General features: G+C 32.4%; 2 protein-coding genes and 1 long non-coding RNA gene across 5 annotated transcripts; all 3 read right to left on the bottom strand.

Annotated features, from left to right (window-relative positions):
- Window positions 1-16,082: 16,082 nt before the first annotated feature.
- Window positions 16,083-18,193, bottom strand: LOC109619731 (uncharacterized). The gene is made up of 5 exons (XR_010712040.1): window positions 18,068-18,193; window positions 17,087-17,167; window positions 16,689-16,815; window positions 16,478-16,564; window positions 16,083-16,195 (listed from the first exon to the last, which is right to left on the bottom strand). It is a non-coding gene; the product is annotated as an uncharacterized lncRNA (long non-coding RNA).
- Window positions 18,194-34,276: 16,083 nt separating this feature from the next.
- LOC117687662 (uncharacterized) lies at window positions 34,277-36,187 on the bottom strand. Its single transcript, XM_066079350.1, has 4 exons — window positions 36,042-36,187; window positions 35,409-35,522; window positions 34,841-34,967; window positions 34,277-34,466 (listed from the first exon to the last, which is right to left on the bottom strand). Exons 2-4 carry the CDS (start codon window positions 35,446-35,448, stop codon window positions 34,409-34,411), a joined length of 225 nt encoding a protein of 74 aa, XP_065935422.1. The 5' UTR covers window positions 35,449-35,522; window positions 36,042-36,187; the 3' UTR covers window positions 34,277-34,408.
- Window positions 36,188-42,459: 6,272 nt separating this feature from the next.
- On the bottom strand, window positions 42,460-60,250 carry LOC105344069 (cartilage matrix protein). 3 transcript variants are annotated; one of them, XM_011451651.4, is made up of 9 exons: window positions 60,097-60,250; window positions 55,183-55,482; window positions 54,168-54,431; window positions 47,057-47,662; window positions 46,835-46,882; window positions 46,405-46,431; window positions 44,208-44,452; window positions 43,521-43,721; window positions 42,460-42,672 (listed from the first exon to the last, which is right to left on the bottom strand). In XM_011451651.4, exons 1-9 carry the CDS (start codon window positions 60,164-60,166, stop codon window positions 42,550-42,552), a joined length of 1,884 nt encoding a protein of 627 aa, XP_011449953.3. In that variant the 5' UTR covers window positions 60,167-60,250; the 3' UTR covers window positions 42,460-42,549. The 3 variants fall into 3 exon arrangements, with proteins under 3 accessions (XP_011449953.3, XP_011449961.3, XP_065923295.1); XM_011451659.4 differs by lacking the exon at window positions 60,097-60,250 and adding an exon at window positions 56,997-57,156; XM_066067223.1 differs by lacking the exon at window positions 42,460-42,672 and adding an exon at window positions 43,055-43,102.
- Window positions 60,251-60,948: the final 698 nt, after the last annotated feature.

Below are 60,948 nucleotides of genomic sequence, written 5' to 3' on the forward strand. Positions count from 1 at the left end.
TTAAATCAGTGTTAAAAATATTGTTTGGCGAACTATCAAAACAAAATCGTAGCTAATAAGCTGCTTTTTTGGATTTCAGTAGGATTTCGGTTGCATTACTTTGGCCCAATAATTCACATAGAAAGTTCTAATTTAATTTCTGTACATCAGCATCCTAGGAAGACTATGAAAAAAATGCCAACGAAATCAAATTCGGTGTGTTTGGGAGACCTTATGAGACATTGCATTCTCTAATCTTACAGTATCACCAAAAGGGGTCGTTCCGAAAGGCGACGATGCAGGTAAGCGTCTCATAGCATATCTATCATTTCCAACTGACAATAGCATCATTGAGTTCATTGAGTTCAGCAGATTCTACAGTTCATAACTCATCTATTGATCCTGTGGTCCACATGTTAGCTAAAGTAGGGAAGGAGGTTTGTATTGCAAGATGGATATTAAGCCATCTTCCAGACTGTTACCTATTTATCTCGAATATATTGAATAAATGGTGATTAAAATAGAAGGAAAGTGTTACATTGACAAGTTCCCACATGGGTTATTTTATATCATGCAAGGTTTTTTGAAGAGTTTGCTCTACATTTTTGCAATCGGGTGTAGATCAGAAGACAAACTTTTTCACTATTGACCCATTATTTGAAAGACTTTATCTTTTCTGGGAAATACTTTAACATGAGGTAAAAAGCTTACGAAATATTCAAACAGGTAGCTCAAGAGTTAGGAGTTCTATTGGCAGAGGATATATCTGTTGTTTCCACAAATAACCTGGTATGCCAAGGCTTAGAAACTATTAATGTTGCTGTGATAGTTAAAGTTCCAATGCTCAGGCGTTTTAAGCTACTTTCATTGTCTCAAAATTTAGAGACAGAAAGTCAATTACACTCAAACAACTAGAGTCATTTTTGAACAAGTTAATTTTTGTTATCAAGACTATTGGAACAGAAAGGGCATTTAGGAGAATAATGCATCATGCCACCATTTGCATGGTCAACCCAAAAGTTTTTTGCAGATTAAAGCAAGAAAGAATGATGATAAGCACTTATTGCTCATTTTTAAAGGTGCAGTTTGTTTTTTCAGTGAGGCAACATGGTCATCTAACTTAATCTTTGATCTTTCTATTGATAGTTCAGGGGCTCAGAATCTTGGTTGTGAGGCATATTTTCAAGAAAAATGTTGTTATTTTGGGGGGTCGCATGTAGGAGATAAATATTTTACAGATATGACTATATTTTAGTCGATTTCTGTTGTTTTAACTTTATGCCTGGGTTGTTAGACTGGCAAACAAAACAGTTTTGTTTCACATGTATATTAATAACCAGGCACCAGTCACAATCCTCAACAAAAAACCTTCAAATCACAAAGAGTTAAGTTCTTGCTTCGTTCTTTTGTCTTTTGTTTCCAGGCAATACATATATCAACAAAAAATAATATAATTGCTTATTCTATCTTTCGTCAACAGTGGCAGAGTTTTAAGCAGGTTGCACCTCAGGTACAGATCAAACCAGTTCCAGTCTCCGACCTTTCAACACCTAATTTCAAATATGTGATAGATAGAATTCTTCATGCTGCAGGTTATTTTTATATTTGACACTTCAATAACTAAGAGGGAATTCAAAGAATCATCCCTTCGCCCAGGCGGATTGGATCTCAATCTAGATAGAAAAATCATCACATTGTGATGGCAAGGTTATGATGAATTGCGATTCAAAAATTTAGAAATCTTAAAGCAAATAGGTTCTCTTCCAAGTGACAATTTTATTCACTATGGGGAAGTAACTTTGGCACATCATTCGTTAGCAAAAATAAGTTTAGCAATCATAAAATTGCTTAGATATACATGGGTAGGGGATTTCAACATGTACACATTATATGGTCCTTCAATTGCAAAGACTTAGGTGGCGTTACTCCAAAAATATAATGGCTATGGAAAGGGCAAGAAAGCGTATTTATATATTTTCACTGCGAATAAGGTTTGCGAGGTAATGGGTTCAGTAGCATAATGCAAAGATATATCTGACTACCTACAATCTTTTTTCAATGGGATGGGTACACCAGTCAGTCCTAGGGAAACAAAGTTTCCTCAATATATTTCAAGAGGGTTTTGAAGAAATTATGTGTCACGGTTTATCAGCCTACCCACAGCCCCAATAGAAAAAATTATCATGGCTAAAGTGATAGCGCTCTTAGCTTCACCCAATGTCCCCATGGCTAAGACCCCAAGTGCAAGTGCTATATGTCTTGTAGTTCCCAGATACTAGGTCACATCATTGTCATATGTCCAACTCGTTGATGGAAACTCTGGCCGTGACCACTGTATCTCTCAGAGTCAACGTCACATTTACTGACATTGTATATTCGTTTGACTTTAAACGGGGCATGGTCACGATTTTGGTCAAATTTTATTTTTCTGTTTTTATTTTTGGCAATGCTTTAGGAATGCATTTCTAATGATCAAATGACATTTGGGTGCCAGTTGTTCAGTTTTAAGCAAGATACAGGGCTTGCAACTGTTCGTCATGTAAACAAGACTCGTGCCCTGTTTTTGTTTACATAGGTTCAATATACCGGTAAAAAATCTTTTTAAAGCTGGTTTGTTTATCTCATTATTCATTTTAAGTATAAATAAACAGTTCCTAACGATTAACACATTAATGTTAGGTCTTAAACTGGAATTTTTACTTCAACATTCAAAATGTAAACAAACGCTTTGTTTACATAGCGAAGAATTGTAAGCTCTGTAACTGGCTTATGACTCATCCAATGACAATCAAATTTTGGTATCCTATTAAAAATGCCTTACTGAAGCACTGTAAACATTAAAGTCGGAAAAATAATTTTTGACAAAAATCGTGACCATGCTCCTTAAAACGAACATTGTATTTGACTTATAAATTGAAAAATATACATAGATATATATCAGCTATGTCCATTCTTGCCAATAAATAATATCATAATTCAAAAAACCTTGTTTGTTTTGCTTGCAATCTCTGAGATAAAAGAAAATATAAATAAAAAATTAGGCGTTTGTGATTTTATAATCCCTCGAATTGATGTAAATCAATCGATTGACAGAATGAAGTATTCGTGTCAAAAAAGGAATATTGAGTAATTATTGATGATTTTAATGTAGATTTATTTTAAACAAATACTAGAATGATAAAATGTGAGAACTGCAATTTTTTCTATTCATCACATAGCATGTGTGCGTTTTTAGAACACATATAACATAATCAATCAGTATTTACATATCACTTAAGAATGACAACATGTTTTGATAAAATTGGAATAGCAACTACAGAAAAGAATTAACGACACTTTTGCAAATAAATAAAAGCTTGATGAAAGGCTAATTTTCTGAAATTGAATTATTTTTAAAGCACACGCCGTTCTAGTTTTATGTCTCCAAACCTTAAAGTTTGCATTTTTTTTCAAAAGAATTGCATCAAAAAGTAGCTCAAGATTATTTGTGACCATATCAGTTCAAACCCGAGAAAAGTACAACTATATAACTCTACATTTAACCAAATATTATGAGAAAAATAATTGTTTAAAATTGAACATTTCTTGTCTCGGTGAACGTCTGCTATCCAGGTAAACAATTTTGAATGTAGCATACGACATATCAATAAAATAATTTAAAGCGATTGTACGGGGTGTGTACGTAACCCATTCCTCTAAACAAATGTATGGTTTTAAAATCATTTAGCTATCATTTTGTGCAGTTGCTTTAATTTTAGTTAATCTATTAAATATAATCTCTGATTACTGACTGATATTTTCTGCATTTGCAGGACTTATGTTGACAGTGGCTACGTTTAGTGCCCGATAAGAACAAATTTCAATTTAATTTAAAAATAACAGAAATACATGTCTGGATTCATTAACAAGTTAGAAGCCATCAATATAGTGCTGATTTCTTTCGTTTGATTACTCAATCACATTGCAATATGGATTTAATTATCTGGAAAAAAAAAACAACATTAGGGTACTTCTAGACCCCCCAAAATATTATGTAGTATTAAATCTAGATGTTGTTAGAATTTCTGTTAAAATATTTCGATGAAATACGTACCTCTGGTAGACAAGCTATCATTTTTTTTATAAATGTTTTCCAGCTTATTTGCATAAACCTTGCCAATGTTATTCAAATATTGGTTTACGTGAAAGTATGTTTGAGCATAATAAAGATGTATTAATATATTGTTATAGTTTTATGACTGTTTTGGAGAGGGTTTACATGTGCTTTGACTGTTACCGAGTCTATTTGTTTTTTTCAATAAATAATGTTATAAATGAAATTATGATGTTTTTACAATAGGGAGGTCGCTGTGTTATAAATTTTTATTTGTATGGATTTATACTTAAATTAACATTAATATTGACTTTTAGAGAAGGTTTTACTGAAATAAGTTTTTAACTATGATTTATTATATTGACTCAAACAAATCATGGTTTATGTCGTGTTTAGTTTAAAAACCTCGACCCAGGGGATATTTTTCTTTAAAAGTTAATTTAATGGAGACATATAACAATAAACTATAAATTACATGAAGGTCCTTATCACACAACTTTAATTGCGGGTGCTTAAATTTAAATACTAGGAAGGATGTGCTTCTTCATTTTTTTGTGCTAATGTAATTTGCAATCATTCTACAGTGTAGTGCCATAAGTGTTCCACGCTTGCACGACGTCATGTGTATTCAGTATGAGAATTCAATGTAACAAAACACCTACCTACCTTAATACAGTTGATTGCAAACTTCTGACTTTTTCAGTATTTGGTGGCATGCCCTTTAGCTTTAAGAACAGCATTTAATCTGTTTGGTAAGGACTCATATAAACCCTGTATATATGCTGGGGTAAGGGAGGTCCAGATATGCAGGACAGCATCAACAAGTTCCTGTTTTGTTTTAATAGCGTGTTGCTCCTTTGCAAGATTAATTTTTATTAATCTCCATACATGTTCTATGAGGTTTAGGTCTGGGGATTGGGATGGCCAGTCTAAGCAAGGGATATTATTTTCTTCTTTCCAGGCTTTCCATAGCTGACATGTGGGCGGGACAATTGTCATCCTGAAACACCCAGGGGTTGTTACAAAAGTGTTTGGCAACAACTTGCCACAGATTATTGTCTAACAGCGTAATGACATAGTTGTGTTTAAATTTCCATCTATTGGTGTTAGTAAGCCCACTCCTGAGTAACAGATACAGCCCCAAAATGACACAGATAGACGAACTCCGGCATTTCGGAACGAACGTAAACCAAGGCATTCCGGTCTCCATTTTTCATCGGCCTTTCTCCAGACATAAACTTTATGATCAGTTCCTTAAACAACCTCAGTTTCGTCGGACTGTTTTCCAATTTTGATCTACAGACCAGTTTTTGTGATCACGACACCACGCTTTACTCTGTTCACTTTTGAGATTGTTAGAGTCTTCGCAACTTTTCGGCGATTATATTTCCAAAAATTTCGTGTTGACAATGGGTTAGGTATAGATTTATTTAATTATGCAGTTAAATCACTGAGACTCTTTCTACGGTCCTTCAAAACCAACCTGTTCAAGACTCGATCTGACTGATCACTCGTAAGTTTTGGTATAACGCTTCGAGCGTTATTTGCTACACTTTTTCGGACAGCAAACCTCTTCAAAAACTTAGAAACTGTAGAACGATTATATCCGGTAATTTCGGCAATCTCAGAATTATTTCTACCTTCTTTATGAAGACCCACGATCTGTTCCTTTAGGACTGGTGACATTTCACGGCGATTTGAAGCCATGTTTGTTTCCGTCTGCTTCTGTATCTAAAAATAGCCCCACGCGCCATCGGGAAAACCAAAATGACGTGTACACACTTCTTAAGAAACTATGACTTTATAGCGATCGGCGACAGTATCAACACCTTTAAGAATGTGATCAAATGATGTTTATAATGTAGCTGTTCTTTTTCATAGTTTCTTAAATAGTTTAGTAGTAGCTTTAGATTTTGTTTTCTTTGTTTTTTAACTCATGTAATTTATTTTTTGGTCCTGAAGAAGGGACGGGTTGTCCCAAAAATTTGACAATTTCTATTGTTCGTGTCGTTAGCCATTTTTAGTGCTTTATATATTCAGTTTACTGGCTTCGTATCTATATATTAGATCCGACACTTTAAAGATGCCTAGTGTTGTTGATTCTATTCAGTGCTTTATATATATATATATATATATATATATATATATATATATATATATATATATATATATATATATATATATATATATCAGAGATGCCGTTGAGAAGATACTTGATTTGATGAAGTTGTTTACAAAGTAGCCTATGTAATTCTTTAATTGCTCCAATTTCTGAGAACATCAACACTATTGATACTAAAACAATTTGAAGAGGCTGAGTGGTCAACAAATTAAGTATCAGATCTTTTTCAATTCGTTAAATATGATGCCTCTAGCTATTACCTATGATTGAAAAAAATCAATGTATTTCAAATTGAATATTTGGTATATATTTATACAGAGCTCTTCTTTTTAAGGGGGTTGATAAATTTTAAAAATGGCTAAGGCCATCCAGTCCTCTGAACACGGCCGTATTTTATTATCAGACTGAATTGTAAACGACCGTCAGATGATTGCACAGGGATAAATCTCATATCGTAGCATTTTTATTAACTAATTGAAGATGAAAACTTTGACTTCAAAAGGAGTATTAAATGGTCGTAAAACAAACCAAAGGATGGTAAGAACCTCAGAAATTACCTCAAAGAACATTTATATTTAAATAAGTTCATTTATGCAACTCAAATTGTTTTCTGTATGCTATAAGAAACCATTCGTCTAAACAAATGTATGGTTTTGAACTCATTAAGCCATCATTTTATATCCTTCTTTTAAATTATGTTCAACTATTATAAAAATATAATTTCCGACTACTTGTCGATCTTTTCTGCATTCGCTGTACTTGTTGTTGGCTGTGGCTACGTTTAGTGACTGATAAGAATACTCTTAGGAGGCTGTCACCTGTTCTCCTTTTTTTTGTAGATCACTGAGAATTTGTAGCACTGTATGAAAGTTGGGAACCAGTCAAGAAGATGATGTTAATTTTGACTGTTTTATAAATAAATAACGTTGCAATTAAGATCTAATTATCAAAATGTCTTTCAAACTTATCTTGAAATATTTTGCTGAAATAAGTACATCAGGATGACAAGCTACTCTCATGGCGTTTCATACATGAACGTTACCTTGCTTAATCATATAAACGTTGCTGATATTAATAAGTTATTCAATCAACTATGTATCAGTTACCGAAATATTTCTGAAAATTTTATTGATCCAAGCTATATTGAACTCTGGTTTATTTCCGACAATACTTTCTCCTCGTCGGTAATTAAAGGAGACATCTGAGCGTCTGGTTGACCGATATTATACAGTGTATTGAACTATGGCGTAGGAATCGTGTGACTACAAGAAATATCTAATTTTTTGCAGCATTTAAAATCTGACTATTTTCAAAGTATTTATAAATAGGTTCCTTTTAAAAACAAAACGTTTCCTTTCAAAATAATGTTTCTAAATAAATTACATCGAATTAATCGATTATTTTTAAACACTAAGCTTTGTCAGCGATGATGCTTTTCGATTAGGTCCAAACACTGTTACGCTTTTGGTTTGTAAGGATTAAAATCAACTCCCAAAACCGTGGACAGATGACCCACTATACCTTAAAAATATCATTTTGTATCCTAACAATTGAACGTTTAAGAAAAAAATTACAAGTTTGTAAATTCGTGGCCAATGAACCATATAGCATTTAAACACTACACTATCCCCCAAAGGTCACTTTTTATGAAGAGTTACCACAAAACTTATAATTTCGTATGTTGATTTGTACACAATACTGAAATATCGAATAAATATCAAAAAAAAAATCTAACGAGCAACATAATATTTAAAGTTAGAAATGAAAATAACACCATCACGAGAAAAAGCTAAATTTGGCATGAAACTTGTATTGTTATAAAAGTTTTTATTCGAGAAAATCAATTGAAATGATATTCTGTTATATTTGAAAAATGTTGGTTGTCCAAAACTCATGGCTGTAGTAAGAAAAGTGTATGCTGCTTGCAACATGTACCTATTCCTGCGAAAGTTAGAGTTGTAAAATGGGATTTTTAATGATTGCCTTATAAATAAAACTTTAAAAAAGAAATATTGCTTTATGCGGACCTAGTTTAGCCATATTTACATTGACGATTTATTGACGTATGGGTTTAAGTTTTTATTTTTGTATATGGATTTAAGGAAGTCAAGCTTTCTCTATAAATCAATATAAACCTTTTCATAGAGACTCAAAGTTTGCTGAAAGTAAAACAGATTAGTTTTTATGTGTTTTTTTTAGAATTTCAAGAAGTTTGTATAGCTTATCATTCCGTAATCAAATGAGTGACAGAATACATTCTTTTTTAAAGTATTTTATTATTTCTATTCCTATTTTCCCTAGTGTTAAGGAAGGAGTCTTCTCGTTATCAGACATATTTCCTATAATAAGAAATTTATGAAATTTTGACAATCAAACATAATTATCATATTACCAAATGATTCTATCAGTTTATGCAAATTTGACCTCCTTTATTTTTGCATCAAGGTCACTAGCCTTTTTCCTCAACTTAAATGATGAACAAAAATAAATATAGTTCTTTGCAGTTATGTAGACATCTGTTTAAGGTATGAAAATTCTGTTCTTCAATGAAATGATAGAATATCAAACTGTCTATAAGCTTTTACTACTAAATTGGAATAATTGTTTATACTAAAATTAATATTGCTTAGCCCGCATTTCCTCTAATTTTCTTAGATTTTAAAGATATATTAATTATTTTTTTTTATGCTTCCAATATTTAAATATTTCTGATTTTAACGTATTATGAAGTCTTTATATAAAGATATAATTATACAAAAGAGCTAATACATGTATATTTACCATTCAATAAGAGAGAAAAACTGATTTTTGTGATTTTTCACACAAATCAATGTATAGATTGGGCTCTTTAAAAATCCTATAAAAATGTAATTCGATAGACAAATCATATTTAAATAATCTGAAACCCAAGTATCATATCATTAGTTCACATTAGTAAAAATAATCCAACAATAATGTTATTTTTTTTAAATGCTAACACAGACTCATTAATCTGCAGCAATCCTGAATTGTGACACGTTATATTTTACTACGCTCATATTCTACCAAAAATAATGACCTTATTAGATTCTAAACATTGATTAATATTTCTATGCCAAGTTGTATGATAGTAAAAGAAAGAAAGATATACTTGTTCAATTTTCTTTCATCTTGATTTAATGAACACGTATGCCAAGATAAGGTGACTTCCTTAAGGAAGTCGTAAGAGAACCTTATAAATTTATTTGAAGAGAGGCATATATGACTTTATATGTTATAAGTACATTTAGGTCCCTATCAACCAACCTTCAAGTGCTTACATTATGGGAAGTGGGAAGAATTGGCTATATTTGCTACATACAAACACATAGCATAGCAACGCCACTGTTTCTTCTTATAAACATGATAAATATAATGACTGGACATGAATTCCGCACTTTTCTTTCCAGTTACCTTCAATTTGCCAATCATGACACACCCTCTCATCATAAGATGTCTTTGTTCGTATGAGAAACTTCCAATGTTTCGCCATTTGAAATACAAAGAATTGTGAACTTTTCTTTCAAGTGACCTTGAACTTGCCTAAATTTCCTTGGGTCAGAATCATGACACACCCTCATGTCATTGGCAAGTTTATAAGAAAGACATGAACCGGACACGATTATTCAAACATACTGTCAGACTGACGAAGGGACAAACAGACGGACATTGTGATTTCTATATCCCCGACATTTTTTTTTTTTGGGGGGGGGGGGGGTAATATGATAAACGTATCAATTAAATGTTTATGTCATACCGTGACCAAAAAACATGGAATTTTAAAACAATGAAAAAAAAGATGTAAACAGCAATACAACAAAAAGAATACTACATCGCATCAATGTTAAGGTCAACTATATAGCCGTGCCGACCTGAAAGTACAGGAAATGTTAACTATGACATCACGCAAAACATCATCACAAGTGCTCAAAATAAAGTAAATCTCGATTGTTATCTGTACGAACACATTAAACTACATTTAAAGTTACCTCTGTGTGCAATCTTATAGCCATATAAGTCCAGCAACAGTAAATATAAACAACTGACTGATAGCGATTTTAGATTTGACGTCAAACTGTAAATTTTGACGCATACTATTTGTTGAAAGAGATTGATCACGTAAGTGTTGGACATAGAAAACTGCATTTTATAAGTAAACGGAGCATGATCTCCAATCATATATTATACCATTAAGCCACCTTATTTATTAAGGTCTTCCGTTGGAAACGGAAGACCTTTTCGTTATTGCTTTGTTTCTTTTTGCGTGGACCCTGAGGTCCACGCAGAACATATATAAGCGAGGTTAAACCGGATGCAATGGGGAAAATTCGGCCTGCGCATGTGCTAGCCTAATTCCTGTGCGTAATGGTAGCTCAGGGAACCAGGCTAGCACAGGTTTATCTGAATCGGGATCGGGATTCCATGCAATATGCACATATAAGTTCAAAGGCGCTGTAATTGTAAAATTGCGATATAAATTGTCAGTATTATGAAATAAGGTAATGTTATGCCGAAACTACAACATGCATCAAATAGCATAATTTGCAATGTTTTGTTGTTTTCCGAATACACATGTAGCTTACTATAGTAACTTTACTTATATAGAAGGCGAGGCTAGAGTACTTCCCGATTAAAATTATTTAAAGCATTTAAGTATGATTAAATAATTATGTGACTGTGTATAATAGATGATTGAATAATTATGTTACTGTATAAAAGTTTAAATCTCATGAAAAATGCATCAATATATGAAATTGATTTACACATTTATAGTATAGCTGTCACTGCATAACGTAGTTAACAAAGTAGAGTGAAGCGTAATGTGTGCGCAAATAGTAGAATTCGCCGAATGCCTGATACTATACATGCAATCTTCATTATCATAGATCAAATGATTTTAGAAGTATGAATCCTTTAAATTCTGGGATTAAAAGTCAACTATACATATACATGTATATACGTAATACAACGTACAAATTTAGTGGTTAAAAGCAGGGGCTAGAGTCGGTGGAATCTGTGATAATTTTAAGGCTTTCACGTTTTCGTTGGAAACACATGCAAATGGTCTACGTATTGCAGTCCTTTTTTAAAGGACAGCAACTTGTTCACTATTATTATTATTGGGTTTTTTCTGTCACGTTTTCTCAAAAATGCTTCAGCTGATTTTGATGAATCTTTCAGATCTTATTCAAGACAAAAATTTTTTAAAAAAATTACGCGAGATTTTTTTGGTCGTCACTTCCGATACCGAGAACTTAAAGATTTTATGTTTTTGCTTGTTCACGATTTTTCTAAAAAAAGTATTCAAGATAGGACTTTCAAATTCAGAGAAGGTAGAGAGTGAACGGCCGCCGAGCCCTTTGCATATCCAAACGTCCGTCATCACTTCCGGTCGTCACCAGAAGGAAATGAAAAACCTTAATTTTTTTTATTTGAATTTTTTTTTCATTCGATAGAGACGCTCTCAAAACTTCTGAATATGAAACTTGTTTTAAAATCGATCCACGCATTCTTGAGATTTTGGACTCCAAAGTTCTGAAGCGAGGGTCCACTTAGCTCAGTCGTTAGAGTGTGGACTTGTGCCCAGGCGCCCCTTGTTCAGTCCCTGAGTGCCGAATCTTTTTTTCTCTCTTATTTGTGTTTTGATTAATGATTTTATCTTTAAAATGATGGATTTGAATGTTTTCGGTTTGATTTTGTCATAAATAAAAAATAGCGGCTTTTTTCAGTACAAATATAGAGCTCTTTTCTGTCAGCACCGAATTAACTGAGCGACGAAACACCATATGCAGGTGATGAAGGTATATTGCTACATAAGTAAGGAAAGTTGAAAGTAAAAAAGATTGAAGTCATCACGTTTATTATAAAGTTTTGTTGTTAAGTTACCATCATTGTCCATTTCCAGTAAAATAGTATTGTTTGCACGATTCCAATGGCTTTTAACAAACTAGTTTTGCAAATCCCCAATGATAAGGTGTATAAAGTTACGTGATTTATTTTCATTAAAAAAGCAGCTATCAATGATGTCAAAAAAGACGGGATTTATCGTGGTTGTATAAAGTGTGAAAAACAGTTGTAAGTTTTGATGCTATTGACTGTGGTAAAATTGTTAAAAACTGACATATGATCTTGAAGAATTTCTTCCTTGGAAAGAGAGCTATGAGTAAAAGTAAGATGTCCACTTTCGGAATTTAATCCAAGTACTTAATAATATACAATTAATATAATGAGCCTTAAAAGCGAAGAGAATGTTGTTTCCTGATTTGTCAGCAAGGACCAATACAAACTGATCGTGTAACTTATCAATTTTTTTTTCACTTTGATTCTTAATTATCAAATATAGATGTATGATTGGTTTTCATACGAGATTTTAACATGCATCGAACACTTTTTTGTTCATTCCAACAACGTGTCAAAGTTTCCTCTCTCATGCTTGGCCCACTGTATGGCGTAGTCCTATACAGAATTCATAATTTGTATGAACTTAGAATGCCAGTTGAAAGATCGGGGTTTCCTAAATTTTGGACTTTAAGAATAAGTGATTTGAGGTCATCATTGTTTACTATATTTACGTCACCAGTAATGCCATATCAAGCAGAACTATTATAGTTGTTGAAGGGTGAAGAAGAACAAAAACATGTTGGAGGACTATCATTCAGATACTAGTGTCGAGACCTTCTATAGTCTGTCCCAGGATATTTTGCCGCATATTTTCTTAAATTATTTCATCTTCACCTTTTGATTCAGACAATGTTCATTCGATAGCATGAAAAAATTTCAAGATGTCCCTTTTGAAACGCTCCCTCTAGCTTGTCAGGTTTCAATACACGGCTAAATATAGAAAGTCTATGGGAATTTTGCATTGAATCAGCCATAAATATGCCTGGATGATAACGTTGAAAAAATTATGCGAGGCATTCCGAGTGACTTCTGAATGGAGAAAAGATGTCAATGTTCCCCATTATAGATCTCCAAAGGAAATCTGTTTTCGTTCCTGTGAAAAATGCAGTGTAATCGATGACAAAGTAAGACTTATTGAATACAGATAACTCAGATGTCATTGTATACAAAAAGGACAAAGGTGTACAACACTACCTACCCCGAATATGATGAAAGATGAATTTGGCAAATATCGAAAGAATATGACCTAAAATACTTGAAAAGTGCTACAAGAAGCCTTTGCTTTCTTTTTGTAAATAAAAAAACCGTATTTTCAATGAAATGTCAGAGGTTGAGGGGGTTTGCGGTAAGTAATGACAATATTAGGTTTATGCTATTTACAATATGATTCGAGCAGTAATACTCATAAACCTGAGATAAAACAAAAAATTATATTGACGCAAGTGTCAAATGAGTCGCAAAAATATAATTGTTGTATGAATCATCATTGGTTCTTTACATAAAAAAACACCCCAAGGAAAAAAATAACGAGTTACTTGTACTAATTTTCATGGTAAATATCATTTATGAATTCAATGAACACACACAACTACTTATTTTATACGTTCTAATCGGCCACGCAGAACAAATGTTTGCAAAGTTTGACGCGGCCCTCCTGTTTGTAACCCGCGAATGTGAGTGTGACTAAAATTGGTAGCAAAACCCGGGCCGGGCCGGGATTTTCGAAACTGATAACCGGGTTTTTGTTGATTTCTTAAAAAATACTCATTTGTTCTGCACGAAATTTGCAGGAAAACTTTGTTACAACTTATTTTGTCTTCGCTGAAATTTTATTATCACAAAATGAGTTTTTCAATATTTATTGCACATTTTCATTTTTCAGGTGACTAAAATGGGTAGCGAGCCCGGGTTACACATTTTGGCGATATTAAGCGAATTACAATGTTGAATTTGGAAACTTGTTTATTTTATCATTGCTATTTAAGTTTAAATACGTAGATAATTCAACATTTCCGTCAAAAAATGTTTTTTAATAAAATTGTGTTGCTAGTATATTGTCTTGGTTCAAACTTGTATGCTTGGATAACCTGAGTCTTGGCCTTGGTAGGGCGTCATGTAAAAGCGATAAGAACAGTTTGATCCACATGCGATATTGACCAAGTTCGATTTAACTTATTCATCAAGAAATCAATTTTTTTATTTAGATGACATATAGGTGTACCTTGTAAATATGTTTAAGTCCTTTTGTCTTGACAAATAGGTGTGCTTTGTAAATACCTTTTAGTGCTCTTATAATTTATGTTCGTCTGCCTTATTTGTTCGTTGTTTTTTTTTTATATATTATTTTTTTTTTGCATGTTGCAAGTGGTTTATGGTGCATGAATGTATGTATTAAGGCTTTTTTTTTTACATAATTTCTATGGTACTTAAATTATTTATTTGTTCTTTTTCTAAAACCTTTCTTTTAAAACAATGATGTAAACGTTCTATTTGTTTTTTTAATAAGAAAAAAAAGGTTTCCTTTTTACATTTAACAAAATTAATTACCTCTATAATGTATTTTTTTATCTAACAGTTTTTAACAAATTGGAACTTTGGCTTTTTGTTTTTCCAAAAATACTGAATTATGGCTCTTAAAATGGATGGCCTCCACGTGCCAAGAGCTGGGCAACGTTATCATTTTAAGTACGTTTTAATGAATAAAACGTGCTTAGATAGCGGCTAACACCCTACACTTCAGATTTTTTTAATTTCTTAAACAACTCTTTCTCAAGTAGACAATATTTAGTACATTTATATTGTAAATTATGGCATTTAATGAAAATCAAAATTTCCTTTTGGATCCTTTTGTGTTCCTTTTGGAATATAAACACAGAAAAAGTTTTTAATTTTAATTTTTTTTTTAAATAAATATAAAATCTTTATAAAATCGTTCCGAGTACACAGCTAATTGTGCCACATACGTTTCACATATGTTTGAACTTAACACACGTACAACATACGTTAAACATACGTTACACACATGTGAAGTCAAACCGTACGTTAAACATATGTTGAGACACGCATGGTTAACATACGTGTGGTAACATACGTTCAACATCACATATGTTTAACATACGTTAAATTTTACACATGTTAAACATATGTGAATCACATGTTTTACATATGTAGATCTCAACCACATGTTACACATATGTTAATAAACACATGGTTAACATGAGTTCTAAAAACCATGTTACACGTGCGTTAATAATATATATGTTTTCCATATGTGTGAACTGAAGGCATGCATTTGAATAACATCTGAATGCGCGGATCTAATGGGGGGGGTCGGAGGGTCCCCCCCCCGGAAAATGAAAGTTAATGAAATTTACACAGTAAAATTTACGCAAATATGCCTCGGACCCCCCCCCCCCCGGGCAAACATAATTATCCTTCGGACCCCCCCCCCGGAAAATTTTTTTCTGGATCCGCCCATGATCTGCATGTACATGTCTGATGTTGCTTTATCACTCATGTCTCTGAAATGAATGCATGTGAACATGTGTGAAGAAAAGCCTTGCTACTGTGTTTATTGGTTTAAACTACACAGCAAAATGTGCCACATACGTTTCACATACGTTAAACATGTGTGATACGTATGTGACCTCACGTACGTTTAACGTGATTTAAGTACCACGTGTGTTTAACATATGTTAATGAACATATGTGAAACGTATGTTACACGTGTGTTAGACATACGTGATACATTCCATACGTTTTACGTATGTGGATCCAACGTACGTTTTTCACATGAATTACATACATATCACATGTAAATTGCTTAAAATTAAATTACTTGAATATTTTTAATTTTTCAGTTCATTCATGATATACTTCATTTTGCTGCTTGCATCACTTCAATTGATTACTCAGTAACTTCAGTGGATCTTTGGAAACATTCATTTTGCATTTCCAGCTACTTGTTAACTAAAATTAGAGTAACAGAAAAAAGACAGTTTCGAGATTAAAAATGAATTTAATTCCTTGAATGATTACATTTAGGTTTATATTGTTGTCATTCTTCTGTGCTTTAATAGTTTCTGGAAAAAAACAAAGAATTTAACATTAAATTTCATTTTATGATAAAGTAAAATTTACAAATGGCTCGGTTGCTTATTTATTCAACAATATTGTTTAAGAATAACAGGATCCATTTAGATTTTATTGCAAATACATTACAACATGAAGAAAGTTTACAATTGTTAATAATTTTTTCTTTTATTTGCAAGCTCTCAGAGAGAGAGAGAGAGAGAGAGAGAGGGAGAGGGAGAGGCAAATAGAAGGTCAATCACAAGTATTAATTTGACAAAATAATTTTTTACCTCTAGTATATTCATCCTGATTTTTGTCCACCTCCAACTTCTTTCTGTTTAATGTTTTCCCATGACAATGCTTGTTTGAACTTCTTTCTAAAATATTAATACAAACTTAAGTACATACAATCATTTAAATACATGATAAAAAATATAATTTATACATGTAAGGGGGTGACTGGATACATGCCTTCATTAATCCTTATCTAAATTGAATTACCTTAATCTGTCACTAAATTAGCAACCACATTGCAACTGTCTTTGCTTTTGGATCCTGGATCATTCATTACAAAATCTTCAGGCTACATCAAAACAGATCTTTGAAACTTCTGTATCATATCCATTTGCTACAAATTATAATACATGCATTAGATAAATAGATATATCAAAATTTTTACACTTACTTACTAAGAAATACAAATGTAGGTGTCATGCAACAGATTATTATTAATGATCCTGAAAACCCAGTGACTTCTACTTTTTTATGAAGTATGTCATAGAAATCTATATCTTTGAGTTATTTATTAGGTTGGGTTTGTATGGAAAAAATGTTCCCAGCGGTGTTGATGACCCTTAAAAAATGTTTAAATTGTGAAATGCAATGGTATGTGTACTTACATTATTCAAAGAGACATCTGTCATTGAATGTTAGCTAGCTGATGTACTCTTCCAGGGATATGTCAAGCAGCCAATGCATACCTATAAAAATGTTTCAATTACCATGCAATAAGAATACAACTTATACTCTGTCCCGAGTTTTTGCTTCCACCACTTTTTGCTTGATATTTCAATAATAGTAAATACCTTTATGCTCAAACAATGTTCATCCACTACTATAAAAAATGTCCAGATTATTTGTTTTGAAACGCCCCCTCTACCGCCTCAGATTTCAATACACATCCCGAAATTGAAAGTCTACGGAGATTTTGCATTGCAACAGCCATTAATAAGCCCGGATGATAACGTTAAAAAATTGCGCGATGTATTCCGAGTGTATTCCGAATGGAAAAAAGATGTAAACATTCCCCATTATAAATCTCCGTAAGGAATCTGTTTTCGTTCCTGTGAATTTTTCTGAGTGAATAGGGATAATTGTTCAATGAAGAAATCTTGGATATATTCTCTTTTAACGATTTCAACTGTATTTCTTTCACAAGTATGTGTAATTTTATTAAAAATCATCAAAAAGCGATGGAAGCAATAACTTGGGACAGACTATAGTAGAGGTAATTCAGTAATCATTTCACTTATAAAATAAAAGTTGCAAAGGAAGACCTACTCATTACTTTGCATAGGCTTTGCTCTAGTTTTTCTCTACTTTCAATATTTCAGTTTTCAAATGCGTCCTATCCAAGATCGACATATATTTCATGGGTTTTAATAAGTATTGATTTTTTTTAAATTAACTAAACCAAATAGCTGCTTAGTTGTAGCTCTCTAGGGAAACATCATTTTATCGTCATTAATTCAACCCGAATTTTCCCGGAGAACACAGTTAATTACAGCTCCGTGCTGCATGTTTACTCTTTTGCCATCGGTAATTGTACGATATAATTTTCAAATGCAAGTAAATAAAAACGAATGCTTGACAATCATTACCTCTGCTGAATTCATCCTGCAGTTCGATCTGCTGCCTCCGTGACGTAAAAATGTGACGTATGTTTTGTCATCGACAAAACTAAAACCGATTTCGTATTAATTCCGGATTCGTTATCGAATTAATTTCAAGAAAACACGGGGCTTCTGTTAATGAATCAACTTTATTTATGCAAACCCCCTGCCTTTAACTGCGCCCCCCGTTTTCAAATTCCTGGATCCGCCACTGTTACCGCATGTCCAAAGTTATTTTGATATATTTAAAATGAGCGTTGCACAATTTACAAATTACTTAAGTCTCATATACACTACTTTTTCATAAACAAGTAATCCAAAAAGTTGTCCACACTCCAGATTTAGCTTCCTAACAGTTTTGACAACTTAACGAGGTTTTCCGCCATCTTTGTACTTTCATATTAGGTGCGCAGACTAAAAATAGCCGATATATGAAGCTCAGATATTTTTGGAAAATAAAAAAAAAGTTCGCTTAGGTATCGTAATGTATTAATGGTAAATGTATCGATCAAAATATTGTCAAAATAAATACCGTGATGCACCGGTGCATCTGTGGATCGTCCCATCCCTATACAATATTGGTGTTGTGACCAACCCCTGGAACTGACAGGTTAACTCCTGCCAGGGGAAGAGCCAGGGGTGATCTTTGAGGGTGAAGATCATTTAAAATGGGGGGGGGGTGACGGTCAGACTGGTTTAAATACCGGTGCCAGATACATGTAGCTCAGTTTGAAAAAAAAAAACAAACCAGTAGAATTGATAAAACATGATATACCAGAAGCTAATACATGTACTTTGACGCTGTTCGGATGGGTAATATTCCTTTGTAATTTACGAATTGAAATATTGACTGTTGCACTACAAGTAATAAACTCTCTTTCTCTCAATCTCTCTCTCTCAATTTGATAAGTGTCTATACCTAAGAAAAATTTCTAATATTATATTATGACTTGATATGCAAATTTTTGATCTTGTACTGCCTAAATGTTATGTCATGTATTGGGATATGTCATACTTATTACACTGCATGGTCAGTGTATTTTTTTCCAGACATACTTTGCATATGTTAATGTAAACACAGCTATTACTAGTACATGTATGTAAACACAGCTAATTTTTTTTTTTGATTTCAGCTCAAAACGGACTCTTTTTACCACATGGCACCACATTGCTTTTACCTATTGATTATAGTGGGTCAGCTGTTGAGGTTAACCTGTCACCTCTATCCACATGCATATTCCTTGTGTTCTACAGACTATTTACCGGTAATTCAAATTAAATCGGATAATGCAAGAACAGTAATGGAACTTTAAGAAAGCATCATGCCATGTTGTGGTTTGTGTTTGATAAGAAATTATGAAAAACAAATTAAGGCTGTTTAAAGAAATTCATAATTGTTGTGAAAATTTGTTTTTCAATAAAAGTATGCAATTATGTTTCCTTTATTTTTTATTCTATAAAGATATTAAGATGTGTTTACAAAATGGAAAAATCACCCCCCCCCCTTCCAATTGTCTGCATTAAGATTACATGTAGGATATGTAAATGTACATCTGACTTAGAAATAACATCTGCTATGATAATTACTTTTGAAATGAACAAGAAACAACCTATGTCTACCTTTCTAAGGTATATATGCATAAAAAAGTAGAAAAACATGTCAAATTTGAACATTTTTCATGGAAATCAACTCGATCTGTCTCCAGCTACCTGGGTGTGTTTGAATTTAATTTTAATTTAAGGCAGATGTCTAAATTCTAGGTTGTAAATTACTGTTTTAGCATGGTTAGAAGGAGACTAAAAATCAGAATAGATTAGATAGTCACTAAATATGATTGTTAGCTTACTTTTTTTCATGAAAACAAGAAATCACAAACAGGACAGCTGTCTATTTGTTAATTAAAATGTTACAAATCATACAATAAACAAATAAAGACCAAATTTTAGAATCATTGATGATTGTTTTCAAATATGTGTGAGAAATAACACAAGGAAATTGCCACAAGTTTCATAAAATTAGGTAAAACATTTCAAACCATTCCTTTTTATGAAAATCAAAAGATGGTGGGGGGGGGGGGTTACTTGTAAGGGCATTTCTAAGTGATTTGAAGCTATTTATCATGATTATATCATGTAGATGTATGTTGTATTGAATAAGGTTTCTTTTTAAAGGTGGTTGAACAACAATTGACCTCTAAAATGTTGACAGGTAAAGATGTTTTACTATGGAGAACCCTATACATGTAAATCTGTGTTTACTAAAAGAAATTGGAAATGGTGGGTTCACTTAAATGGCCATATTTTTATTAAACCTCAATGGAATTGGCAAAATGTGGTATTCTTTTTTCTCAGAATTGCATTAGCTTTCTTATTCTAAGACAAACTGTCTTTTCATAAAATGTTAGTATACTAAGTTAAAGGTACAAGGAACAGTTTCGGATAAAGTACCGTCAATTTTTTGGTAAAATTGATAGTGACTGTACTTGAAGATTTACCAGTGTTGCGTAGATTCATGAAATGAATTTTAATGTTTCTCAATAGTTAGTGGGATGTCTTTTGTTGGAATTGGTAAGCAATATTAAGGCCCCTAATTTTAAGTACATGAGAAGCAGTAATAAATTGTGAAACTTGCGGCTATGACTGTTGTGTTGACTTTAAATAAAAAAATACACAATGAAATCGCGTATGAAGGTTACAAACGGGAGGTTATATATTACATAAAATGGAGGTGGATGGGATATTATATGCCTATTTAGTATCTACTGGGTATGAGGACAATAGCAAGTTTATTGTCCCCCAAGAGAGCAACTATTTCATGAGGCAAAGCCAAGGGAAATAGTTGCTGTGGGGTGGGACAATTAACTTGCTATTGTTCGAATAGTCAGTTAATTGGTATATTATTATACCGAAGAAAACTTTATTTGTCAGCGATGCAGAATTTCTTGATGATAAACAAATTAGAGTTATCAAACTTTGTAATTAATGTGGTGATCTGATTAGGTCAGAGGTGTTCCGAGTTTAAAAAGGAGGGAAATCAAATTCTGCTGATGAATGGTTTTGATGACTATTCACCATGGGCAGATAGCATGGATACTATTTCAAATTAGATAGAAAAGCATGTTTGTGTGGGCGCCTTCTAGTCAGTTTGTCCGTCTGTCCATCCAAGATCGCTTGACCGGAGCAAAGCTTCTCTCCCCTTGGCCCAATCTGGCTCATACCTCATCCACAGGGTTTCTTTGGGTTAAGGATGTGCAGTGACCTTGAACCATGTTGTTAGTTATAAGGTTAAGGTCATAGTAGAATTATATATATAAAATCCTTGTCTGGGGCATATCTTCTCTCCCTTTGGTCCAATCTGGCTAATACTCACAGACTGTTTCTATCGTTAATCGATGTGCAGTGACCTTGCATGAAATTTCTAGGTAAAGGGTGAAATATCATATAGGATCATGCAAAAACCTTTTTTTCAGAGCATATATACTTTCTACTGACCCCTATTTGGCTCAGACTTCACATAAGCAGAGCTTTTGAGTAAAGGATGTGTAGTGACCTTGAACCTATTTTTAAGGTAAACTGTGAAGGTCATAGCAGAATTATATAAAAAAAAAATCCTTGTCTGGAGTACATCTTCTCTCCCTTTGCTCCAATCAGGCTCATACTTCACCCACATAATGCCTTTGATCAAAGGATATGCAATGACCTCGAATGATATTTGTAGATCAAGCGTCAAGGTCATATCAGATCACACAAAAATCCATATTATAAGAGCATATATACGCTCCTTTTAGCCCCTAATTGGCTAATATTTTGCCTAAACAGAGCTTATTGGTTAATGCAGTGACCTTGAACCAAGTCAATGTGAAGGTCATAGCAGATCTTTTTAAAATTAGTTTTGACAGTAGATTATTTCCTGGATATGCTTAACCTTGGTCAGATTGAACAAAAATGCCTGTATGTTAGGGGCAATGAAATTGAATTAGAAGTTCTATGCCAGCTGGAAAAATTTCAAGTTATAGGTCAAGGTCAAAGCAAAATTCTCTATAATAACATAAGCGGGGCCCTTTGAAATGTTCACCATTTCAATGTTGTCTGGTTCATAGTAATTTTAAATAGAAAATATTCACAGAGGAATAATAAATTTAAGTAAACTATACATCGATAAGTTTCTGACAATTGATGATGCAACAAGCACACAGTACGAAAGGTCAACCCTTGGAAAAGCAGTGTAGAGGAAAAGTTGCTCAGATTTATGTTTTAAACACAATTGATTTTTTAACGGAAACTTGCATTCTGGATTGAGAAAATAGATGTTAGTTCCAGGTAAAGTTAACTTTTACCTAAAATGAAGTCAAATTTGTTTAGTCGTACTTAAACACATTCGGATTCTTTTGTTAAGTCGGTCTTGAAATGGTTAAGTTTTTTTGTTAATTCGTACTTAAAACCATTTGAATTTTGTTAAGTCGTACCAAGAATCATTCGATTTTTTAAATCTTTTTTGTACTTAAGTTACTTTTGGCATTAGATTAAGAACACTGCTTCTTAGAGGTACTTCTAGTGTTACTTTTGACATTAACGGAAAACCCACTCGTTGCTTTGCAACGAGCTTTGCTCTAGTTTCATAATATTTTTCTACCACGTTTCACATGGAAATATAATAAATACACACACAAAGTCATTTTACTTAACGCAGTACATTGAATTTCAAATATATCATTTATATAAAATGTAATGTCATTCAGGTCATTAGTATTTCATGTCTTTATATGTCCCGTATACTGATCCTGATACATTGTTTTGAAAAGAATGAAGAACTCAGAAACTTTTCCGAATACATTATAGTCTCGATAAAAACGCGCCTAACACGATATTCCTTCTTTACATTTACTAGTTAAACCAAAAAAATGTAATATTTTTTAAAAGGCATAAAACTTATTTCTACATGCAAAACGTATTTACAATATTTAAATTTATATCAAATAACGGACTGCCTTCTGGCGGCTCGTAATAATTTATGGCGTATTATAACAATATGAGCTCAGCCGATAAACAAACAAAAATATCACGCTTTCCCTATAAAAACGGTGACGATTCAAAAGAGCAACAAACCTTCCTTGACCGAGCACCGATAGCAGGTATGAAACTTTACCTTGTTTTTCTCTCTTTGGCTTTGATTGGTTTCAGTTGGATTATATTTACAACAAGACTACTTCTTTTACATTTTTTCCATCAACTTTCTAGTTAAAACATGTCTGTATTTATAATATTACATATTCTTTTAATATGTCTTTCTTTTCTTTTTGTTTCGCAAAGACGATTCTACATTATTTCTCAACACAACGAAACAATTGTTTCTGTTAAAATTATGGAACCAAAAAACTCCAAAAGCATGTAACGTTTTAGTCTTTGTGTAAAAAATCCTTGGTATTTCTTTACCACTGAAACAATAAGGGATGGGGACTTATTTATCTTAATATTAGGTTCATTCAGATGGTTTTTTCGAATGACTTTTTATGATATTAAAAAGATATCATATATATCATCGTCGGTAGCCGATAGTTTTTTGTTTTTTTGTTGACCGGGTAACACCAAGTGCACGCTTACCCGAATACCATTTTGTGTGTTCAATTACAAGAACAAAAACATATGTAAAAATCGTACTTGAGCAGACCTGCGCTCCATACTTCAAAAGGCAAAATGTATAGAAAACCCGCAAAATATTTTGTAATATTGCGTTACGTGTAACTATTCTCAAATAAAGTGACTAGGATATTCACTTTACAAATGATAACAAATAAATATAAACGTGAAACTTGTGTTTATCTGCTGATAGCAACATCAGCCATGTATGATAACTCTAAATTTTTAAACTGTTTTTATATAGACACTTAAATTATTCTTCTAGTGTTAATATTACGATCAGTTATTCAACAAAATCCTTGGCTTAGTGGTTCAGAGGAGATCGTCTTCATATAGGTAAAGGGGATCAAGCCACTGTTGCTCCGGTACATTCTCTCTAGATATTTTAAAATTAGATCTCAAGTTGTATCTTTAATCCACTACATTCATTCTGGGTAAATTTGGGAAAATGCATGGATACAAGTATTTTAGTACTATTTTTCAGAAGTACTTAGCACATATCAGTATTATACTGATAAGAAAAAAAATAATGGCTGGGACGTTGACGAAACGACCTTTTGAACTAGGTAAGAATACAATTAGTGTGAGATTAATGGAATTAATGTTACCTTTAATAACGTATTTGGTATTGTTCGGCATCATTGTTCATTCATATTAAACATAGTATACACCATTAAAGTGCATGTTTTCCCTCACCTAACTGTTTGTTTGCGTAACAGCATATTTTTGATGAATTAGAAATCCACACCATTCCACACAAAATGCTTAGACGGAGTAAAAGGTGAGAGCATATGTGTACCCTGTATTATGGATATAAACTATATTTCTTCTGTTACTACGGGTATCATATATATATATCATATTTATATTATCATCTATATGCCATGATTAAAATAAAAACAATTAGAAAAACAATTAAAAGATATATAATATACGGAAAAACAAACATGTACGATACCTATTGTATATCGCTATATGTCTGTCCCGAGTTATTGCTTCTTCCATCAGTTTCTGATGATTTTTAATAAAAATACACAAACCTGTGAAAGAAATACAATTAAAATCGATGAAAGGGAATATATCCAAGATATCTTCATTGAACAATAATACCTTTTCACTCATAAAATTTCACAGGAACACAAACAATTTTCTTACAGAGTTTTGTAATGAGGATTGTTTACATCTTTTCTCCATTCGGAATACACTCGGAATACATCGCACAATTTTTAAACATTATCATACTTGCTTATTAATGGCTGATGCAATGCAAAATCTCCGTAGACTTTCAATTTTTGGATGTGTATTGAAACCTGAAGCGGTAGAGGGGCCGTTTTAAAACAGATAATCTGGACATTTTTTAATATTAGTGGATGAACGTAGTTTGAGCAAGTTATTTACTATTATTGAAATATCAAGCAAAAAGTGGTGGAAGCAAAAACGCGGGAAAGAGTATAGTATGATATTTTTTGGATATCAGCTTATAGCTTAATTTAACAAGATGCAAATACTTCCCTCAGCTATATTTTACGTCGTTACTATTACAACTATATATATATATATATATATATATATATATAGAGGATATCTATATTGTGTGATTTTATATTTGCTTTATCTAACGAGTTGAAATGGTGTATATATTCGCGAGGCTTGCCGAGCGAATATAACCATTTCAACGAGTTGGATAAAGCAAATATAAAATCACACAATTATAGATGTTCTATTTATCTCATACAATTTGATTTATATTATGAAGCTTTTGAGACAGGCCCTTGTGTGACCCGGTTTTTTTTTCAAAGATTAAAAACGTTGACGCAACGTTGTGTTATGCGGCTATTGTGACCTTGCGCAATACAATTTAGTACGTCATTCCTGAGATAAATCTAACTGTTTTAATGTAAAGTTTCACTGAAATAAACCTTAAAATATTTTTTTAGCTCTAGATAATTTTTCTTAGAGCTTATTCACTTGATTAAATGGAAATTCCGATTAGAAGACTTGAATGATCAAGTTTGTTGACATGTACACAAAGTTGCGAATGCTCGTTAGTTTGAATTGACTCGAACGAGGAACATTTGGTGATGCATGATGTTTAATAAAACAAACACTAGGCTAGTCTTATGATTCAAAATTGAAAATAGTGAATAAGGATGCTTACTGGTGGTGGAATAAAAGTCTCATGAAATATTATTTCGGTAAGTTCTTGTATATAAACACAACCAGAGCGCTCTGTTTTCATTGCGTCGTCAGGATGAACTCCTTGATAGTTAACGTAATTTGTAGTTTTATAAACTTCACAAAGCAAATTGAAAGTTGGAAGTGGGCTAAATTTATCAAAAATCTTGACAAACAAGAAAAAAGGGTCTTGTGGTTACGGTTATAAATAACTTTGCAAAAAAGGGGGGGGGGGGGCTAGCCCCCCTCGGTCACTCACAGTAGCCCCCCGGTTCTGACGCCTGTGCTACGCAGGTATGTGTTTTCCTTCATATTTGTAATTTAAATCTTTGACAAAATCAATTTTATATTAATTTTTGTAGTAGATATAGTTATGTTGAAAGTATTAGAAAATCTTCGAAAATATGTCACTGAAGCGTTGAAGCTTATAGCTTAATTTAACAAAATGCAAATACTTCCCTCAGCTATATTTTACGTCGTTACTATTACAACTATATATATATATATATATATATATATATATATATATATATATATATATATATATATATATATATGTTTTTTATTCATGTAGCCCTCGACAAAAAAGACAGAATGTGTCCATCTTGCAAACTTACCGTGTCACATTTGAATACGGTCCGCCACAGCTCAACTTGTATGGGTATGTTACCCAAAGAGCCAGTATCCTTTGGAAAAAAGCAAAAGAAATATGCATGTTGAAAGATGATGGGAATCCAACAAATGGATTTCTTCTGCTATGTGGAGTAGATGAAAAAAATGTAGAAGACTGTTTGAAAAGATTTGGCTTCGATGTTTATCATCAGAAGAAAATGTGTGAGGGTTAATTACAAATAACTTTCAAAATAGGGTTATAATAAATATACAGTTTGTTTAAAATTGACAAAAAAGTGTGACATTATTTCATATATATCAGAAAATGGCATCTTTGTATAAGTTTCGCTCGCTAAAAGGCACTTCCAAATAGTGCGAAATTCCTTTTTCTTTAACGTATGAGAGAGATGTGTTTCTAACAGTAATATGATTCATTCTGTTATAATATTTTCATTTAAATTAATCTACTTTTGATATCAAACAAGTTTTCATAAAATATCACTTTTCAGCTGAAGCTGTGTTAAAGGATAAAAAAGAAAGCGTGTGCTTATTTCTGTTTGGGGGGCAGTTTTGGAAGACAATGAACACAGTATGTATATCAATTTGTGAATCTATGCATTTAAGGTCTAGATTTAATAATCTGTATTTTATCTAATTTCATCTTATTTTGACAATACAAAACTATATCATAGAAGTATTTCTATCTTTAAAAGGCATGCGTGAAAGCTATACGGCACATCATTGGGACATACTCAAATGCCTATATCTTTCTCATGACGGTTTCAAATATAGAGAGAGATGACGCCATTCAATGTTGCAAAAAATACAAACTTTGTCCCACTGCCCATGTTATTTCCCCTGCATCTGATAATGTGTCATTTTACGAAACATTCTACGAAGTTCTAAGAAAAAACCTTGAGGTGTTTTCATCAGACTTGGAAACACGGACATCTACTCGGCAAGTTCATGCAATCAAGTGTGAACTTAATTCCCTAACTGAAAAGCTTCAATCAAGAAACACATCAGTTAAATCACCATTGACAAGGCGATGCCTGGAAATAATTGACGAGTATGTATTTGATAATTACCTCAAATATGATCTATTTTAATTGATCATTGTACTTTAAAGTAATCTTTAATGTTTTACAGATCGAGAAAAGATGGTGTCGTTGGATATAGGCTTTTTGAAAACGAATTGCATATATATGGGAACGAACAGTTGACGAAAGAAGATGAGAAGAGAGTAAAAATTGAAAGTTCAATCAATGAATGTTTTAAAGGACAAGTTTATTTTAGATCATTAGAACAGGTTTTAGTACCCCAATGTACATTACGGTGCGGAGATTTCTCAAGAAACAACACAAATGGTCAAATGGGTACCATAGGAATTTTCGGAGAAATGAGAAATACCCGCGCAAATAATTCGGTACAAACCGTGGCAGTTTCGTCTGCGCATGTCATCAGTAGCGGTGACATTGCTTGTTCATCCACTGGGGTTAGATTCGGTAAATGTATTTGGCCAGAATCCGGTGTGAATATTCATGATGTATCAATAGTCAAAATTGATTCCTCTATGATAAATAGTTTACAAAAAACATTCTTTAACGAGTATATCACAATCGAAGACATTCCCAAAGATAACCTCTGTTACAGACAAGTTTTCAAATACGGAGCTGCCACACATAAAACATATGGTTTGATTGAAAAAATTGACCATTTTCAGCTATTTGGTAGTGACGTAATGGCAATTTTACCAGTTGATTCGGAAAAGCCTTTCTCCACGAATGGAGATAGTGGCGCGATTGTCTTGACGATACTAAATGGGGAATATCATGGCGTTGGCGTTATTTACGGGGGTAATCTTGATGCTAGAGGAGCAGAAAACAAAAGCACACAAAACGAGACCATTGCGATATTTATGAAAAATGCCTTAGATCGATTTATTCGGGATAGAAAAATGGCCATTGAATTTGATAAAATTTGAGAATGTTTATTTTTTTTATTGGCTTTTGCTAGGAAGGAGTTGGGTTTTTTTTTAATGTCAACACGTTGAACCTTTAACCTAATTAGTGACATTATCACCTGTTTAGAACTACTGATTTTTTAATAACCATGCGGCGTACAAATAAATATAATCACGTTCTAAATATCACTTCATAAATGAAAACCAAATCCAAGAGTATTTGCTCTCACTAAAGTAAATGAAGTCCAAATACTAATGACTATCTGTGGGTTTTTAGTCTTTATACACAATTTTCTAGGGAAAATGTACAAAAATGTCATATTTATCATGCATTCATTTGTGTATTTAAACAACAAAGCTAACAAGTAAACCAATTTGTTATATACTCTTTTTTTATTCACCATTATGATATCTCCATTTCTATTCTAATAATTTGATTAACGAACCTCCAAAATACCTCTGGATATTAAACAATATATCGCTTTTATGTACCCTTTGTAACGTAAAGTATCTTTTATTGTAAATGTCTTTTCTTGCAAATCTTTTCTATTATTATGTTGTTCATGAATAATTGAGATATGTATTGTACACGTGACAGTTAAATACATGCCATTGCAATTATATACTCATGCGTTTAACATTTTGTTATTTTCTTGATTAAATCGATATGTTTTAATTCAAGGCAATAAACAACTTTAAAATAATGGTAGACTTAATATTGTTTATTTTTAATCATTTAACGTCAATTGCGGATAAATGCAAAGCTTTCCTTACTGCGAAAACCATTATTTTTCCGTCATATACAGTCTATTGATATAGTTTCAACAGGGTTTTTTTACGATTTCAATCTTATCAATCGAAATAAATCTTAAATAATGAACTGAGTTTTATGTAAGTTGAAACCAGATCAATTATTTCCACAATAAAGATTTGTAAAAGGTTTCAACTTGAATGAAACTCAATTTATTATTCACGATTTATTTCGTTAGATAAAGAAATCGTAAAACTAAGTTAATATAATGCTTTGATTATTAAAGTAACCTGATCATTCGCTATCGAGTACTCTTACTAAACAAGTATCAAGAAATACTTTTTTGCTAGTGAGAAACAAATAAGATACCTGCAAAAAAAGACTTTAGTTCATGTTAATTTGTTTTATTAAATTAATCATATATTTCAGACAACAGAAAATCACTGTAGTAAAAGTCAATCAAGAACATTTTTTACGACCAGTCATCATTTGCAAAAGGTTATCTGATCCCAAGTACATGTATCATTAGTGTTAGTACAGCACTTTGCGAAAAGAAGATTCTGTGTTATAGAATCTGATGTTGCTTGAAAAAAAAATGGAAAAGTTTATATATAGTTACTGTTTTTACATCCGGGTAATACGTTCTGATGGTTCAGTATTCTACGATATAATATGTTTTACGGTGCGACCGTTGGGGCGAGCACAGCATGTTATCTAACAATGAATTATGATAAATCAATAAAAATCAAATTAACAACGTAAATGAATTTGATTGCAAAATAAAATAAAACATACCTATTTTTCAGTAAATTTTCATTATTCATAGTTTATAAGATTTGTTATAATTCATTTATTTATATGTAGAACAGTAGTTTAATCTCAGATAGAATGTTGTTCAATAATAAAGATTTTAATGTATAAATAGTCATTGCACTGTATCTCCTCTTTTAAAGTGATTGTAACGTCAGTTCATTCCCCTTTTTTTACAGTTGACATTTTTTCTTAACTTACATACAAAACTTGACTCATCATAGAGCTCCCCCCATGCTAAAAAAAATATATCATTTTTGTCAATTTACACATAGAAAATGGACTTACCATGGATCTACCCCCTCCACTTTTAATAAAAAATTAATGTTAATTTTTTTTTAATTTACGCTTAAAAATATTTGTAATGTATAATATGTAATAAATGGAAGTGAAAATAAAGAAACCATTGAACAGCTATAGAGCTGAAGGATTCAAATGTTCATGATTTTTTGTTTTGCTTGCAAAAATTTTGTGGATGAGGCTGCCATCCACCCACCCACCCCCTTTTAAAAAAAGGCGCTGCTACGTATACGTTTCAGGAAAATACCGTAATTATAGTGAATAAAATAAATATGAGCATTCATCCAAATGAGTGCAATTTACAACTGTTTCCTGTATCTGAAGAAATGTCCTTATTCGTCAGCTGTTCTTTAGCTTAGCCTTTGCAAGATTTTGAGAGGATTTTGGTCATTTCAGCAGATTTACAATATCTTCAATTAGCGCTATTTCCCCTTATCAGTGCTTATTGTGACGTCAAAGCTGATGCTGGTTAAGTGTCGTCTGACTCTTTAAAACTCCTCATAGAAATAAAAGTACGCGAAGTATACTGTTTTATTTACTTAAAAAGCATGATGTTCTTAAAATTACACATCTTATAAGCTTCTCAAAGGTTTTACTTTGATTCTCGCGAGAACGTGAGGTCAGAACGTGAGGTTGGAAACCATTGGTACTATGAATTGTGGGTCGAAATTTACTGACGCCGAAAAATTCTATCGGATCCATGTGTAAACCTTTGTGACGTCACTCGACTACTTTTGATTGAGAGTGTACTCAGGTGAACTTTAGAGGTAGCATCGACTGTATGTCGTATACATCGTCTTTGTTTTAATATTGTTTTGCTGATTCTCGTGAGAGTGTGAAGTGATAAAAATTGCCATGATTACAGGGAACTACTGGGACGATTAAAACAATGCATTACTGGTCCGATCTACTGACGCCAAAAAAATCCGTTGAATGAATGTGCAACTAGTCCGAATTTTCTATTCACACACGCCTTGCCGGTAGAGCTCGCTTCGCTCCGGCGCTGCGCGCCGGCGAGCTGCCGCGCTCGCTATTATAAAGACATAAATAAGATTTTTCTAAAGTATAACATCCTTTAACTTTCTAGAAAAGAATCAAGAGTTGTAGAAAAGAAATTCGTCGAGTAAATTTAAAAAAAATACGTTTAATAAATTCAGATATTATGTTTTCAAAGCGTATACATTGCTGAAATAATTATCAAACAAACTTTATCGTTAATTGTGGATTTCTGATGAATAAATAAACTGTTATCATTTTTCTTTATTGTGTGGACCCTGAGGTCCACGCAGAAAATATATAATCGAGGTTAAACCGGATGCTATGGGGAAAATTCAGCCTGCGCATGAGCTAGCCTGGTTCCTGTGCGTAATGGGTAGCTCAGGGAACCAGGGTAGCACATGTTTATTTGAATCGGGATCGGGATTCCGTGCCATATGCACACATAAGTTCAAAGGCGCTGTAATTGTAAAGTTGTCGGTAACAGTACAGAAACAAAGTATTCCTTTTATAGAAATGATTGGCATGTGATATGAACTATCAGTATTATGAAATAATTAAGTTAATGTTATGCCAAAACTACAACATGCATCAAATAGCATAATTTGCAATGTTTTGTTGTTTTCCGAATACACATGTAACTTAACTTTACTTTTATAGAAGGCGAGGCTAGTGTACTTCCCGATTAAATTTTTTTAAGCATTTAAGTATGAATGAATAATTATGTCACTGTATTCAAGTTTAAATCTCAAGAAAAATGCATCAAAATATGAAATTTTTAATTTACACAAAGCTGTCACTGAACAAAGTAATGTGTACGCAAATAGTAGAATTCACCGAATGCCTGATACTATACATGCAAACCTGTCATAGATAGGTCATAATTATTTTAAAAGTATGAACCCTTTAAGTTCTGAGATAAAAAGTCAGGGCTATATACGTAATACAACGTACAAATTTAGTGGTTAAAAGCAGAGGGCAAGAGTCGGTAGAATCTCTAATAATCATAAGGCTTTCACGTTTTCGTTTGAAACACATGCAAATGGTCCACGTATTGTAGTCCTTTTTTAAAGGACAGCAACTTGTTAAAATTTAGGTTGTTGAACAATCATACAAGAAATAACAAACATTTATAAACATTTGTGAAAATAAAATGGAGTAGCCGACTGGGATATATCCGGGTTTCGTTGGTAAAGGACGCTGATAATTCTCGTGCCAGATATAGCGGACTCATTCTCTTTCGTCAAAGGTGACACAAGAAACTGTAAACACGAAAGGAAAGAGAAAAAACCTTACATTTACATTATTGTAAATAAATTGTTATCTTTTTAACAATACCACCAATGAATACAACAGCATCAAAAGTAAATATTTTTATATAATTTTTTTTTAACTTTCCAATATGTTGATCTCAGGAACCCACTTGGACATTGACGATACCCATACGAACATGAACGTATTTTTTTTACGATGTATGACCATGATGCATTTGTTGTCTTGTCTTTAAATAGAGAACTTATTTCTTTCAACCTCTGACAAATTCAAATGCCCCCATCTCTCTTCAACACAAGAAAGAATGGATGGTCAAAACTGAATCTTCAGTAAAAACTAATTAATGTGGTATTTTCATGCGGTATGATTTTTATACAATATTTTATCCAAATGATTAATATTTGTTTTCTTTTAATAAAAGATGTCGTGCCATCAGAACGAAAAGAAGAAAAACAGCAACAACAACAAAATATGAAATGTGTAGGGGATTTCTCAATTGCTGAAAAGGGACACCGGGTTTTATTTCTAATTTTCAATCAAAAATATGGATAAGATTGATTAAAACAATATACAATAGCTAGTTTATGGCGATATATACCTTGACTGAATCGCTATCTGAATTTCGGACAAAACTTTAAAAATTTTAAAAACAAAATATGTTCTAAAAAACATGATCATAACAAACGTATTCATCGGGTTAAACGCATATAAGAGTAAATAAAACTTTTAAAAAAGAAAAAAGAAGTTTTCTCTAGGCGTTATCAGATATTCGCAAATAACTTGGTTTTGTATATCCGTAAAGCCAGTTATTTTAATATAAAAAAGCAACATATTCAACATCGTTTTGTGAATAATCAGTATCATATGTTTATTTATACTCCTAAAGGTCTCATGAAAACTAATTATATTACGTATATGTCACCAACTGTTACCTAGTGCAATATCATCGATTGTTTATGTGTTTACAAAATTTATAAAAAGTTATTTACGCCCCGTGTAATTTTTTCCCTTTTAAACTTGCACACAATTTTGCCCTACTTGAATTCGCCCAGACATTGCTGTGTGTAAAAAGAGATAATCATAGACATTTGAATTCGCCCAATGTTAAATTCGGTCGATGACAACGAGGTCTAAAGGGATTATAATAAAACGAAGGCGAATATTTTACTTTATAGAGCAGTATACATGTCTTCTTTGTCTAGTGGTTTTAGTTTTTTAAGCAACTCTAAGAAAGTGCATAAAGGAAAAATAGGTTAGTTTGGATTATTCATACCTAATGTGTGTCCATAATTAGCAGCACTATTGATTTAAACTAAATGTCATTGTTTAGTTTATTTCTACTTCAATGTCTAACCGGTATGATATTTTCATAAGTTGAGACAATACTATCCTTTAACATTGCAAAGCTTTTGCAGAATAGATCATTTTAACAACAACAAAAAATGCAAGAACTATTCTGTGTCCTTATTTTTTTATCATATAAATTTGTAACCTCGTAAACACCAGAAGACTAACATTTTAAGCAGCGTAACGTTAAATGCAGATTTATACTTCATATGAATGCATGAATTATAATTATGCTTTACTTTATTATAAATTAACATTTGATATTCATTTAAATGAAAACAAGAAATCTTGATATTTTATTAAACGTTAGCTGTTGCAGTTTTATCTAAGCAGTAAACGGTACTAATCCAAAGTCATTACAACCATAAATATTATATTTAATATTTTAGTATTAAGTCATGTATTTAAACACAGGTTTTTCACGACCATTTTTCATTAACAACATATTAGCTGATCCCATGTATCTTTAGACGTAGTGTTGTGCTTTGCGGAAAGGACATTCTTTGTTATAAAATCCAATGTTGCTGGAATAGAAAAAAGAAAAAAATATAAATAGTTTCTGTATTTAAATCCAGATCATACATTTTGATTGTTCACTGTTTTATGATTTACATGTCAAATATATGTGACAGAAGATTAACCGATGAAATTCAAAATTTTAAACCATAACATCGTTTTAATTCGTAGAGAGAGTTTCATAGGTAAAAATAAGTCTCGAATTAAACATGTTTAAGAGCATGTACATTATTATAATAATGATCAAACAAAATTCAAAGTTAATTGAAGACTAGAATATCAAAATTATTATATAATCTGAAAATGAAAAAAAGGAGGTATTGTTTCATCACAATTCTTTTAGCATGTTGAACGCTCAAAGTGTATAAGAACAAACATTTACTTTTTCGGAATAAAAAATGGAGTTGAGCTGACTAAGAAGAAGCCTGGTTTCGTTGGTGAAGGATGTTGAGGACTCTCAAACCGGAAATAACGGACGCATTCTCTTTCATCGTAGGTAACACCAACAGCTATAAACACGGATAAAAAGAAGAAAAAAGACATAGACGTTTAATCATGCATGCACCAATGTTAATCTTTCTTTAACGATATTGTCAATGAACTAAAAAGGCATCAGAAGTAAATAAGAACATTCTAGTTAACCTGCATATTTTTAATATAAGTAATCAACTATGAACACTGTAAATTTCTTGTGTTACATGTACGCGAGTACATAATTCCGCGATGCCGCCGTTTTGCTACAAATCGCGAGAATATGAAATCGCGAGCACCAATTGTTTCGTTATAATTTCATATGGTTTATAACTGTCTGAAAAATAAAAGCGAGATTTTAATATCCGCGAGTACAGCTTCTCACAATTCACGCGGATATTAATCCCTAGCGTTAAATAAGGAATTTACAGTACTTTTCCCGAGACACAAAACACAGACCTATTTGATTTCATATTTACCTGTACAACACTTCACTTGTACGTTCCCATAGTTGTCCATTGGAACTCTGGAATATCCACACACATAGCCTTTTCCAGGACAGTGGTATGGAACGGACTTAAATATGCTGATGTCTAATTGAAATGGGAAATAACTGTTTTTAACATCATGCCATGCATTAGTTATCTTTCTAATAATTCAAAAAGAATTTTCCCGCTGCCATAGATATTGCCTTATCAGTTAGATAAAACCGTCGTACAAAATATAACTTAATATCATAGTTTTTAAATGAAAACCTTATGTGAAAATTAAAAACTATTATTTGATAATTTAATAAGAGATGCAAAGAATGGGTGAAAAAACACCACGTTTGATGTTTTACTTCTTATTTAAAAAGCAATTGTATCCATGATTGAATATGACAGCTTTTTTAAAAACAGAAATCAGAAAAATTAAGAAATTTGTGAAGGAAGTGACCATATTTTTTTTTTACATATAATGTATGGCTAAGTATTTCAAGAATTGCATAATCAATTGTTCGTTTCCATTTAAATGAATTTTTATTAATTTTGTGGTCGATATTTCTGACATGTATTACCTTCTATTTACTATAAACTTTCTAATTTCAACCATTGCAGTAATATTTGTCTTACTTATAAAATTGCTCCTCTTCACCGGTCCAGGGGCAGGTAAGCAGTTTGGTATAGACGCTCCTGGCCGAGGTCGAAACGAAATTGGTCCACCATCCAAACAGAATATGTCTCTAGAGATTGGTTGAGGTTTTTGATAATCTGAGTGAAATAAAGTTCAAAAACAATATTTCCATTGCTATAATCAAACAGGATTTTTTTCAAAGAATGATATGCATTCATTTTTTTTAATGTTTTGTTTTAATTACAATACCGGGAATTGAAAAAAGTTAAAACATTTTGACATGCAGATAAAAATCGTAAAAATGTTATATGGTAATAACCCGTAATATAGTTATCTAGACAAAGATAAAACGAAAGCAGCAACTCTAAAACTCATAAAGGATACATAATAGAAATTATCCAACGTTCAAATTAATTTTCTTTTTTTTTCTTTAATAATTTAACAATTGAACTGGTGATGAAGATTTTTTTTTTTTTGGATTGACGTTTTGTTAAAAAAAAAAAAAAGTATATGCTCTTTGAATGAATGACCTACAGATGTTACTCTAAAACAAATTCTAAATATTTTTCTACTTACCAATATATTGATGTCGGGAGCCCACTTGGGCGTGGACATTTAGGGCCAGCATAAGAACAATCCCCGAAACCCTCATGATGATCAAGGTATTTTAAACGAAATAAGACCGAAAAGCAATTTTTGTCTTTAAATAGAAAACCTATTTCTTTGAACCTTTGAACAAATGCAATTGTCCCTATCGTTTTTTTTTCACACTAGAACGAATGAAGAAACAAAGATTAATCATCTTTAAAACAGATGTCGTAGTTGTCGACTGGGGCATGATTTACACATACATGTAGTAGTAAGATACGGATAAATTGCTGGCATCCGTAAGAATACATGGATAAATGACATATATTTTCAGATCAAAATTATGCAATAATATAGTTTGACAACCTGACGATTCGAGGATTTTATTTTTCTTTTATTTCGATACTCTAAAAAAATATATTTTTATGGAATTTGCCAAGTTGGTAGAAGAAGAAACTTGATACTAGTATTTTGTTTATATACGAGGGTTACCCAAACAGTTCGTGAAACATTGCGATTTTGTCATTTCCAATAGATTTATATATACATATTGTATGTCTAAATATTTGTCATTGAATTTCAAATCAAACTGTGAATCAAAGTGATTTTGATTATTTTCCACTTAATTAAACTAAAATTTCAATGTTTCAAAGGGTCATGGAAAGTACACACGGCCCAACGTAAACATTGTCCAAACTTTGTAATTGAATTGTTAGATTTGAATATTTACAGCTTTTATAAAACATTTTAGAACATCATTATCTTTTGATGTGATGTAGTTTTTATGATATACTTTACTTTCATACGTCATTTGAAGCTATTTTCAAACTAGCAGAGGATTTTTTCAAGATATTATAACCAGAACATGTCTCGCCTTAAAAAGCAACGTTATAATTGACTGCATGGAACAGCGCACCATCATAAAAGTGTGTCTACTGAGATAAAACACCGATATAAACAAAACAAAGGATGCAGGAAACAAGAAAAAAATCGAAATTGTTGAAGTTTACTTATCCACAAGTGGCACAAGCGATAATTTGATGGAGTAAGCGATTTACCTTCTGACCGAACCATAAATGCAGCATACAATGTATTACTTTTAGGTTAACCCAGGTCTACGACGTCATGGAAACTTTAAGAAAAATGTCAAAATAATAATCAGGTGGTGTTTTCCTTTTTAAAAAAAAAGATTTCAAGCTATCAGTAAAACGAGAAAACCAACCTGCTCACACTACAGATATCTGGGCTCATTGGATGTGTATTGAACACGTTTTAATGATATGGCATTATTACAGACTAAATGGCATATTAAATCAATATTATTAAACAAAATGAGTTTTTAAGCATGTTAGCTAAACTCGGGAATACACTGAACATAGATATTGTGGTGGTGTTTTTTTTGTTTTTGTTTTTGTTTTTTTTGGTTTCTTTTTTTTTTTGTGAAATAAACTATTTCATAACACGTGATAAATCAAACTGTTAATTTGAAAAGTCGATAAGTCTATTCTTTAAATTTGGTTCAAAGCAAGAAACACGTTATCTATTTTATTGGTCGCGGAGATTACGAAAACCAGTGAATCATAAATGCAAAATCAACCTCAATTACAAAAAAAACAAATTCTTCATAGCCGTATATAGTCGAATGATAATTATCGGCTGAGTATATTGGTAAAACTGTCTTGAACGTTCAACATCCAATTATTGATTGTTTTTCAAAAGATGTAATCGATGTTTCCTTAAGGAATTAAAAAAACATTGTAAAACCTTTTATTCTTTTAATTAACGACCAAACTAATTTATTACTACGCAGGTGTGAAAATCACATCAAGGAAAATTAAGATTAAGCAGGTCAGTTTGAATTTAAATAATGCATATGTTGGTACTTAATTGACGTTACATGTAGTTCAAAATAAAAGATTTGCAAAAATCCTGTAGCTGAATTTGCCTACTTCAACACTTGATGATACTTAATTTTGAAAACAAAATTTTTTGTAAAAATTTTGTCAGATTAAAAAGGTTCGCATTTTAATCTATTTCTGTATATGCGTGGGCTTTACATTCGTTTCAGAAACAAAACAATAAAAAAGAAATTAAAAGTTTAAGTAAAGAGTATGAACAGCTGCCAGCGTGTTGTTGTTCATTTGCAAAAAGGTCTTCATTTATTGGTTATAATCAGATGATATTAGATAAAACTAATTTGATTTATTAAGAAGGGGATTGACAAAGCCAATATGATCTAACTTAGTATTTAGATCATAACCCGTTTTTTTATTCGCTATTTAAAAGTTCTGCGCCAATCAAATATCATTTCCTTTTGTTTGCGGCTCCCTTAGCTGTCAATCAAAAAATAGCGTCGCTTTGAACTTTGAGAAATTGTTAACGATTAAAAACATCACGTAAAAAAATATTTAGCTACTGTTAATTAAATGAAAAATGTTCTACGTATGAATAAATGGCAAGCAGTAGTTTTTCTTTGAATAAATTAAAACAGCATTAAAATTCTAATAGACATATGCTACAAATAAAATGGAATCTGATTTCAATACGAATTTCAATTAAATAACAATAATGATATACTTTTTTTATCTAAATGATTAGCCGGAGTTTTTAAATAAACCCAGTATTGTATGATATTGTTACATTAAAAGTTTAAAATCGAAGATTTCTAAACTTATCTATAACAATATTCCCAAATGTTATCTTTATCATTAATCTGTAAAACAGTCTTTTTGTTATAACAAAAACTCTACGGTTAATTCTTAGTCTTACAATATTATATGGTCGATATTTTTTAATCCGGTCCAATATTATTAGGTTTCGTTTGTATTTTCAATGCGCAAATTCAAATTCCCTTAAAGCGTAACATGAGAGGCACATATTTAGCTGAAAGGTAAATTAAACATGTGACTAATCTGTTCCTTTCAAAATATTCCAACTTGATGTAATGTGTCAATCAGTGTGTAAAGAAATCTCATTGTCGCAGTTTTGTAATACTTTTTCAGACGTTTTTAATATTACTGATGCAATACATCAATTTCACTTCTCTCATTCTGATATGAGTAACGAAAGCCAAAGTAAGTTTTAAATCATATTTAGATCATTATTTTTATTTTAAAGTGATTATACAATTGTTGGATATCAATTTAAAGAAAATGGACAAAAATATGTAAATATGGAATTACGTTTTTGGCACACTTGGAACCGCTGTTGTAGAACATGCGGTTTTTAGGATTTGTAGCATATTTCCGAAAATTGCGATTCACTTCGGTATTTAGAAAAACCATATAAAATATTGTGTACAGGGAAATATTCGCCCTTCTTTTTCAGGAAGGGGGTGCCCCTTTTTGCTCTCGTTGTCAGCGGGCGAATTTAAGACTGAGCAAACTAATATTTCTCGTTTCAACTCTCCAAAATATAACTGTGTCTTGGCAAATTAAAGACAGGGTGAAACCGTTTGTAAGTGCAAGAGGACGTAAATAACACAGAGCGAAACAAACCATGTACATACAGTAACGAAAGTTAAATAATACATGTACTTGTCCCTCTGTATTACAGATAAGCTTCAATGTGAAAACCGATTTATCTCCAATCTGATTAAAATCGATGTTCCCGTTTTAATACATCGAGGATCTGGTTTTAATTATAGATTGGATTTATCTCGAAAACAATAATACCCAGATGTCATATTGGTGCCACTATTTACATATAATTTCAAATTCCCTTAATTTTTTTCATTGGTTGAAATTTTTTTGGTTTTTTTTTTTTCAAACCAAATGTGCAAAAAATCTCAAATTTGAATCCTTACTACTGTATTAAAAAAGTTGATAATCATATATTTAAAGCTATCCCGACAAGTAAGTAAAATTGTTGAGTCTTTACAAGAAATATAGTGAGGTAAATCAAATACATACTGTTATTATCACATTTTGTGAAATTATATACTGATACTGCTATTTCGAAAGAAAGAAAACGATTAAATAACTAACGACTAAAGATAGCATTTTTTTATTCTAACGTAAAACAAACCACTTTATATGTTGACATATTTTCAGTTTATCATGCATTTTACGAGGTGGTATACAAATATTAGCATAAAAAGGGCACATTTATTTGAAATAATAACCACAGTGTTATGTGAAACAAATCAAGTAACAACAACAAAGAGTCTCTTTTTTTCCCAGAGTATTCATGCACTTACCATATCATAAACTTCAGTGTGGGGAAAGCATGTACATGTAGGGATGAATTAGAGCGGGACAGAACTTGATCTTTATAACGCGTACGAGGCTGTGGCTTTCATAATCCTTGCCCTAATTTGTCTTTTTGAGGTAATTAGGTCAGACAAATACGTCTGCCATTGTAATGTGACATGTAGTAATGGATGTAATGTCATCCAATTAAAAATTAGAGTAGTCCCTTTTTACTTTCAACAAAATTTAAATAGTTAATTTAAAGTTATACACTAACTTTGATTTATTAAATAAGGAATGTTGATAAACACGTGATTGTTTCAAGTAATTTGGCCTTTCAACAATGTTTCGTTTCTTTTAATCTCCAGTTCCGAATAAAGTCGATGAGATGTCCGCAAAAAGCACGATACCATTAATTTAACTTTGATTTATGCTTCATTTTACAAATACTTGGCATAAAATTCATCGTGAGGTATAAAAATGTTTTCTCGTGTTAATTTTATGTATGACCAAGGCACACATGCTTACTTTTACTGTTTTTTGAAAATTACTGATACTTTTGTACAACATACATGGAATGATAAAATTGTAAATTTTACGTAGTGTGTGAAAATTTATTAATATGTTTACTTTGTTTTATTCATAAATTATCAAAGAAACTATACTCTTGTTGCTAAAGTAACAAAAAATGTCTTCCGTTCGTATATGCATGTATTCATCTTAATAAATTGCTCAAAGTTTGTGGTTAGAGTCTGCCAAGTCTGAGATCTTGTTGAGACAAAATTTTTAGCTCACCTAAACCAATGGTATTAGTGAGCTTTTCTGATCACCTGTGTCCGTCGTCTGTCTGTTTGTAAACTTTTCACATTTTTTACAGTTTCTCTAAAACCTGGGCGGGTCAAATTTAATCAAACTTAGAACAAAGCATTCTTATGGTTAGAGAATTTTCAATTGTTAAAATGAAAGGATAACCTCTTTTTCAAAAGGGAATAATTGCATATTAGCGATAATAATTTTTTTAGTAAAATTATAGTTTAACGTTTAAGACACATTATCACGATTTGGGTCAAAATTAGATTTATTTTATTTTCCCCATGTTTAACGTTTACAATGCCTTTATCAGGCATTTTTATTAGCTTTCCTAAATTTGAGTATCAATAAAAGAGATATAAGACTCACAATTCTTTCTTACATTAAAAAAATACCATGTCCTATTTTTTGTTTGTTTACGTTTTGAATGATTTAAAGTACTCAAATGAACGTTTATGCTTTATCGAATAAAACAAACGCTAGGAACTGTCTGATTATGTTTTAAATGAATAAGCAGATACAACATCTTCTTAATAAAGAAATTGAACCAGTATGTACTCATGAACATGGGACAAACCTTGATTACATACCAAATATATCTGAACTGTATATCTTGTCAATAACTCTACGACTGACACTCAAATTTTGGTTGTTCATTAAAAATGCATTATACTAAAGCATTAAAAAAATAAAAAAATAATAAATCTAAACAAATTATTACCACACCCTTTTACACCAGTTGGTCATTTAGAATTTGCAATTCTAAAAACAATCGTGACCATACCCATGGTTATGATATATACCATTGAAATGAAATAATGACAAAACAAACGTTTCTCAGCAATAATCACTGACTCTATGATGTATTATTTAAAAGTATGATAACAAACAAACAGAAGAAGTAGTAGACAAATATGAGTTACGTCCCTCCATGACAGGCGGCGGTTTCTAAGGACGCTTGAATGTCGTGAAGCAACGAGAAATCTGTGACGAGGATCGGCGTCCCATTGGACGATATAGCCTTCAACTCGCTGCTGTCAACCTATGGAGACACGTGTTAGTAATTATTTACTCTTAAAGATATTTCATGTAATATACTGAAATAACCAGTGATTAGCAACGCATGTTTAAAAGCAATGGCTGATCTCATGTTGAATTTTTAATAAAATGCCTTCAGCTCGCTGCTGTCAACCTATTGAAACACGTGTTGGTAATAATTTTTTCTATTTGTAAAACTGACTGAAACAGTAACTAGAATCGCATGTTTAAAAGCAATGTCTGATCTCATGTTAAATTTTTAATAAAATGCCTTCAGCTCGCTGCTGTCAACCTATTGGAACACGTGTTTGTAATTATTTCTTTTTCTATTTCATACAACTGACTGAAACAGTAACTAGAATCGCATGTTTAAAAGCAATGTCTGATCTAATGTTTAATTTTCAATAAAATGCCTTCAGCTCGCTGCTGTCAACCTATTGGAACACGTGTTTGTAATTATTTTTTTTCTATTTCAAAGAGCTGATTAAAACAGTAACTAGAATCGCATGTTTAAAAGCAATGTCTGATCTCGTGTTGAATTTTTAATAAAATACCTTCAACTCGCTGTTGTCAACCTATTGAGACACATGCTAGTGATCAATTTCTCTTAAAGATATTTCATCGAATCGGCTTAAACAACAGGTAACTAGAAACGCATGTTTAAAAGCAAAGGCAGCTCTTAAGTTAAACATTGAAATGATACCAAGCGACCTATGAAATCTGCTATATTCGTTTAACACGGTAAACGTAGCCCTGGTCGCCAAAATAGCTACATGTAACACCACTGGTCAATTTCAAAAATCAAAATCATTACCGATGACAGTTCCTATTCATAGTCAAAATTTAACTTACATCAGAGCCCACACCGACGGCGTACACTAGGACCCCCTGATGGTGAAGCAGCTGCGCCTCGTGTTTTGTAGCGGCAGAATCCGCCGACTGTCCATCCGTGATCACGATCACGATCTTTGTTGCGTTTGTTCGCGCGCCGTTTTGTGGTTTGAAGCTATTATCTCGTACAAACTTGAGACCAAACGACGTATTGGTTCCTCCCTTCGAAAAGAAACAACATTCTGCTATATTTATTTTAATAACTGTTTTAACGTAGCAGCAAGACAAACATTTGACAAGTTCTGTACGTCACAATATAGATACACAACTGATGATATATAGATTAGGAGTTCTAGATCTGACGTGTACGAGCACGTGTACATGTAGTAAGTGAATATCTCCTTAAACATTGCGAAATACGTCATCATTTCTTGTGTTTGTATTTGAAAGTTTTCATCTTGTGTGTGTATTTGAAAGTTTTGCTCTACATGTGCACGTACCCGTAGGCGTGAAAAATTTCAACCTACCCATTTACTTGTACAATATTTATAAACTTTCTAATATCGAGATTAAAATTACCGATTCCACACTATGCTATACAGTTTTGCTGCAGAACTTTTCTCACAGTACCTAAATTATACTTCGTTCTTAGTTGCTGATGAAAGCTATTGACTCCAAGCTAGTTTATCCCTTATAAATCAGCGATACCTGCATGTATGATATTTTCTGTATAGCGTTAAGGACATCATGGCGGTTGCTGTAAGTGTTCAGGAAGAAGTCGTTTCGAACATTACTGGAGAATGTGACCGAGCTAAACTGGACGTTTTGTGGACCAATGTGGAACTTTCTGGCAAAGTTGTAGACAAACTGGATCTCTTTTGCAAAGCCTTCAGCTAGCTCACTCTCAGAGGCGTCCAGCAAAAACACGATGTCTGCCGGTTTCTGTCCACAAGCTTCAAGACAAAATAAAGAAATAACTTAAGGTAAATGGAGTTTACTGTGGATTCATCAATATTCGTTAAATACTAAATTTTCGTGGATTTCGTTGTTAAGTTGATCCACGAAATTAAATGTTCATTAAAGTGCAATTTCTATTAACATTTTGTATTGATAGGGTCACTGGCCACGAATTTTCGTATCCACGAAACTATGATTTTCCCTATATCCACGAAAATTGATACCTTTGAATATTAATGAAACCACAGTATGTGCTTAAAATTGACTTAGTCACTTAGATATGGTGATGTACAATGTAGAATAACATATATTTGTTTTACCTGCAATTTTTCTTTCTTTCTTAAAAACCATACTGATAAATGTATCTGACATTTTGCTTGAACACTTATAAAAGTCTTATTTTTGTGGATGTTGCTTTTAACCATGGTGTATGACTATGACTATAGATATCAAACAAGAGACAGAATTAAGTGAACTTTGGTGATATTGGATGTATACAATTTCGTTTATGTTATTGTTTGTTTGTTATCAGTGCATTTTTATGCATTGATTTCATAACAAAACATATAAAAATTATCTGAATTTCAAACCTTAAGCCTTATTGTTAATTCAACAGCAAAAAAAACATGGAAATTTAAAAATGGGCGGTTTTTTTTTTTAAATCATTCGATTAAACAACAGATCAAAAGAACAGCAATATTTAGAGAAAAGCGTTGAATGAAGTGTCTCGTTTTGGAATTCTTGGTTAATCAAGCACTATGATGTTGCGCATGCTTTTACTAACCATTGTATTTAACATATCTTGTCGGAGAAGAGTGTTTTGCATAGCGGAGCCTTTGTATGATTTCATTTTCATTGCGCATGAGTGTAACCCAGATTTCTACAGGAAAAAGTCAAATATGAACTTCCGGTATATGGTTTTAAGAAGAAGATAGGCGTTGTTTATCAATATAAGAGCTTGGTTTGAAAGTTTGACGATATTGTATGTGGAAAAATCATTTAGTGAAGAGATCAGTCAGTTAGACATAGTTTTATTACAACTGTTTACTTTGATTGGCTGTGTGTTTCATAGAAGCATGGGAAAAACTTATCTTTTAGGGGACTGGATTGTCCTCGCCTTTGTTCGACTATATAAATCGTCTTAGGAATGAAAGCTTTAAAAATATGGGGGGGGGGGAATAGAATTTTATTTTACTAAATAATAGTTGATTACTTTAAAAATCATATATACAATTTTATCATTATATATATAGATCTGATGAGCAATTTGGTGTACATCAAGTTTTCCTAAGCTTCAATGAGATATAATATTTTAATGCTGTGTGTTTTTTTAATGAGAAGGAAAAACCACAAAGTTAATCTTAATGACAAGAACATGACATGCATATTGCATTTCTATCGTCCAATTGTATTGTTTTCGTGAAAAGTGAAAACGTCTTCTTTTGTAGATACATCAGTAAATTTAAAAAACAAATTCAAAAAGTTATATTAAAAATATATAAATGATTTGTTCTTTCATTTTAAAATACAATCTACTATTTATAACAAAAAAAATGATAATGTATCAACGTGCATGTTTCATATTTCAACACGCCTATTCTTCATTTTTACTTGTCGGTACTGTAAATAGATAGTTTCTCAGAATTTTATAACAGTTTCAACAATTACAGGCAAAATACAAATGTTACAAAATGTCCATTTACAGTAGACCAACTTTCATTCGCATGCAAGAATTTTCGCGAGGTTAGCGGGAGCCTCGTCCTTGCGAATATAACTCGCCGCAAAGTACTCTAATCTCTCTGAAATATGTTGGGTTGTTTTTCAGATAAGCTTCATGTTGATCACAAAAATGATACACCGCAAACCAAATTATTCCCAATAAATCGCAAATTAAAGTCGCGCACACAAAAGTTGGTGAACAGATTAGTGTATAACTAGTATATACTACCTTGTTTGACTGTTGTCGTAGGAAGGGCTGAAATTATAGAAACCAAATTTGTAAACAAAAAGAGTTCAACACATCAATTGGGCAAGGTACAGTTCTGTGTAAAAATAAGATGGAAAGTAAGAAACTAAACGTTCTGGGGGAAAAATTGATTTTCTAATTTAATCTATTTCACAATGACTGTGACAAATGAAACATCTTTGAAATGCACAAATAGTTTGACCTGGCCCCGGTGCCATAAAAGTTAGACAAGCTCACGTTTGATCTCGGTCTCACTTTTACCAGTGGAAAAGTGAGACTGAGATCAAAAGTGAGCTCGACTAAGTTTTATGGTACCGGGGCCTGATACAGTACAACGGTAGAGATTAGTCAAAATGTGAAATCACTGTGACGTAAAAAATGACGTCATTATAATGGTTGGCCATAAACTTACTTGTGGTGGTCGTTGGCATTGGAGTTGTTGTAGGTGGAGGAACTTTCACTGAAAGCAAAAGGGAAAAAAGTCACATATACATGTACGATAATTTAACGAGATTATAAGCGCATATGAGGCGTTTTCCCCATTAAAGCGAATTTGTTTTGAATCCATTAATATGCCATTCTGTGTAAGTTTCAGCAAGAAAAGATGTACAACTGCAAAACTTATTTGACATACATTTGCAAATGGCGTCTACAATATTCGTATGGATCGCTGCTAGGTCATTTGTTGACGAAATCCTGTACACGTGATCTCTATCTGTGGCGATCTGCTGCAGTTCTTTAAAATCAACTGAGTGCCCCATTCCTATAACAAACACCTCCACACCCATATTGTGGAGCTGGTGAGCTGCTCTTATGGTCTGGTCGGGCTCAAGAGACCGACCGTCTGTTAGAACAATGGCGATTTTGGCAGATTCAGAACGAGGCCCATACGTCACAGCCTGGTGGCCATGATGGCCGTGATGAATGTTGTGACTCTTTACCTGGAAAACATGGTGCGCCAGTTCGTTCAATCCCGTATGTGTGTTGGATTCCCCGTTCATCCAATGGATTCTTGCAATCGCGTTTAAAAGCGAATCCTTGTCGGGGTACTGGTTGAAGAGGATATCAGTTCGTGACGTGGTTGCAAATTGAGACACGGCGACCATCGTGTCGTTAGGGTTGATGGCAAATTCGTTGGTCACCATAGAAACGAAGTTGCGTTCGTTGTCAAACTGTGCTCCAGACTCGCTCCCAGACGAATCGATGAGAAACGCAATGTCCGCCGGATAATCTCCACAGACTAAAACAAACCAACGCCATCATGACTTTATCAAGTCAACTTAGAGAGTGTTTTGCTCTTTTGAACTTCTGATGATAGAAGAATTCGCAATTCAATTTCAATGATTCCAAAAATTGTGAAATGCATGTAAATAAATATTGATTTTTTAATATAAATAATGATTTTTTTGAGGGTGGTCACGTGGTATGGTCAGGGTGTAGTGCGAGAAAAAGAGCTCCGCTGTTTTTATTTAATAATTCATATAAATTACGCTTCACAAACTATTTTGAGTGCACAGTGTGGACTATACTGGAGTACGAACGACTGGACAGCCGTTTAAAGTGTGTTCGAGTGGAAATATTGAGGTATTTACTAATTTTCCTGCACGAATAGATTGTCGTTTCAAAATGTCGACAGAGACCCCGATGAGCTTAAGGAGACCGGAAAAAAAAACTGACAAAAAAACATTGGACAACCCTTTGAAAACATCCGAAAAAAGGTACGTGCAGTTGAATTTAAATTCAGCATCGACTTCTATTAAAAATTCAGTGGTATCAGATAAACAACCTCAAAAAAAGCAACGATCAAGTAGTTCAGACATAGATACCCTTAATGGAACCCCAGATTTGACCAGGGACTTGAACAATATTCAACAAAGCCTGCTCGAAATTCGTCAAACAATGGTAAACAAATCTGAGTTAAAAGATATTGTGAAATCTGTTATTGCCGAAGTGAAAAGTGAGTTAAAGGATGAAATAAAAAAAGAAATTTTGGCAGAAGTTAGTGGAGATTTAAAAAACAACTTGAAATCAGAAATAACGGATTCGGTCAGGGAAAATTTCGATCTAAAAATAGACAAAAAAACCAAAGAATTTGAATGTCAAGTAAAAGAAGTGTCAGATGGTTTCAATCTGGATTTCGACACTTTACGCGAAAAATTACATGAACAGAATAAGGAACTCAGATCTTTGAAAGAAACTATTAAAGAGTGCGAAGAAATTTCAGTAGACGCCTTAAAACTGGCGAACCAAAACCTCCAATATTCCCAGAAAAATAACATAAAGTTCATGGGTTGGAAAGAACAAAAAGACGAAAATCTTAGGATGGATCTATGTACCATTCTGAAAGAAAAGGCCGGTGTAGCTCTAGACCCCAACGATGTGCTGGAGATACACAGATTGCCTCAAGGGAATCGCGGTGGAATAAGACCGGTGATTGCAAAATTTAAGTCCACAGAAGTTAAGGTCAAAGTCATCAAAAACCGATCAAAAGAAGAAATCAAAAAATGTTTCACCATGTACGACCACATAACCCCAATGAACGCAAAACTAATTCACGATTTGAACAAGAACCCACAAATTCAATCCGCATGGTTGTACAATGGAAAAGTTTTCGCTCTTGATAAAGACAATAAAAGGCATAGATTTGACATATTTGACAATGTGAACATGAAGGTGAAGCATTAAATATCAGCGATGTGCCAGCGGAGCCTTGTGTGAAGACATTTCGATCGGGATCGATTTTGGGTGACCGGGATCGGAATGCACATAAAATCTTGTAACTTTCGTTTTTGCGTGTGTAACTTTCGTTTTTGTGTATGGAAGTGTGTGAAATGGCGATGTGTGAGCTTGGGTGAAAGAATAATTTTTGAAAAGGTATTTAGGATATGTTGTTGTTTACATAAGTTATCTTATTACTTTTTATTTCTTTTTGATGTAACAATAAATGGCTGATTTGATAAAAATAGCATCAGTGAATTGTCAAGGTTTACATACATCTTCGAAAAGGCAAGACGTACTAAATTTTTACAAGAAACAAGGGTATTCAATATTATGCTTACAGGATACACACTTTACATCTGAAATTGAACCATTTATTGAAACGCAGTGGGGATATAAATGTATATTCAATTCATTTCGGTCGAACTCAAGAGGTGTCTGTCTTCTTTTTAACAATAATTTTGAATTTAAAATACACAATGAAATTAAAGATAATGAAGGAAATCTTTTAGGGATTGATATAACCATCGAGGAGAATCGTGTTACTATTATTAACATATATGGTCCAAATTATGACAGTCCATGTTTTTACGAAGAAGTCCGTGATATTTTTTTGAACCTAGATAATGACTATTTTATACTTTGTGGAGATTTTAACCTTGCTTTAAATCCTGTGTTGGATACAGAAAACTATATCAATGTTAATAACCCAAAAGCAAGGGACAAGGTTCTTGAACTGATGAAGGATTTACAATTAGTTGATTACTACAGGATTCTAAATCCTAGCAAAAAAATATTTACTTGGAGAAAAAGAAATCCTCTAAAACAAGGCCGACTTGATTATATACTAATATCTGAAAGCCTGTCAAACATGGTAGAAACAATTTCTATTAAACCTGGTTATAGATCAGATCACTCTGCAGTACTTTTAGAGTTAAAATTCAATAAATTTGTAAGAGGCCGTGGGCTATGGAAGTTTAATAACAGTCTTCTGACAGATAAAACTTACATTGAAAAGGTTAAACAAACTATTCATAAAGTCCAAGATCAATATCTACATGATGATGATATAAATCACAGTATTTTTCTGGAAGTTTTACTTATGGAGATCCGTAGTATTACAATTTCATATTCTTCATTTAAGAAGAAAGAAAGAGATAAAATTGAAATTACCTTACTGAAAGATATTGAGAATATTGAGTCACAGTCTGATATTGATTTTGAGCTTTTGCATGAAAAAAAGTCTGAACTTGAAAAAGTTCGAAAAGAAAAGTTACAAGGTCATATTATAAGATCCCGGGCTAAGTGGGTAGAAGAAGGAGAGAAACCAAGCAAATATTTTTGCTCACTAGAGTCTCGAAACTTTCTAAATAAAACTATTAAAAAAGTTGAAACACACAACAATAACACTATATATGATCAAAGCAGTATCCTTCATCAGGTCAAAACTTTTTATGAATCTCTTTTTTCTTGTAAAGACTCAGATCTTCTAGATATTAATCTTGAAGATATAATAAAAACTGACATTCCAAGGTTAGATACATCCACTTCAATATCCCTTGAAGGCGATATATCGGAAAGTGAGATTTATAATGTGTTGAAAAATATGAAAAATAACAAATCTCCAGGGAGTGATGGTTTTACTGTTGAATTTTTTAAGTTTTTCTGGAAGGATTTCAAACATTACATTGTGTCTGCGGTTAACCATATTTTTGTTAAAAAAGAGCTCCCTATTTCACAAAGGCTAGGAATTATTACATGTCTACCAAAAGGGGACAAACCCAGACAATATTTGAAAAACTGGCGTCCAATTACCTTGTTGAATGTACTATACAAATTAATATCAGGATGTCTCAGTTATAGAATTAAAACTGTTTTAAATTATTTGATATCAGAAACTCAATCTGGTTTCATAAAAGGTCGTTATATAGGAGAAAATACCAGATTTGTTTATGATCTAATGTCTTTTACTGAAACAAAAAATTTACCTGGTTTACTTGTGCTTATAGACTTTGAGAAAGCTTTTGATTCCATATCTTGGAAGTTTATTTATAAAGTTTTAGAATATTTGGGTTTTAGGGAAAATATGATTACATGGATAAAAATTTTAAATACACGGATCAAAGCATCAATCTTGCAGTGTGGTTTCCTTTCAGAACAAATTGATATAAATAGAGGATGTAGACAGGGGGATCCTATTGCTCCATATTTATTTATTCTATGTGCAGAAATTTTAGCAATTCTAATAAAACAAAATACAAATATCAAAGGTATTGTGGTTAATAGTAAGGAACATAAGATTATCCAATATGCAGATGACACAACTTTAGTACTTGATGGTTCACCAAATTCACTTTTTGCTGCACTCGACACTGTAGATTTTTTTTCTACTTTCTCAGGACTAAATATCAACAGCTTGAAAACAAAAATTGTTTGGATTGGTGCTAAAAAATTTTCTAAGCAAGTATATCACCATACTAGATGGAAACTAGTGTGGGGATGTACAACATTTAGTTTATTGGGAATAGAATTTTCTGTAGATTTGGAAAAAATAGTTAACTTAAATTATGATATCCAAATACCAAAAATTAAAGCTATGATACAACAGTGGAACAGGAGAATACTCACTCCCATTGGTCGAGTCACTGTAGCCAAAACATTACTTTATCCAAAGCTTAATCATCTTTTTATATCTCTCCCAAACCCGAATAAAGAAACATTATCTTTTTTAAGTAATCTTTTCTATGAATTTATATGGAATTCAAAGGTTGACAAAGTGAAGAGACAAATTATCACCCAAGATTATTTAAAAGGGGGATTTAAGATGCTAGAAATTAACAATTTTTTAAAGTCATTAAAATGCTCCTGGATTAGGAGACTTTTTAAAGATAAGAAACCATGGATGGACATCTTTTTTGAAATCCATGGCAATGAGGTTACAAAAAATATGCTTGATTTTGGTGACAAATATATGCATAATATTGTGAAACATAGTAATGTTTTCTGGAAAGATGTATTTCAGTCATACTTAACAATATTTCAAGCTTCGGATAACATAATATTTAAGCAAAAATTCTTTTCTATGCCAGTTTGGTACAATACAAATATATGTGTTGGTAATGAAACAATTTATGTCAAATTGTGGTATGAACATGGTGTAAAAATAGTTAGTGACTTTTTGAATAATGATGGAACTTTTTTATCACAACATGATTTTGAAAAGCAATTTAGCTTGACAAATATTTGTACTATGCAATTTAATAGTGTTATCAGTGCAATATCTAAGTTTCTCAAGACCATGTCAGTTAATAGATCTGATGTGAGTAAAGATTTTTCACCATTTATTCCTTTTTATTTTGAATATATACTGTTGAATGAAAAATGTTCCAAAGTTTTGTATCAACTCATTAATAGTAAAGATATTGTTCCAAAGGCAATTCAAAAATGGAACACTGAACTATCACTTCACTTAGATATAAATGATTCTGTGAAAGATTTTTTTAAAATTTGTTTTAAGACAACAACTGATACTTCAATACAGTGGCTACAATACAGAATTCTTCACAGAATTCTTCCAACAAACTATTATTTAAAAAAGATTAATGTTATTTCATATGATGTATGTACTTTTTGTAAGGAAAATGTGGAAACAATTCAGCACGTATTTATGACATGTTCAGAAATACTTCCTATATGGAATAATCTTAGTATGTACATTTATAGGAAAACTTCAAATAGAATTGGCTTTAATGTTAAAAATGTACTATTTGGTGAACTTCCTTTCAATGGTTACAACAAAGTAGTTAATTTTATAATTCTGTACTCCAAGCAATACATTTTTAATTGTTCAAAACAAGACAAAAAACCTGACATTGTTGGAATGTTACATCATCTGTCATTTAAATATAAAGTTGAAAAATATATAGCTATCAAATCATGTGAGATTACAAAATTTAATAAACTCTGGGTAAATTGGAAAAACATATTTGAGATATAATTTTTAAACATGGTAAACAACTGTACTATTTATATTTGTATATGTGCGTTTATATATATATATATCCTTTATGTTTGCTCTTGAAGAGAAGGTAGTATGTAAGAGAGAGAAAGAGTGTGAAAGTGAGAATGCCAAAAAAAATTCTTATATATATTACCTTCTTTATGAAATCATATATGATTGTGAAAATGAAAACAAAAAAATAAATTATAAAAAAAAAAAAAAAAAAAAAAAAAAAAATATTGATTTTTTTCTTTGAATTTTTTTTTTGAATTTTTTTTCAGTTTTGCATGTTCTGGTATACGGATGAGAAATAAATTTAATGCATTGTATTTTTGGTTTCCCTTTTATCACAAAACCTACAAAGTTTGATCAACATTCTACAAGTTTCACTTTATACTTGATACTGAAAATGCATATTTACTCTAAGCACCTCTGTTTCAAACAAATCGTAAGGTACTGTAAAATCATTTATTTACGGGGGGGGGGGGGGGGGGGGAGGGGGGGGGCGATTTTCGTGGATTATGAGTTTTTTGCTTATTCGTGGGTATGTAATTTCCTGGATGCATCGGTGTTCAGTTTTAGTAAGAAAGATTACTCTTTCTGAATTTGTTTTCGTTGAGGTTGTAAATTCGTGGGGGAGGACTACCCACGAATACCACGAAAATTGAGCCACCACGAATTCTAATGTTTACACAGTATCATAAAGTATGTCGATAAATGAATTTCCAGCCTCAACATTTTTTTAAAGTCTGGATTATTATTGTAAAGAATAATTTGACTGAACCTTTTTAGTGCAATTCAATAGTTTAAAAAATCAAATCCTAAACAATCACTTACATCGAGATAGAAAAACCCCAAAATTGAATATTAACTTTGTAATCAAGATATCTTCGTTGTTCCATTTTGCATGAAATTCATAATTAAAAAAAAAAATGCTCAAATAATCAGAAACATCTCGATAAACAAAAGAATGGCAGACAGTTAGACACAGACACAAAAGATTTTTAATCAAAGGGACACAACTCACGAGTACAAGTCTTATCCACCAGCTCCACTTCCAGTGTGTGGAGAAGGTCAAAGTTGTTGACCACGAAGCTGTGATTTCTGTCGGTAGCGATGATGTGGAGCTCGTTCACGTCTATGGCGTTCCCTATACCGATAGCGATGACCGTTACGTTGGGGACGTTGTGGAGTGCCATTGCCGCCTGTACCGTCTTTGAGTTGTCATTGGATCGTCCGTCTGTTAGCACGATGACGTATTTGGCAACGTTTGGTCGAGCGCCGTGATTGGCTGTTGCCAAAAAAGAAAAAAACATATAAAGAAATGTACGTGTGTAATTTCTGGCTTGTTGCCAAAAAACATAAAAAAAAAAAGAAACAAAAGAAATGTACGTTCGTTATTTAAAATAAAGAACAACAACAAAAAAAATGACAAGAATAGAAAACAAAAAAAGAAGTGGCAATTGTATTCATATTTCACATAAATCATTTTGAAAAAATGAACTTATCCTTAAAACCAAAGTGATAATAAACGATGACTACAATTCGCAAAAATATATTAATAAAGAGTAAAATGATTTCATCTGAATTGAATTAAGGAATCGAGAGAGAAATTTTAAGCAATTACATAACCTGCTATATGGGTTTACTCTGGAATGTATGCTATCCTTACAACCTCGTGAAAAATAAGAATGCATTTAATTAATGTTTTGATAATCTTTTTTCAACAAATGCTAGTTTTCCTTGATGGAAATTAATACATGACTTGCATATTCCACGAAATACTGAAGCTACGCCAGAATTATCACTTCCTAATACTAGAATGTTTGCAAGCGTATGAATTTTTTTTCTTAGAATTTAAATATGCAGCATTAGGGAGTATAGATAGATCTGTGAACGCATTCATTTGTTGGTGTATAATTATTTGTTTCCTACCGGCGTCACGAGAAGACCTACAGTAGTAAGTTGTTAGAACTTGTTTCTGTTCCTTATGAGTAATCAATAAAATATGTTCAAAACATAATAATTTTGTTAATCATTACCTTGTAGTACATTATTCCGGACAAAGTTCAGCCCCAGGTCAGTGTACGTCTCACCGTCCGAGTACTGGATCTTATTGATGGCGTCAAGAACGCTCGCCTGCGTCGCATGTTCGTTCAAGTAGAAGTTCTTATGGACTCCGGTAGAAAACGTCACAGCGGCAAACTGGGCTTTGTCCGCCCCTACCTCGAAATTGGACGTAAAGTTAGAGATGAAGGCGAGCTGGGTTTTGAAGCCTTTGGTCGTCTCACTTCCGGAAGAATCCAACAGGAATACAAAGTCCGCCGGAACAAGGTCACATTCTGGTTAAAAATGAATAATTTGATTACACATTTTATTCATGAAATAACGGTAAATTTATTTACAGTTTTTTATATAAAAAAAAAAAATGCCGGTAAATTTATTTACAGTTAGATAGGGCATCGAGTCGAATCTGTGTGTGAATTGTACAAAGGCGTGGTTTCTCTCGGCATTGGTCATTGCAATTTCATTCCATAGTCAAACTAAACGTATAATTATATGAAGACTAGATACCAAGTCCCTGCATTTAACTTTATGATACATATTTTTACTGTACGGCACTGTTGTTTGTTATCAGAATATTCGAAGAGCTGAATAATATGATTGAGAAAAAAAACAACCAACCCCAAACCCCATTTATTTTTTATTTTTTATTTTCTTTGAAGTTTGAAATAATAAAATAAAATAAATTTCCGGCTTATAAAATTAAAGGATCAATCGAATTTACACGTATAAAGAAAGATAAAAATAAATCTACAGTTCAGCGACAAATCACGAAATGTTTTTATCAAGATAGTGTTACAACACCTCGCTAGATCTTAAAAGTCAATAACAGAATATTTGGAATTTGGACTAAGCAATTTAGGATATAGCTTGCATTCGATGAAATTGCCGATGTTTCACTTCTGAATGTATTTCTTTGCCTATTGCAACCAGAACAAAACAGTAATGAAGTTTTTTTTTCGAAGACATTAAATACGGTAACTATTCTGGTGTATTTAAATGACACATTATTTAAGGAATGAATTCAATATTTATTTGTTTTATACGATATAAAATGGTTTGGGGTAGTTTACGCGTAAACTTTTTCAAACCATTTTATATCGTGTAAAACTAATAAATATTGAATTCATTGCTTATAATTTAATTTTTTTACTCTTCATTGTAGATAAAAAACGGTCATTTGACCTTCAAAATGACGTAAAATTGTACTTAATTCAAACGAAACGTTGGGCGTATTGATACGTTTTTGACGTTAGTCATACTATGACGTAGGCAACATTCTTTATACGATATAAATAATTTTTTAGCCAATCAGAAAGTGCGTTACAACCAGAATTAAATTATTTCAGCGTATTCTTGTGGCAAACATTTGATGGCTTTTTTAACCACACATTTTTATATTCCTTTGAGAAAAGGGGTAATTATAACCTTCATTTCAGTTATTCCTCTTGATAAAGGGTCAATGATCCTTATAATCCCGTTTTTAGTACAACAATCAAGCGTTATAATGATAAACTTTATTTCTCACGTTATCCACCATGTGCCCCCTCTCCGGATCTTAATTACTCGGAGTTTTTGCAATATCCCCTTGATTACTGCTGTAACCTATAGTACATGTACATATTATATGTAACTATTCCAGTTCCGCATGTCACAACAGATGCAGGACTTCACATTGCAACAGAGCCCACTGATTTTAATAATTTTCTTTCAGCTTTATAATGAAATATAAAAAAAAAACGTCAAAAAAACTAACAATGTTGGTAAGTCTTTATATTTTTAAGGCACTGACCTGCTTTGTATAAAGCCTGAGTGAAGCCAAGAACCAAAAGTAAGCTAAATAGCCGTAAGGTCGCCATGTTTTGGGCCACAGTTCTATAAGAGTAGATTCACCGCCGCGTCTCGAAGACCAAAAGAGGCCAGTCAGTTCACGTACAGACGATAAAAACCTACACGTCGACTAATTCTGTGCGGCGTTGACTTATACAGGCGGTCCATACTATTATTTATATGATATTATGATGTCTTATTGATATCCAGGCACGTAGCATCGTTCAATCCTATTTCCCTTATTTTCATATTAATTTATTAATTTTTTATATGCTCCCAAAAAAGTGGGGGGCTAACTCCATGATAATTCAATTTCTTTTTTTATATGTAAATTTTGAAAAATTAGCTACGTGCCTGATATCATAATTTTAAAGTCGTGTCTACTGCATGATACGTTCAAACTAAACCAGAAAAGTCAGGATAAAGATAATTTCAAATCAGTAAATGATCAAATGAAGCACAATACCTGAACTATAGCTGTATGAAATTATAGACATTGTAAGTATAGAACCGTGTCCTTAAATTTGCATGGTGCGTATATATTTGAGAAGAAAAGATATGTTTAAAAATATATTAAAAAAATATTCAAAATTTAAATTAGAATATGTTAATACCTCTGTTACAAAATAACAGTTTATAGGCAAAAAAAAGATAAGACTAGTTAAAATTTAAGGTAGGCATGATTGGTAGTTTATTGACAACCCAGTCTTTTAACAGGCACGTAGCATCGTTTTTTAAAAACGGGGGAGCGTTCTGTGCCTATACATATATAGCTTCAACTTTAGTTTTAGTGTTTATTTCTTTCATTTTACTTCAATTGTTTACATGCTCACCATAAAGATTGGGACGGGGCAACTCCATGTTCGTTCACTTTATTTATATTATCAAATCAAAGAAAATGTTTTTTGTGAGAAAAAGTGGGGGCCAGCCCCCCCCCCCCCCCCCCCCCCCCGGTCCTTGCGATGCTACGTGCCTGTCTCTAGAAAAACTCTTTAGAGACGAAATCCTTAGGGCGACCTATAATTTACATGTGACATGCATGGCACTTTAATGTACATGCAGCATTTACTACGCGTACATATACATGTATACAATCATGTAGATCTAATAATATGCATTTATAGATATGACAAATATAATATTGCTGCCTTTTCATGATGCATATAAAATAAAATTATCAGGACTACGGTCGTGTCTTTGCATTATGCCTATCAGTAAATGGGGTTATGAACAGACGAGTTCAGTAACTCTTTGCATGTTACCGATAATAGACACAAGAGAATTATCTCATGATTAATTTATAGTAAAATGTAGGAGAAGGAAATCTAGAAGTGCTATCAACCCTAGATAATAATTCAATTCTGGTTGTAACACGGCATTTGATTGGATTGAAAAATGAAGCTAAATTTGTATAACCTGGTTTGCATGTCACAAGACGCGTCACACGTAAACGGAAACTGCCTTAAACCAGGTTATATTCGTATAATATTGGTAGACATTCACATGTAGCTAATTTTAAAAATAATAAAATATAAATATATGTTTATCGATTGATTTAGTCTTTAGAGGAATGATTTGAATGCTTGAGAAGGCTGCATTTGTAGATACCCAGTAGACCTAGATAGTCAACAGACTTATAGATATGATATATATAATATTACAACCATCAAACCTACATTGTAGATAGCTCACAAATTATCCATAAGACCTAGCTAGTTCACAAATTACATTTCAGACGTAGAGAGTTTACCTAATAACCTTCATACCTGCTCATGAATTTGAAAAATAATAGTATTTTCGTCATATGCTTTATTATCTAGTAAATTAAAAATCCATCTTTTAAATTAAAAAATCATGTTTCTTTATCTTTAAACATAGCTATGCTTCTAAAAGAATTTTTTCTAGTCCAAAAAAATGGACATTCAGTCTTCTTAAGGTGTATTGACACATGGAAAACCATACGGCGATGCCATAATATATTTGAAATGTTTTTTTAAAAAAAACCTCTGAAATGCGTCAAAAGTGTTTAGAGTCCTTAACGCTCAGGTGTTTTTATCTCAGAGAGCCAAATGCAAATGACGGTAAGTCCTATTGATTGAGGATACAAATACATTCTTCTAAGAAATCCTCGTCATGATTCTGAATATTTGTAATTTCCGAGGATGTGGAAAATAACTTAATAAGTTACTTACCTAGTATATAGAACAGAATTCTTTTAAACTTTTACCAACCATAATTTTAGGATATATATAATGTAGAATTGGCCATTTTCTCTTTTATTTGTACGAACGTGCCAAACGAGTTTGCAGGCACGTAGCATCGTTGAAAGTGGAGGGGCCAGACTCATCCAAAAAAATATTGACAAGCATAAAAAAGCAGAAAAAAGACAACTTATGGAAATCTTTAAAATCCTAATCCGGGGGGGGGGGGGGGGGGGGGGGCATAGTATATCTAGACCTTCAATTTCACTCGTATTTTCAATTCTTATACGCTCCCAAAAAAATTGGGGAGGGTCAACTCCATGATGATTTAATTTTTTATATGTAAATTAAGAAAATGGTTGCTGCAAGGAAATGTGGGAGGGGGGGCTGCCGCCCCCCCCCCCCCCCCCCCCCCCGATGCTACGTGCCTGGTTTGTATTTGTACAGATTTGACAGCTATATTAAAATATAAAAGTAGATCATGACTTGTACAATGAAACTGAACGATACCATTAACGCGTAAAATAATTGTTTCATATCTGCCTAAATTCAGTTACGCAACCAATGAAAGTAAATTTTAAAAAAAAATATGTAAAATACTAGTAAAACGAAATCATGTATTTGAAAGAAGTATTATCTTCTTTTGGATGAGCAGCCATTTTTGGAAACATTTGTATAACATGAATTGAAAGATGAATGATAACACGTTTGATTCACGTAATATGTTTCACATGTTTAACATTTGTATATTTAAACTCACCCATTTGTCAAAAATGATCCGGTTTTTTTTTCAGTATCCTCGCAGTTTTTTTTCCATCCGACTTCTTATCTAGCTTCAAAAAAATTAATTCTAAATCTTACCAGCTTTAAAATCTGCTTGAACAAAAACCAAAGAGGCTTGAACCAACAGGAATGCAAAAACTCCGTTCATTGTATTAAATATGGCTGTTCAGTGTTCAAATCCTTAAGGTGTTTTGACATTTAATTCAGCGGGCAGCATGCAAATCTATATATATATTATATAATATTGTTCTACTAAAAATAGATAGCAAGGGTCATTTGAAATAAAAGGGGGGGGGGGGGGGGGGTCAGTGACGAGCATTACGTGAGCCAATCAAAGGTCACGAGAAGAAGGCGTGCAAATGTGCACGTTGTAGAGTCTTCACATGCGCTAGTTTTCATTGTACAACAAGACTATTTGAAAGTTATAGTTTACTGACTCTGTGTACTCAGTAACGTATCTATTTTAGGAAAAAAATGTGACAGAATGGAACTATATGAACTTTTGTAATAAGAAATGGGAAGATTAAGTACAACAGGTTATTTTTGATAAGAAAAATTGTGAAAAATCGTAATTAGTCTGTTAAATACAGAAATAATTTGAGTTGCATTTATCGATTAAAGCTTTTTTGACTTTTGTTTCTGTTTAGTTTTGTTTTTAGTTTTTTAGCTTGTATTTTTCAATTTTTAATTTACTCTGAGAGCATTCGCAAATAGTGTTAACAAGGTAGGCTATATATGGTAACCTTATTGAACTCCAATGTGGAACCTAAACTAATCAATGTTTTCAGCGACGAAAAACAGAGGCTACCGAAATCCACTGAAGCGATCCGTGTATTTTTTTCTTTAATGCTTCATGATATTTGCATGCACTATATGTATAATTCGATTTATTTCTAAAGCAAATAAAGTACCCCCCCCCCCCGCTTGTTT

The sequence above is a fragment of the Magallana gigas genome, chromosome 1, assembly GCF_963853765.1.
Source record: "Magallana gigas chromosome 1, xbMagGiga1.1, whole genome shotgun sequence".
Taxonomy (NCBI): Eukaryota; Metazoa; Mollusca; class Bivalvia; order Ostreida; family Ostreidae; genus Magallana; species Magallana gigas.

Bases quoted from the DNA above. Each gene is read 5' to 3' on its own strand.
- LOC117687662 (XM_066079350.1), bottom strand. From the start codon at position 35,448: ATGGACAACTATGGGAACGTACAAGTGAAGTGTTGTACAG. The intron at 34,968-35,408 runs GTAAATATGAAA...CCGTGTTTATAG, and splicing joins ACAAGTGAAGTGTTGTACAG to CTGTTGGTGTTACCTACGAT. The intron at 34,467-34,840 runs GTAAATGTTTGT...TTTCTATTCCAG, and splicing joins CCATTTTTTATTCCGAAAAA to CAACATTGGATTTTATAACA.
- LOC105344069 (XM_011451651.4), bottom strand. From the start codon at position 60,166: ATGAACGGAGTTTTTGCATTCCTGTTGGTTCAAGCCTCTTTGGTTTTT. The intron at 46,432-46,834 runs GTAAGTTTATGG...CTATAATTTCAG, and splicing joins AATGCCAACGACCACCACAA to CCCTTCCTACGACAACAGTC. The intron at 43,722-44,207 runs GTATCGCTGATT...TTCTTTTCGAAG, and splicing joins AGAAAATATCATACATGCAG to GGAGGAACCAATACGTCGTT.